General features: G+C 41.1%; 2 protein-coding genes across 3 annotated transcripts; one reads left to right on the top strand and one right to left on the bottom strand.

Annotated features, from left to right (window-relative positions):
- Positions 1-319: 319 nt before the first annotated feature.
- On the bottom strand, positions 320-10,275 carry LOC118222574 (cationic amino acid transporter 2-like). Its single transcript, XM_035408259.1, has 12 exons — positions 10,199-10,275; positions 6,741-7,111; positions 5,274-5,429; positions 4,322-4,487; positions 3,977-4,113; positions 3,152-3,374; positions 2,113-2,249; positions 1,794-1,896; positions 1,550-1,686; positions 1,122-1,288; positions 829-937; positions 320-486 (listed from the first exon to the last, which is right to left on the bottom strand). The coding sequence occupies exons 1-12, from the start codon at positions 10,240-10,242 to the stop codon at positions 320-322; spliced, it is 1,917 nt and encodes a 638-aa protein (XP_035264150.1). The 5' UTR covers positions 10,243-10,275.
- A 4,544-nt stretch (positions 10,276-14,819) lies between these two features.
- Positions 14,820-35,970, top strand: anxa6 (annexin A6). 2 transcript variants are annotated; one of them, XM_035407649.1, is made up of 25 exons: positions 14,820-15,098; positions 17,508-17,557; positions 20,019-20,103; positions 21,312-21,406; positions 21,694-21,807; positions 23,243-23,333; positions 23,612-23,691; positions 24,092-24,148; positions 24,364-24,457; positions 24,689-24,784; positions 24,995-25,053; positions 25,333-25,455; positions 25,655-25,713; positions 26,303-26,381; positions 27,128-27,209; positions 27,724-27,818; positions 29,169-29,282; positions 29,408-29,498; positions 29,984-30,063; positions 30,305-30,358; positions 32,018-32,111; positions 32,221-32,316; positions 33,032-33,090; positions 34,049-34,171; positions 35,504-35,970. In XM_035407649.1, exons 2-25 carry the CDS (start codon positions 17,549-17,551, stop codon positions 35,561-35,563), a joined length of 1,989 nt encoding a protein of 662 aa, XP_035263540.1. In that variant the 5' UTR covers positions 14,820-15,098; positions 17,508-17,548; the 3' UTR covers positions 35,564-35,970. The 2 variants fall into 2 exon arrangements, with proteins under 2 accessions (XP_035263540.1, XP_035263541.1); XM_035407650.1 differs by lacking the exon at positions 14,820-15,098 and adding an exon at positions 15,457-15,684 and having other exon boundaries at positions 35,504-35,563.
- Positions 35,971-54,274: the final 18,304 nt, after the last annotated feature.

Below are 54,274 nucleotides of genomic sequence, written 5' to 3' on the forward strand. Positions count from 1 at the left end.
TATATAACAGTAAATATTATATGATATACTGTACATTACATTCAGTATATTCATAAACAGCATATTTTTAAAAACATTAAAATTGTTAATAAATTTAATACTGCAATACAATAGGACTCCTTCATAACTGCTGAGTAATTTTCCAGTGGAAAAACTTGCCAAAAAGTCCTTGTGGCTGGGAATTTACATAAAAGTTGTGAATAGATTATGTGTGTGAGTGTGTGTGTGTGTTATGTATTCATATATGTGTATATATATATTTGTAAATATAAAATATAGGCATTAAACATATAGATATACAAGTTCTTCTGAGTCATCTCTATTTTAGCTCCATCTTCTCCTCACCGGCTTTGCCCTCCTCTGACGTGACCCCTTCCCCCTCTGCAGGAGTCTTGATGGTCTGGATCACCTGGGTCTTCTGTGCATTGAGCAGCCGCTGTTTCTGTACGCTGTGACGGACCCCGTAGCTGAAGTAGATGAGGAATCCTATGGGGAGGGAGACATGTTAGCATCATTGATCCATTTCTTCTATTTTCTTTCCACCGTATCCCATTCCATTTCCATTTCCATTTCCATTTATGTTTAAGCACTTAACAGGTGTTTACCTAGAGTCACTTACAAGTGCATATAACAATGGCAGCAGAACACTTTTTTGCCCCATGGGGAAATTCATTTGGCCTTTTGCCATAACAAACAAAAAAGCAAACAAGCATCCACAGACAACACATTGTGACAACTCATCAAAAAATTTGTCATATGTAAAAAAGAAAGTCATTTTGACTATTGCAGAAAGTGAATGATCAGATACAGTCGCTGGGGTTGTCTTACCCACTGCCATCCAGACAGCATAGCGTATCCAGGTATCCGGACCCAGCTGGACTATCAGGTAAACGTTGATGAAGACGCTGACGATGGGGAGCACTGGGATGCAGGGGACCTGCAGACACAACAGGAGTCTCTTTATGGTCGCCGTGTGTGGTTTATTAAAGTCAATACAGGTATGTGTGTGGGTGTGTATGTATATATGTGTGTGTATGTGCGAGTGAGTATGGGTGTCCTCCCTGAAGTGTGGGCCTGTCTCTCTCTCTCTCTCTCTCTCTCTCTATCTCTCTCTCTCTCACCATGAAGGCTGCCCTGGTGGGGTTTTTGGGTTGCCTCCAGATGAGGAGGGTCCCGAGGATGATGGCGACTAGGAGGACACTCAGACACAACAGGCTCCACAGACACCTCCGGGCCAGTGACCGCAGAGCCACTGTCAGGATCACAGCCAGACCCAGAACCAGGACAACTGCAGGGGAAGCAAACACAGCTGATTCACACACACATCATACGCTGTGACATAAGCGATATGGAACTGCGATGCTCCCCAGAGCAGGGTTAAAGGTCAAGTACAGATTAAGCTAGAAATTTTTCTAAATGAAAGCATCATATATAATAATTTTGTTCAGAATATTCTGGAAAATTAGATGTTTCTTCAGAACTTTTTCGCAGTCTGAAAGAAATGTATTAACGCGTAGATGACATAGGTGAATGGAAGTCGCTTCCTTACCAATGATTGCAGTGCATGTTGTCACAATTTTGGAGGTTCTTGCAGTGGGGAGAGACGGAGGGTTTAAAAAGCTCAGACTAGAGATAGATTCAGCTTTACAGATCGAATTGCAGTCTTCAGCAGGGTCTTCCTGGTACCTGAATGGGCAGATTATATTAATATAAAATGGTTTTCAAGATCACTTGTAATCCCAGTTAATTCAGATGATTTTGAATTCAGCAGCATCTCAGTGTGTAACGCTTACCTGAGAATGAGAATACAAATAGCAACCAGAGTGTAGGCAAAGAGTGTTCCAATGGACATCATGTTCACCAAAGCTTTCAGGTCAAACAGGAGGGCCATGATGGCTGGGGAACGTAAAACCACTGTTTATTCCTCAGTCAGTCAGTCAGGCAGTCACTCAGTTAGTCAATCAATCAATCAATCATGCAAGCAATCAATCAACTCTTTATTAGTATAACACTGTTTACACGCAGTGCTTTTATTATCATATTGGTGACTCCCGACAATATATATGCATAATTTTTTTTCTAGATATTTGAGAAAATTTAGGCACGATTTACCTGCCACCAGGCCGGAGGAGAGCGTGGCCATCACTGGACTCTGGCGTGAGCTGACCGTGCTGAGGGATCTGAAGAGGAGCCCGTCCCTCGCCATGGCGAATATAACGCGTGGCATCGGAAACATGGACCCCAGCAGGCTGCACACCCAAAAGCAACAAATTTACCTCAAAGTCCAACAACAAGTTACAATCAAGCATTATGCTACTGAATAGCACATTTGGTCAAAGCACCACTCTGTGGCGCATGGATCAGCATCATGGTCTCAGATCAAACCTGGACTGTGCCGGTGCTGTCTATGGCCGGTAGCTCTACAAGGCAATGTGCAACTGGCGATTGCGTCGCTCCCAGGGTACGGGAGGGTTCAGCCTCTTAGGGGTCCACATTCATCACTATTTAGCGACCCCTGCTGGTCAATATGCTGGGTGCATGGGGACTGCGTACTAAAGCTGCATATGTAAGGTCTTCCTATGACTCCACTCTTTGCAAGCGTAGCTGTAGTCTACGGTGTAAAAAGAAGCAACTGGCAACTCCCCGTGATTCAGAGATTTACACTTCCTTGAATTGGGCTGGGAATTGGACATGCTCAGCCCCATGTTGGGTGCCATATATTTGAAAAATAATGAAATTTAAAAAACATTCATCCCAATGCCTAATTGCACATTCTACATATCTCACTATTCAGCAAAATATCCTAAATTTACCACCTTACATAATAACACATTGTCCAGGTACCTCATCACTACTAATCACACACTCTACAATTACTTCATTATATAATGACAAACTGTACACTTATCTCATTTGTACTAATCAGATTACATTTTTTTATTTATTTTAAATTACCAAATCAACAAATCACACAGTCTCCCTATCTAATTGCATATTTGACATTTACTCCATTATTAAATCACACATTCTCCATACACCTTGTTATCCAACTATACCTTATACACTTATCTCATTTCCTTCAATCACACATAATGCATTAATATCTTTTGCTCTGGTCGCCCATCCTTGGGCTTCCTACGGTTACGCTCACCTGGTTGAGAGGGCGCAGAGGGAGCCCACAGCGACCACGTACTTGGCGGCGGCCCAGCCGATGTAAGCGAAGGCCACAGGCAGCGGGCTGTGTATGTTCAGCAAGTAGTACGGCATCATGAGGGTAAGGGATGCCGAAACGGCAAAATACGCCAGGAAGCAGATGAGGAGGGAGACCACAATGCCCATGGGGATGGACTTCTGAGGGTTTTTCACCTCCTCTCCTGGAGGGGGCAGCAGAGAGTCAGGTTGCACAGATAACTTTCTCACCACAGCAGAAGAAAATATGCGCTCTAAAAGCCACCAGAGATGTAAAGATTGGTGAATATAACCCCATATTGGGTTTGATGACATCATTTAAGTCTCCGGGTGGACATTTCAGCTACTAGCCTAAGATGGAATCTGAATACCATCTGAAATTTGGTGATAGTCTTTTGCCTGAACCAACCTGGCCCACCAGCTGGACATGGTCTTTCCAGCATGGTTTGTATCTCAACGATCTTTTTGCCAGTTTGACCATCTCCAAACCAGGTGGACCAGCTTAAAACCAGACTAGAACCAAGCTGGAATTTCCACCAGGGAAGAACATAGATTAACTGAGGAGCAGGCATATTACTGTGTATTTACATGGAATTAAATGTATTTACATTTTTCCAGTGACAGTAGAAATGTTGTCTACCTGTTGACTGTCATGGTTTACCTGTGAAGTGATATCTTTACAGAGCTACCTGCATTACATTATCTTTAACTGGAGTGAGTTACCTGTAGTGCATTACCTGTAGTGGGTTATCTACAGAGAATTGTATCAATTGTATTGTACAATTACCTGTAGTGGCAATGCAGTCAAACCCAACGAAGGCATAGAAACAAGTGGCAGCTCCAGCCAGAGCTCCCTCCGCACCATAGGGGAAGAAACCTCCCACACCAAATTCGCTCGTCACATTCACGATGGAGGAGAGGTTTCTGAGTTGAATCGAGACAAGAATAAAACATGCTTAATGCAATCTGATCACACACATTGTCTGCTGTGGAATTATTTTCTGTGGGTGCTCAGCTAAAATAAAATAATGTATTTGCTGCCATGCTTTTAAACACTTAATTACAATCTCATAAAATGTACTATTATTATTATTATTATTATTATTATTATTATTATTATTATTATTATTACTCAGCAACTGCAGTGGCATTCAGGAGGGTTTCTCTGCTGATGTGCCAGTTGTCCAGGTTTCCTTTGATGCATCCAGATATGACGACAAACAGCAGCACCAGGATGTTGATGGTGGTGAATATCTTATTGACTGTGGTCGACTCTTTCACCCCAAAGGCCAAGAGACCTGTGAGAGAAGATTTGAGAGCATATTATTATTGTGCACTAACCTATTGTGCATGCCTATGGAATAACTATTCCGTTGGAGGATTTTTTGCCATTTGGAAAACACACCAACAAATAGTTTTGTTTGCTGAAAAGATTGCTGTCCGCTTCAGCTGAATCATTAAGTTCCCAGTTTGTGAAAGGGTGGACACGTGGCCACTAACCATTTGGTAGATAATGAAGAATTCAAAAACAAAGCAAACGATAATGAGCCTAACCAGCATTTTATTAATAAGTTTTTTTTTAAATATGAAAGAACTTAAACACTTGTGTTTAGCAGCATAATTTAAAAGCCTATTGATTCATCTCAGTCTTTAAGTTGATTAGGATATATATATTTTTTTACCTCTTTTTATGTTATTGTTTGCAATATTGCACAATAAGCACAATGTGAACATGAGATTTTTATTCTTCATGGCATGCATAGTTATTTCTGGCATAATGTGGTTTAAGAGAATAAATAATCCCTCTAAACATGAACAACACTCAATTAACAAAAATAACAGCTTATTAAAAATGGGGTTGTAATTGTAGTTGGAACAAAAACCAACATATACAGGGGTTCCCCAGGACCAAGGTTGGGAATTACGGCTTTATAAGTTAGCAATAAGAATGTGTTGGCATAATGACATGTCATTGTGTGCCAAAGAAAAGAAGAATGACCAGGTGCAACATATCAGGAGACTTAACGCCTCATTTATCAGTAAGGACCTAAATCACGGGTGTGATTTTTTTTTTCTGTACTTGCCGGCTAAGAGCATGATCAGTCCTGCCGCAAAGATGTTTGGGTAGGGGGCCAGGCCAGGTAAGGCCATCGCTGCGTGTTTGCTGAAGTAGTCCGAGATGACGTTTCCCAGGAGATCATCGAAGGTACCACTCCATGCCAAGGCCACGCTCGAAGTACCTGAAGAAAGAATGGAGTTATAATATATTTTTAAAAAGTGTTTTATTCAATAGATCACATTAATTAGAAATAATCTGACATGTTACGTTGACCAAATTTTAGTGCCATTTTGTTTCTTTATAAACTATGAACAATGACATTCACGATCTCTGTCTTGCTAACAGTATGGTAGCGCCCTGGGCACTAGTGGACTTATTATTTTAGTTATTTTATTGTGCAAGCTGAATATTTGTTGCATCTGACCAGTTTGGTAGCTCCAGGGTCTGCAGTAAACCTGTTTGCCTCAATACGGAGTGGTACTGCAAGATGTGTTTCAAATACACATGCATTTTAACTGACCCGGTTAAAACTGACATCAATTTTAAATCTGACACTGGTGCATTGTGCTGTTTTTATACATGGGACACAAAGGTAATTATATTTTCCCATCATTTCATTATAGCTCTGAATTTTTTAGCGTGCCAATGTCAAGAGTGTAATTCATTATTCTTAAGACACTGTAATCACTTTCACAACTGCCCTGCAGCTGCTGTATAGTCTCTGGTGAATTTGACAGTCCACCTTTACTGTGAAAATAGGCCAATCAATGTTTATAATTCATATGAATTTATATTAATATTCATTTTTGTTCCCTGTAGGGGACCAAAATCTCTGGTGTTAATATAAAGAACCACATATACTGTACTATGCTGGAACCTACAATACAAAGGGCATTCAATAAAAATAAATTAAATTAAAATGAAAAAAACAAAAAAAAAAAATAAGAACAACAACAAAAAACTATTTTCTGCCAGGTGTCAGGTGGTTAAGTTAAGAAATAGGGGGGGAAAACAAAAAGGACATTGAAACTGAAAGAAAATCTACATATATATACAACCAACAGAAGGTGAATGTGAAGCATTTCCTCTTTAACAGCAGTATCAATTCATTTAAATAATCCAATAAACAAGCCTTAATTAATGCATAGTGACATACGGTAAGTAATCCATGTTTAAATAAAGGAAAATCCAATCGAGCACAAAGCAATGATCTATTAGAAGGGAGGAATTTTACATGACCTCAAAGTTCTTACTCCAGTCTGTTTTTACTAACATTTATTTATCAATGATTAATCTGTGATTGCATATTCTGGAATCTACTCACATGAACACAAACATCTCATGTGAGTACTGACTCAAAAGATTCTCTTCCCCAGAAGACAAATCAATTAGACTGAAGCACAATATAGCTTCAAATGCATTACAGAGGCATGGCTGGCATTATGAGAGATGTATACATACATCAGGTGCATGCAGTTTGCTCCATACTTACCAATAATGTAAGAGAGCAGTAAGTTCCAGCCTGTGATGAAGGCCCAGATCTCTCCCACAGTTACGTAGCTGTAGAGGTAGGCGGAGCCTGTTTTGGGGACCCTGGAGCCAAACTCGGAGTAACACAGCCCGGCAAAAATGGACGCCAGGGCGGCGATGAAGAAGGAGACGATGATGCTGGGGCCGGATATCCCGCGGGCGACCTCGCCGGACAGCACGTACACCCCTGCCCCCAAGGTGGAGCCCACCCCGAGGGCAACCAGGTCCAGGGTGTTCAGGCAACGGCGGAATGTGGACACCTCCCCTTCCGGATCCAGGGGCTTGCGCCGGGTCAGCCCCTGGAGGAACGCGAGCACCGCTGCACCAGACATCCTATGAAACAATTAGCCAGATTAGCCAGACACATCGCAGCTTCAGTTAAACAGCTTCATTTAGCCAATCAAATCACGGCTCCTGGGAAAAAGTGACAATCAACCATTCGCTTCACATTCCTGATTAATGACATAATTGAATCAATCTCAGTGTTGAATATTATATTTCTCGTTCTACCCAGAAACCAGAACACTTTAAACACTGTCTTACTGTTTCAAATACCCTCTCTCTGGGTGATTATTTCTGTGTTGCCAAAGCATTATTGCATTTCCTGTAATAGTACTGTATATGTTTACTACATAATCAATCATACACACATGCACAAACTCACACACTCACACTCACTCACTCATTCACACACACGCACAAACTCACACACTCACACTCATTCACTCACTCTCTCATTTTTGCTCAGAAAGCAGCGATATTGCTGAGCGTTCCAGCTCACGTACCTGTGTTCAGTTAGTCCACGTCAGATGTGTTCCTGACTAAAAGTAACCTGGCGCTGTGAGTTCCTATTGAAATCGCATTTGTCTTTAAAGTCCAAAGTGAAGCAAATAGTTTTATCAAAGCTCTGATATAATACTGCTGATGTCTTTATCTGCACTAACAGGCACTCGATCTTACTTTACTTACCTCAGTAGTACCGTGAGTGGAAAGATTCAGTGCAAGTGCTGTCAGAAGTGTGTACATGATAAAAATGAACAAAACTGATTAAGAACATCACATGAAAAATAAGTAAAACAACAAAGGTATTTACGGTGATTGAGAAACAATTGGGTTTTAATAATCTGACCTAGAAATGGCCACTCTAATATTTTTAATCAAGATGATTCTCTCTTTTTGGGTCACCACAATAAAAGCTGAGTCACCTGTAAATTGGTTTTGTGCCCTAGAAAAGCCCTGTGATTTCTGGGTTATTGGGGATCAGAAGTTCAGTATGGTGCCCCAAGGTGAAACAATGTGAGTGTGTTTTAAATGGAATCTGGGTCAATATGTCATTTAGTTGAATTTGCAAGTTGAAGTTACTACAGGTTCAAAGGAAAACAATTAACCACTTTGTGCAATCCCCCTAGTGGTCGGCACGCCAGCGTGCCTAGCTCAACTCAGACTTTCATTGCGCCTGCAACTATGAGTCAAAAACAGGAACTTTTTGTTCTAGTTTCATTAGTAGACGATACACGACAACTATGCAGAATACTGAGATTTGCAGTGCCACTATTATCACGCCGGTCATTCATTTAACAAGCACCCCCTCCCTGTAGTCTCATCTGCAACTACACCCCCCACCCATGATATAATGGAAAATAGTGTCTATCTGGCCATTCATAAAAATATTCTTTCACCACTAAAAAATTGTATTCTGTCATAGCAACAAGCTAAATCCAACATTAGCCCTAATATATGTCAATACAGAAGTGAAAACTCTGCTCACTGAATAACAAAATGAACAAGACAAATGTTTCTAAAATTATACTATTTCATTCAACAGTCAATATCTGGGACTAAATATGGGATAAATATTTTATTTATTGGTTTTATGCGTAGAGATGTACCTTTTGAGACATTTGAGTAGTCATATGTTGTCTTGGACAATGTTTGTGAAATATGTGCGCATTTGTGACGCCTGGTTACCTTCCCAAATAGCTGTGCGTAATACCACGCATGTTGTTTACGGTGTTGTCGCCCTTTTTAGTACTATCTGACTTGATTGACAATTAATGTTTTCAGTAGGTGACAGTATAAGCTTTCTAATGATGTATAACATGTCTAATTATACTTTTAGAATAGCGTTTTATAGCCCAGCGTAACCGAAAGTTTTGTTATCATCACCGCTTTACGCATTCACTCTGTGGTAGCAGTAAAAGACATTGCACCCGGTGAAACTTTATCAAAGATTTTCCTAATTTCTTGGAAAATTGTATTATTATTGAGGACTTCTGGGCATAACTAAGCCAAATGGTTGCCTATAGACCTAGCTGACATAGTTTTCTGGAGTCAGTCAAAAGAGGAGAACAACAGCATTGATTAATTGTCTCCATCTACTGAACACAGATAACATTTTATCATGGTTCTGTATGTTCTGCTCAAAATATTTCAGTTATAGGTGTTATTTTTTTTAATTGAATGTCTTTAAAATCGGTTATAGGTGATATTTTATAATGAGGATATTTCATACTGTAATGCAAGCGCTCATTGGTAGCTTAGTAGTTTTTGTGTTTCATGCCTCAGATATGATGTGAAAGCTGGAACATGGCCAAAACATGGTGGACGGTCAAATATTGTTTTAATGTCGTCCCATCCCCGTACAAGAAAACATTAGATAATGTAGAGTACAGAAATACATAAGAGATTTAATGATTACACATTTAGGTACTGTACCACATGTGTAACAAAGTTTTTGCATTATTAATCTGATATCAATGTTTCAACTTAAACCTTTATAATGGACAAAAAGCATTTTATTCATTTCTGGAGAGATTTTGGATATGTTTTGGATACGTTTCTGGACCCATGGATATTCTAGACCACTGTACTGATGGAAAGCAAGTAATTCCCACTTGAAAAGGATGCAACAGTGAGTTTATTGAGTCAAAATAGTTGAATTGTGCACAGTAGTAAAATCTGATGAAAAGAAAATGAACTAGAGAGAGAGAGAGAGAGAAAGAAAAAGAGAGAGAGACTTTTTAAAAACTTTTGACAGCCTTTAATAAACCATGCCACCTACAAAGAAGCAAATTAGCCCCAAACACACAAAAATGATAAAATACCCCCTACACTCATAGCCAACACACACCTGCACCCTGCATACACCCAACCACACAGCATCACGCACCAACAGCACTTTAGACAACACACACCTGCACCCTGCATACGCCCAACCACACAGCATCACGCACCAACAGCACTTTAGACAACACACAGGTGGCATGGAAAACCCGTATATAGAGAAAGAGAGAGACAGTGAGAGAGAGACTCAGGCATAATATTATGCATTATTATTCTAAATACAACACACTTGCTTTTCTTCTTTTTGATCTAAGAGAGAGACAGATTTTAATCTAATAGGCAATTGCTTCAGCCTACCTGAAAATACGATGGGACGAGGTCCTATGAAGTTGTGGTTTCATTCGGTCAGTGTCTTTTTCTGTGCTCCGGTAACAATGTCCTTACATGCAACAATGACCCACTGATAAGAAAAGCCGAAAGCTAAATTGTCTCCAAATTATTAACTGCCTTCTACTTTGCCACAGTGATGACAAACCCCTCAGGACACCGAGAGTCAGTGTTTGGGGGCTTCAGAAAGCAGTCTGCTCATGGGGAATGTGGACAGTCACACATAGTTATGGGTGGCAATGTCTGGCTAATGAGAATTTGTTGAAAACTATGGTTCCTGAATCCAGCCGATTTAACAGTAAAGGTCCTCATTAAACATTCAGCGCACTGGACCGAGTACAAAGCAAGTAGGCAAGAACAAGGGCTGTAAATTAGAGCATAAAGCCAGAGGATACTCAACAGGCGACACTTTAATGTCTTTAAAGAAAAGTGAGGGGGGACCCTCTCTTCCAGGCCCATGCATAAATAGTGAGTGCCTAAGGGAGGACCAGAAAGTCATTCTAAAATATTATGGTTATAAGGGAAATAGCTGTTTTCTTGGTGACAATTGTTGAGGCACACATTTGATAACAATTAGCTACAGAAGCTGGAAAATGCAGATCAGGAGGCATGTGTCTGAGTGTGCCAGGCGATTTGACCTTTCTGGGAAAACCAGGCTTATCCATGTCCAGAAAAATGTGTGTTTGCACTAGTGGCATTTATAGCTATGATTGTAGCTTGTTTTAGATAACAGTTAAGGCACAGTTGGTACAGATTGCAGGCATGGTTGTGTTCTCTCTGTGTGCACAGTTGAAATGTGATATTGCAGATGACCTCCAAATCAGTTACATAAACGCAGTGAGCATTAATATGGCTTTGAACAGCTGATTTTGCATTGGACTGTGGACAGATATTCATCTTCTCATTTATATCGCTGTTCTATTGTCATTATTATAGCTCAGTTATAAAACACAAATTTTACATAATGATGTCAAAAAAAGAATACTTCACCAAGATGAGGGAGGAAAATAAACAGGAAAAATCCACTTGGTAGATGATTCAAGATCCAAAAAATTCTTATTCTATTAATTAGCATTATTTCCACTTTATTTCTTACCATTTTATTCCTCTTTTGAGCACCTGGAATATTGAACTCTCAGATAAGTGGGTTTTTATGCAGTTTAATTATGGTGCTGTCCACCTCTCTTGATAGCTTCCTTCTTTGCAGTCTCTCACGTTACTTTCCTCTCTCCCAAACTGCCAGGCAGACTTGCTCAATCCTAGAAGTGCACCTGTGTATTTTTATTTTTATATTTTTCTTTCATTCTCTAGAAAATATAATTCTCAAGGAATCATGAACAAAATACGCCTCTAATTAAATATTTATTTTTCTTCGAATATTAAATAGTATTTTAATTCCTCCATGTGAAATTGTCTTCCCTGGACTGTGCCATAAACATTTCAAATGAAATGTGAACTGCATATATTATGTTATATAGTATGTGTGTTTTGTGTGTGAGGGGGTGATGTGTGGCAGCCATTTTGTGTCAGAATGCCAGCAATGGAGAGGTAGTGTTGCATTTGGCTTGATCAGATGCCCAAGACACTTTGGATGAACTCAAATTCTCTGCAATGCTGCAATGGGTTTTCTAGGGCTGCCCTCTGCTGGCCAAACAGCAACTCATCTGCAACTGGCCTTGACTCTCATCCAAGTACTACTAGCCTTTCTCATTTGAAGGTAAAATTACTCTAGCCTATCAGTGACCGGGCATCTGGAGTCATGGCTATCTGAGTGTGAAGCATATTCCTGTTCAGCTACAGGGCTTCAGGCTGCTAAAGGGCTGCTGGAACAAAGTTTTTAAAGGGTGTTAAATTCTGAGCTGGTTCACAGATCTTTAAATTATCTGGATAGCTCATTGGGCCATGTTACCAACTACATATGCTATAATGATCTGCCATTTAGCATAGGATATACACAGCACTGATTACAACACAGTGATTTAAGGCATCATTTATTCTCCTTAAAATGATTTGCGTCTTCACTTTGCCCACATTAGTTAACACTGATATCAATGACTCTACACAATATTTTAGCCCTCTAAAATATGATCAAAATGTCTAGATAGCTTACATGAAGTGAAGCCCAGATGCAGACATTACAGAGTTAATTTAACAAGTTCAGAACTGCATATCCCATGAGCCCCTATAAAACAATGTGCTGCAAAAAATGTGTTGCATCTGCTGTACACCTGAAAAAATGTACAAAGTACAGCATTGAGCTCTGATCAAAGGACATGGGAGAGACTTATATAGGAATAAAGGAATACTTTAAAGCAATAATATAAAAGGATTCTTGTCTTGATCTGTATTAAGATCTGCACCAGACCACGGCGCTTGGAAAGATGCAGTACGCTGTTATTGCTACAGAGGGCAGCAGATGACAACCTTTTGGGCATTGCAGAACTATTTCAGTCAGTAAATTTTAACCTCAGAGATTCTGAATTATTGTAAGTTTATGTTTGTAAAGGGACAATGAGCTGTGCTGCCACAGTGAAACTATGTGGCTTTACTCTGTGTTGGCAGAGTCAAAATCTTGGCACAGTTGAACACAGTTGCAGAACCGTACTCTGTGTTGGCACAGTAACAGCAGAGCTCTACTTTGTGTGTTTGCACAGGGAACCTACACTCATGTATTGGCTGCAGTGGCAATGCTAAACACAGCTCTCAGAGAGCGATCTGCTGCTTTCCTCTTCCTGATAAAAGTATTTGTGCTCTTATATTTCAGACAGGCTGGGCAATTAAGCCACAGAACCCAATGAGACACATTACCAGCGGATACCATGATTACAACCATTATATTTTCTTTATTAAGTAACACTCTGGAGAGACAGGAAGAGGCAGAAACTCTGGCATGTGAAAACATTTATCACACAGGGAATGATTTTCACTTGGAATACTGCAGGATAACCTGCTTCATACAGTGCATGCAGCCCATAACCTGATCTTATTGCTTCTCAGTGCTGAGCTAAGGTCGATTGCTGGCCCTGAAAAATGACCTAACATTTGGCCACCTTCCAGTCCCTGACCGTACACTGCTGGCTCTGCTTGAAAGCCATCTAGAAATGCGGAGATGTCAAGCTTAATGTTCATTGTCTTAAATCATTTCACAAGTGCCTCCCAGACCCTCTGAATCCAATGTATGTTTTCACAAAATAAAACATTTTACTTCTATTTTTGAATGTTTGACTACAGTTGTTGTGACCCTCCCCTTATTAAAATGTGAGCAACATTTATTCAAATACTGAAATAAAGTGCTTTTAATATGTGTAAAGGCAACTGCATGGACATTGTAACTGGTGAATTGCATGGAGGAGTTTACATTTTTATTCTGACTGCTTTGAAAGAAAATGTGAAAGTGTATTATATACAGTAAGTACAGTATTTCTTTCCACCCAGTCCCACAAGTTTAAGAACCACTGCACTGCACCATGAATGAAATTCAACTTTCAGCTGAGCTGTCTTTTTTTTTCTTGGGCGTTTGATTACAAAAACACCTCGACATTTAAAGTCAGCTCTTTTTTACATTCGCAATGGGCTCTGGAGAAGAGACAAACAGAGACACCCACTAGCCCCCTGCGTGTGGGCCTGGGCGTGGCACTGCGTCCCAGGCAGGACGGCTTTCAGCCCGAGCGCGGCCAATCGCGCGCTGCCTGGAGCGGGCAGAGCGAGCCTCAGCTGGGATCTGTGCAGAGGTGAACCCGTCACGGGGGAAAGTGCAAACTTCCTTTTGTGGACACTGCTGTCAGCCTCCGCCCCCGGAGCCCCTGAGTGTTCCTGTCAGTGTGGCTGGGGTGGGGGAGGGGGGGGGGGGATTTCGGCAGAAGTGTCCTCCAACACAGATTCCTCACTCACTTACAGGAATGGCAGGCACAGGGACAGGAATAGACTGCTACGTGGCACTCACGCCGACCACAGGATTCCTGTTACTCCGCCAGCATACTGTAAGCTGTGCAGACCCCAGCCCCTCTGCCCTTCTCCTTTAGGCCAGAGAACTGTGCTGCACAGTTTTGGTTTAGATCCAGTCGGCGGTTTCGGGACTGAAATAAAAACAGAAGTTATCATTCTGTAAGTCACTGAAAAAGCATTGATTTCATTCATCATTTCATTTCATTCAAACAGAAAAACTTTGTCATTACATTGCAATATATGTCATTTATGTTAAGCGGGTTAAAAACTAAAACAATAAATGCAAAACTAAGCAGGTCTGAGGCAAGGATGGGGCAAAATTGGTGAGGACAGAAGCATCAATTCTGCACAAATAGTTAAGGAAAAACTCGGAGGCTGTTTCTGTTTCTGCATCTATAATTTAGTTTGGCTACCTTTTATGCCCATTTGTTTTGCTATTTAAATATTTACACGTTCATGCCAGACAACTATTATAAACATTGTAATTTCCAGTAATTAGCAATGTAATGAGTCATTTTGTAACGCAAGCGCAATTATTTGAAGCACTGGGGGACGCAATGCATCTGCAGAATATTTAACTAAGCTAAACACCCTTTCAAAAACTCGTCACTCATGCTTTGGTGCGCATCGCAGAAAAAAAAAGTTCTTAGCGGAGCAGTTGCAGGAAGATACAGTAAAGTCCAGGGCAACGCTAAGAAAATATAGTATCGTGCTAGATTACCGCTATATAATCATCCACGCCATCCTCTGCCCCAGTAAAATAAGAACGAGAGAGGGAAGCATCCAGTGCGGCACGCCTACGTCACACCGTCCGAGAAAGAGAGCGAGAAGGAGCAGCTGTTAGCAGTTTAACGGGTGTCCTGCAGATCTAGCGAAAATATCTGATTCGCGGACGCACGTCGGTCAGTGAGCGTTATTTAGAGAGGTAAGATCAAGCAAATTTTGTACGTCATATTAGGAATTAATTCTAAATTAGCCTACGCGCGTAAAATAATGTTGAGCCAACACTGTTGGAAGCACTGTGGATGGCAGATGACAGATGACAGATGACAGCCTGACCAAATAGGTCAAAACAGTGTTCTATCTTTGCTACTATTGATAAAAACGTCCTGCAATTGGTTTATATTTGCGTTTTATTCAAACACTATTTTATTAAAATCATAAAACGTGTCGAACTTAAGTTACTCTGTAACAGAGAGAGAGAGAGAGAGAGAGAGAGAGAGAGAGTCTTTGAAGAGTCTTCAAATATTAACTCGAAAGATTGGTTTCGACCTCTGGACCATTAGCATCGAAGACAACTTTACTTTTTCTGCAGTAAATTTAATTGCTGTTGTGGTGTCTCTGTTTCGTCGTGGACTGAAAGAATTGATAGTATATAAGAATTTGATATAAAGTAAGTGATTTTCACTCACGGGGACCATGCAGATCTGAGCGTTAAAGCCGTAGCATCTTACTGAAAGTCGCCCAGCAGACACATGGGTGTGGCTATCCGCACCAGTCCTGGTTCTCAGGTAAATCATGTGCTATTTCTCGATACCCCTACTTGTCAATATTCACTTTACAAGCTCAAATCAAACACTGTACCTAATTTTTAGTTTTATGTAAGTTACAGATGGTTTCAAATTTGTTTTGCCTAGTGCGATATGTACATTTGAGGATTTCTGTCTAAGGCCTGAGCCCTTATTCATAGTCTCAGAATAGTAGTGCTGCTCTAGGATGGTTTGTCTTTGCCCTTAGTCTAGCCTCAGCTATTATTTGCTAAAATCTGCACTGAACCTTCAGCATGCCTTCTCTGAAGATGTATGCATTTTGTATGTGTTGAGGACTGGAAAAAATCCCTCTTACACCCTTGAGGTAGAGATTTATTCAATCCATTTGCTGGATTACAAATTCAGCAGCACTTGAATCAAAAATGTGTTATGTTAAAAATGTTCTTCAATCTTAGATGGCATAATGGATGCATAATATTCACAATGGAGAAACTGACTGCATTTAAGATAAACACTGGAAGACCATTGTTGTCTGGTCTGGAAAAAGGATCACTGGAAAAAATGTATATTCTAGATGAGTCAATCTGGCAGTAATGGAGAGACAAGACTAGATTGAATATATTTAACAAGGACAGAAGTTATGTTCTCTACATATACTGAGGATTGGTTTACGAAAGAGGTCCTGTGCTGTTTAATACTGGGCCTGCAGCCAAGGTAGGGTTTCCACTGGTATGTCCTTTTGGAACAAGCAGAGAATTCTGGGTAATCTGCTTTTCAGTGGAAAAAGTGTCCCTGCTGTTTACATTTCCAGTCATTTAATTATTGCTTAAAACAGCTAATGCTGTGTGTTTGGTCCTGTAGTTTAGCAGAACTGCGTACAGTGACATTGGCTTCAAAATACAGATTGAACAAATGGAACAGCATGTTGTGTTGTAACCTGTGGTTCTGTGGCAGACCTTCTAACGCATCAGGACAATGCCACAAATTCCACACAAAGGAAGGAAAATCTTTCCTTCCCCAGTTGTTGAAAGCATTTACTCTTTATATTCTGTGTATGAATACTGTGTGCTGTATAGAAGTCCGTAGAGTTCACGAGGGCTTTCGTTAGGTCACTTCCCAACGAAGGGGGTTGGACTATGAAGTTAAGGGGTGGGGTTATGTAGAGGAGGAGAAATGCCCACACCGATTCGGAAAATATTTTAATTTTGTTTTAATTATGAAAACACTCAAGCCACTCCCCTTTTTCAGCCTGTCAACATAGAAGGTTCATGTCAATATTTAACTATATTTTTCAATCTTCAGGGAATCTTAAAAACACACTTCGCTTCTACCTTTATTGCATAAATAACATTGTAAGATCAACTATTTGTATCTAGCAAACGGTGAATGACTGTTTAAGTAATGTTGAGATCTTCATTCCGAACGTAGTGTGCTAATAGAAAGGGATTGGTTTGGTCTGTGAAATCTCCTGGCCTCTGCAGATGCACAAAATGCTGACAGCAAAAGCTGTTTTAGGTCAAGGTTTAAATTAAATTACTTTCTCAGAGATGCCCGTGACTGTTTATGTATTTTCATTGAAGACATCAGACCTGGGTCAAATTATTATTTGAAATACTTTAACCTTTCAAATACCGGTTTTGACTGGCAAAATATTTGATTCAAAATTCTTCAAAGAGTAATTAAAATTTTAACAGCATCTAAAGAATTATTTCAAACATACATTTGACCCAGATCTGGTGGATTTGCTGGTCAGGGATCCTGTGTTTATGCTTCCAAGCTGAAAAATGAAACTGAAATTCTAACCTGATTTTGTTTCCCCCCCCCCCACCTCCCATTTTCTACAGGTCACAGTTACTTTCCCTGAGACACAGACAGAACAGAAGCCATGGTAAAGGTAAATGATATGAATCGGTCAAATAATTTTTACTTACTAAATATGTGCATGTGAAGCTATCTTCTAATTTAATAATTGTAATTTAAATAGTTTTGTATGTTGCTCTGGGTAAGAATGTTGCCAATTGTAAATGTACAATGATATATTTTAACATGAACCTTTAGATGCTGGTAAAATTTAAAGTACTCACTCTGCTGATCCCAGCAAACGTTTCATGAACCCTGTTACTGAAAACAAAACGTCACATCACAATTTTGTTATGAATACTGATGAAAAAATAGGAGTGTTTAATCTGAACTTCCTGGTCTGGTTGGGTTGTAATGATAAGTGTGGTCGTAAGATCAAATGAAATTCTGGCTTATGGAGGTGTCGTATGTTGGGGTGCTTGGCTGCAAGTGTTGGATGTCACTGGGCGCCTTCAGGGACTGGGTGCTGTCAATCATGCGGCTCCTTTTAAAAGGAGCTCTGAAAGATGCATTGTGCGGGGCTGGCAACCAGCACAGATGGTGAGCTGTCTGACCCCCGAGCGTGTAAGGCGAAGCCGATGAGGACATGCCCCTGACCATCCAGTTGTCTATCCACCCCCGCAATGAAGCTGCGGTATCACTGAATTAGAACCACACCCTTCTCTTTAATTTGGTTTGCTCTGGTAGTCATTAACTGAAGCAACAGCCAACCAGAATTATCCTGTTGGTCAGGCGATTTACACTGGCATTCATAATTAACAGACACTCCAGAGCTCCTTATAACTAAGTGCATATCACAAGGATAGAAGAACTGTACTAGTAGACGTAGAAAATGTATCAAGTCGCAGACAAACTTGAGCAACCTGTAGAGAAATTAGAACAAGACGTTACAATGTTGCCTTTAACAGAACATGTATCATTGGCTGCTACCTCACTGTTGCTTTGTCCCCTGCATGGATGCAGTGTTTGGTTATGAAATGCCTGTTGCCTAGCAGCCAGAGTTCTCAAAGCGCAGCTGTCCGCCTGACTGATGGGCTATGAGAGGTTTCTGAGCATGTGCAGGGGGTACTCTCGGGTAGGATATAGCCATCTGGCTACATGCCCGCTGGTAGGTTGACACTAAGTAGCCATGCATTGGGAGGCGGGGAGGGGGGCGGAATGCTGCTATGCAGGGAAACCTTTGATGGACTCAGGGTGGTGAGGTCATTGGGTGTGGTCTGCAGCTGGCAGAGTAGCCTGGGAGGGGCTGGTATACAGGGACATGGCTCCCAAGAGTACATGGCTCCCAAGAGTACTGTACATGGTAAATGGTAATGGTAAATGGACTTCATTTATATAGCGCTTTTATCCAAAGCGCTTTACAATTGATGCCTCTCATTCGCCAGAGCAGTTAGGGGTTAGGGGTTGCTTGCTCAAGGACACTTCGACACGCCCAGGGCGGGGTTTGAACCGGCAACCCTCCGACTGCCAGACAATCGGTCTTACCTCCTGAGCTATGTCGCCCCATATGTTCATTGGGAACAGGCTGTATTTGTATGAGTATGAGTATGAACGTGCCTGTGTGTGTCTGCATGTTGTGTGTGTTGTGAGTGTGTGTGGGGGTTATGAGAGGCAATTATATGGGCTGCATGATTTGAATGTTTGAAACCTCTGGTCTCTCAGTCAAATTTCACACCAGTCAAATTTAACATGGCACTGTTACACACTGTAGCTCCAGCATTCGTGCAGTTGTTTTGACCAACTGTATGATTTACTGCCACATTTGTTCATATGTTAGGATTCCATTTATGAAAATATATCCGCTCTTTAAGTGAGTCACATTTTTGTAAAGTTTGGGAAGACCAGGTGTTGAGGATGGGGTGGAGTGTTACCACCCCATCACTAGTCCCAGGCCAGTGGATTAGGAGGGACAGCTGTCAGCTGTTGGACCCCCCCTCCCCCTGCTCACCCCCCATATCTGAGGCTCACCCAGCAGGAAGTGACATGTGCAAGGAAAAGAGATTATTAAACGTTTCAGCCCAAATAAGCTTGTCCAACATTATCTATTTTCCTGTATATATAATAATTTATATGTATGAAAGACAAGGTCCTCTTGATGCTTGACATGTCATCCACTGTGACACAGTAAAATGGTCAGTGTTAATCCAACTACAGTTTGCAAGGGTCCAATAGGGATCATATGTTCTAGGAAAATGTACTGTATTAGAAATTATTTAACCAAAATAAAAGTGAGTACGTTCTCTGGCTAAATATTTTTCAGTGTTAACAAAGTATATTTCAGTGTATACATTTTACGTTGGTATAATATATTGTTTCTGTATTACAGAATGTCTCATTACGTTTGATTTTTGTATTCTTCAGTGCCTTTTGCAACACTATCCTAACAGCAAAGGAAATAAATAATGAAATGAAATGATTATAATAGTGCTTGCTATTTTGTGCTATGTTAATAAATATTGATATTGGTGCGGATATTAACCTTGTGTCTTTGGCAGGGATTTCGAGGGACAGTGACGGACTTTCCCGGCTTTGATGCCAGCAGCGACGCAGAGGCCTTGTACACTGCCATGAAAGGAATAGGCGAGTGTCTGCCGTCCCTGAACCAAAGCAGAGATCAGATATTCCTGTGGTTATTAACTCTAGAATCTTGCTTCAACGTGTCCCTCTGATGATATGTACTGTATAGCCAATCGTGGCTGACTTTGTGATCTCATAATGATGCTTCCTTTGTTGAGCTATTATTGTTAGCTGCCGGTGAAACTGTGAAGCCTGTGACACCTGCGCAAATTAGACTTGAGGGTGGTGTGCAAGTGCAATATGCTCGAAAAAAGTGTCAATTATGTATATATGTGACAAAATGTATTATTTTTGAGTGGTTTGGAATATTCACAAAACCAAAAAAAGCTACCACACAAAGTACAAAAGAACACACACCGACAACATGCTACAACATTCATCGCAGCGCACCACGATACACAGCCCTACTGCACCGCTCTGTGAGGTTTCTGTGATGATTTGTGCTGGTTGGGAAGGGACTCATTTTCAGACTGGGCCCCATTCCGCAGCCTACACACAGAGTGAGGGCCAAATGCGTGTGTTATAAATAACACGATGAACATTCTCACCCGGCTGAGAAATGCACTCTCCGTTTTTACACCCACACGCTCTGAGGTTATGTCACGTTACTTACGCCCCTCACTTCTTGCACATTCGCACCGGCTGTCAGAATACTGAGCAGTTTTTTTTTCTATTTTTATGTTCATAGTCACTTACAGCATCATGTGCTCTTATCCAGAAAGACTTATAATGTCCGTACTAAAAGGTTAAGCAAGGAGCTGTAATGATACAAGGTTACTAGTGTCCTTAAGCAAACATAGAACACAATGTTTAGTGTCATAGTAGGTGTAGGATGGAATTTGAAGGTATAGTGCTGAAAGTACCACAATGGATTTGAAGGTTTAGTGTTAAATGTAACATATGCTTGTCCAAGGGTGTTCAACCTGGGGTTAAGGAAGAGTAGGCTGAGGTGACTTTTTAGGCTGTGGTAGCAGATGAACACTGAAACAGCTGCCCTTACTGGCATGGGAAGCTTATTCAAACACATTATTAATGCTCAATAAACAAATCATGACCGAATCATTCCTTTATCCAGGATTCAAAATGAACTTAATTAAATGATTTAAAACTTTTGCTGTGTAAAACTTGAAAGCAATGTTATTTGTTCATTCTAGTCTCGAGTACAGCCATTTCATGTAAAGCTGAGAGGAATCTTGTCTGTTCTTGTGCAGGTAGTGACAAGGAGGCCATTGTAGAACTGGTTACTTCCAGAAGCAATGCACAGAGACAGGAGGTAGTTGCTGCTTACAAGTCTCTCTATGGAAAGGTAAAACGAGACCTGAATTATCCTAAAATGTAGATTTTTTTTTTCATTTTTATTATACAGTAAATGTGAAGAAATCCTAATATGCTGGTAGTGAACAAAAATGGAACCACTAATTTAATATCCTGTGCGGTCAGTGGCATATATTTCTGAAATGTGCAAAAGTCAACAGAAGAAAAAATTAGTAGTCAAAATTTTAAAAGCCTTCAGTAAAAGAGCACTATATACACATATGTTAAGCATATACATTTGAAAAATGACTAATACTATGTTTTCTTGCCTGTCATTAGGACCTGATTGGTGACCTGAAATATGAGCTGACCGGAAAGTTTGAGCGTCTGATTGTGTCTTTAATGAAGCCGCCAGCATACCATGATGCCAAAGAAATTAAGGATGCTATCAAGGTGAATGACCAATGAAACACTTGCATAAAACGTGTTAGTTCATGTTTTGTTTTATACCTTAAAGATGATTCTTTAGTTCATGTTAAACCGCGTTTCCACCGCAGGAACTTTACCCCGGAACTAAGAACCTTTTAAGGAACTCAGTGCGTTTCGACCGCAGGAACAAGGGTCTAAATTTAGTTCCGGGGGCTTTATTTTACCCCCAAAAAAGTTCCTGGAGCCACGTTGCCTTGGATTTTATCACAGGTCTGCCGGCTTCTGATGGCAACACAGTTATCCTGGTTGTGGTGGACAGGTTTTCTAAGGCAGCCCATTTCATCGCGCTGCCTAAATTGCCATCCGCACCAGAGACCGCACGGCTGGTAGTCGACCACGTCTTCAGACTGCATGGTCTGCCTCAAGACGTGGTGTCTGATCGTGGGCCTCAATTCGCCTCTCGGTTTTGGCGGTCGTTTTGTTCTCTTTTTGGTGCGTCCGTCAGTCTCTCGTCGGGATTCCACCCAGAGACTAATGGACAGACAGAACATACCAACCAGACGCTAGAGAACACTCTTCGTTGTCTGGCTTCCTCCAACCTGACATCGTGGAGCCGTCATCTCGCGTGGGCGGAGTATGCGGATAATACGCTGCGTAACGCGTCCACGGGCTCTCACCATTTGAGGCCCAGTTTGGATTCCAACCTCCTCTGTTCCCGGAACTGGAGAAGAACAACGAGGTGCCGTCTGCTGGGTTCTTTGTTCGGCGGTGTCGGGCCACGTGGAGGCCGTGCGTCCCTCCTGCGCTCCTCGGCCAAACAGAAGGGACTTGCCGACAGGCATCGCCGTCCGGCACCCTCCTATCGGGTGGGTCAACGGGTTTGGTTATCTACTCGTGACCTTCCTTTACGAGTTGAATCTCGTAAACTCGCCCCTCGGTTCGTGGGCCCTTTTAAGATCGTGCGTAAAGTCAACCCGGTCACGGTTCGCTTGCAGCTCCCTCGTTCCATGAAAATCCACCCGACGTTTCGTGTCTCTCGCCTTAAGCCGGTTGTCGTGAGCGCATTGGCTCCGGCGGATGAACCGCCACCTCCGCCTCGGCTCATTGATGGGGAGCCGGTATATACAGTACGCCGCATTCTGGCTGAGAGACAAGTGGGTCGAGGGGATCAGTTCCTTATTGACTGGGAGGGCTATGGCCCTGAGGAACGCTGTTGGGTCCCCTCTAGAGACATTTTGGACCCTGAGCTTATTCATGACTTCCGCAGGCGTGGTTCGGAAGGCCCGTCTGGGGCCGGCCCTTAGAGGGGGGGTCTTATGTCTGTTGTGTGTTTTATATGTGAAATAAGACTCTTTTGTTACTGTTATGTGTTTTATATCTTAAATAAGGCTCTTGAGTTACTGCTTTGTGTTTTATATCTGAAATAAGATCATGTGTTTTTATTTCCTTTTTTTTTTAGGGTGTGGGGACAAACGAGAAGTGCCTGATCGAAATTCTGGCCTCAAGAACCAACAAACAGATCCATGACATGGCAGCTGCTTACAAAGACGGTAGGGGATGTTTCTGTGTGGTGTTAACTGGTACAATAATACACTCTGGAGGGTTAATGTCCTGTATGGTATTAGTATGGTATTGGGTTTATGTCGTTTATACTGTAAGGAGCATCAGAATCACTTTCTTGACTGAACCTGATTGTGCTTAGGTGAACTTATTGTATTAGTGAAATTTATTCCCATATTTAATAAGATGCTTTTATTCCCATATTTAGTGAAAAATACATTTATTCTCTAATACTTAAAAGCTCTTTTATTCTCCCTGTTTTTCCCAGCTTATGGCAGGGACATGGAGGCAGATATTGTAGGAGACACCTCGGGCCACTTTAAGAAGATGCTGGTGGTTTTACTGCAGGTGTGTGTTAAGATGTTGATTCTACTCTGATTCGGTAGAAAGATGCTGGTGTTTTTTCTTCAGCTTGGCACAGAGGCACTGGTGGAAGCTGGTTTGACAGGAAATTACCGAACTGAATTCCCTGTTACACATATTTCAATACCAGGTTGATTCATCATTCAACCAATCATTGTGCTGCTCTACATTACATTACATTACTTAAATGACTGTTATTTAGCTTTATATCATTTGTCTATTATCCTGATTCAGCATTTGATTTGATTTGGCGTTGTGTTCCATCAGAAAATTGGTTCCAGACACAGTGTCTTTAAAATTGAATCACGGCTGAGGAACAGATAATGGCGGAATGCCGAATGGTATTGTGGGAAGTGTGTGACTGACTGAATCGCTTTCTTTCCAGGGGACCAGAGATGAAAGTGGTGTAGTGAACGCTGATCTGGTGGGGGAGGACGCCAGGGTGAGTTTACGGGTCGTGTATTCACAGTGTGGGGCTCACTAATGCATCAGGTATGGAGTCTTATGACAGCAAGGGGGAGGGGGGCTGGCTCAGGCAAAGACTCTCTGATTCGGCTCGCAGAGAGAAATCAATATCGGAAGCACGTCGATATGGATACGGAGGTACCAAAACAGTCAATCTAATTTTAAATCTCCTTCCCTCCCTCCCCCCCACAGGAGCTGTACGCTGCTGGGGAGGAGCAGTGGGGCACTGATGAGGCATCGTTCATCATGTTGCTTGGAAACCGCAGCATCAACCATCTGAGGATGGGTGTGTGAGAAATTCTGTGTGCATGTTCATTCAGAAGACAGAACTGTGAACACATGCCTTTTGCAGCTATATAAAATTATATTGTATATTATGCATTATGTACTGCATGTTACAGTGCAGCTATTGAACGATTTCAGTACATACAAAGATACACTGAGCATATTACACTGAGAATAAAATGTGATGAGTTGGTGAGTCTCTAGAAGAGCTTTCTGTCACTTTCCCTTTCAGTGTTTGATGAATACCAGGAACTCACAGAGAAGTCGATAGAGGACAGCATCAAGAGCGAGCTCTCTGGGGATTTTGAGCGACTGATGCTGGCTGTAGGTAAGAGAAGCTGATGCCTGTGTGCTTTGTGTTGTTCTGCCAGGGCTGACTGAAATCTGACTCAGCCGTGTTTCTCAGTGCAGTGCACCTGACTCAGCTGTGTTTTTCAATGCAGTGAATCTGACTCAGCTATGTTTCTGAGTGCAGTGAATCTGGCTCAGCTATGTCTCTCAATGCAGTGAATCTGACTCAGCTGTGTTTCTCTCTCAGTGCAGTGCATCAGAAGTGTTCCCATGTTTTTCGCAAAACGCCTCTACAAGGCCATGAAGGTAAATCTGTCATATTGATGGTGTGATCTATGATTGGCAGGCCCTGGGCTGCAGCATATGTATGCATGTATCTGGGCATACGAATTTATAACCATTGAAGCCATGTTCTGTTGATAACTGTGGGGGTCTAAATATGGTTTTTTGTTAAACCATTGTACAGACCCATACTTTTTCCTTCTTCCGTCTTAGTACATTTGTACTTAGTACTGCATTTGTATGTACTACTGGGTGTGTTTTTGACTATCTTTTCCTTCTCTGTGCCTCTGTGTGCCTCCACAGGGCCTGGGCACAGCTGATAACACCCTGATCCGCATCATGATCTCGCGCTCTGAGATCGACATACTGGACATCCGGGAGTGCTTCCGTCTGCAGTATGAGAAATCCCTGTACAACATGATCAAGGTGTGACCTCATCACCTGGGCCCCTCTGCATTACACCACACTTTGCCTTTTCCTTTTGACATCAAATCAGTCAGTACATGCTGGATAATCTAACGTACTGTGTGTTTGGTGCATCATAGCACGGTTTGTGCGCTGACCGTGTAGGTGGACTGTAAGATTGCGCTTCCTGTGTTTTGAACCTGTCTCTTTACCCCAACAGGATGACACCTCGGGCGAGTACAAGAGAACACTGCTTCAACTGTGCGGGGGAGACGATGAGTACGTTTCCTCTGTGATTCTGCTATGTTTGTGGCCAGCAGAGGGCGACATTGCTCTGTGCGGAGATGTGACCTTATTGTTGCTGAATTTTGTTTTCTCTGCTGTTGAAAAAATGTTCATTCTTGCGCATGACTTGGACTACAGCAACTTTCTCCCTCAGAAAAAAAATTATCCTCTATGTTTAGAGGAATGGGATTTTGTGATTTGTAGACTATTAAATATAATAAATGTCTATGTATTGTAATTTTAAATTAATAATCATCTGGGGAAAAACAGGATATAAGCAGTAAATAGACAATGCAAGTCTGCCTGTAGCACTTTTAACACAAATCTTTAAAGAAGTTTCACAGTTCTGATGTGTTCACAGTTCTCATGATCTTTATCTGCCATGATTCGTATCAGATCTACATATCTATCCTTAAGCAAATTTAACTATTTCAGCAGTTTCACAAGTTCCTGGAACCAATCTGCCAGAATACCGAGAAGATCAGATTTGTTTTTCGGAATTTCCCATTGGGCAGGAAGGGCATGTAGCTGTTGTCACTGGTTGTGTTAGCGATGCGCTAATGTGTACCGGTTGGTGCTTCAGTCTAGCAGGAGAGTTCTTCCCTGAAGCAGCTCAAATAGCCTACAAGATGTGGGAGATCAGTGCCATGACTAAAATGCAGGTTAGATCTCTGCGGCTCGCCCGTCTGCACACATCCCTTTAATCCTCTGCACATACCCCATTTAAACCCCTTTATACATTTATGTGTGTCTGTGTGTGCGCGCGTGTGTGTGTGCGCGTGTGTGTGCATGTGCACATGCGCACGTGTGTGTGTGCGTGCTTGCGTGCATGTGTGTGCCAACAACATCCTGATCCATATCATGTGCATATATGTGCGTGTGTGTGTGTGCGCGTGTGTGCGTGCATTCCTGTGTGTGTGTCTGTGCGTGTATATGCATATGTGTGCGTACGTGTGTGTGCGCGCGCGTGTGTGTGCATGCCTGTGTGTGTGTGCGCGCGCGTGTGTGTGTGTGCGCGCGCGTGTGCGTGCATGTCTGTGTGTGTGTCTGTGCGTGTATATGCATATGTGTGCGTACGTGTGTGTGCGCGCGCGTGTGTGTGCATGCCTGTGTGTGTGTGCGCGCGCGTGTGCGTGCATGCCTGTGTGTGTGTGCGCGCGCGTGTGCGTGCATGCCTGTGTGTGTGTGTGTGCGCGCGCGTGTGCGTGCATGCCTGTGTGTGTGTGCGCGCGCGTGTGCGTGTATGCCTGTGTGTGTGTGTGTGTGCGTGTGCGTGTGCGTGCATGCCTGTGTGTGTGTGCGTGTGCGTGCATGCCTGTGTGTGTGTGCGCGCGCGTGTGCGTGCATGCCTGTGTGTGTGTGCGCGCGCGTGTGCGTGTGTCTGATTGCTGTGTTTCCCTCCCTGTAGCTGAGGGGTACGATTCATGCTGCATCTGGCTTTGACCCGGGCAGTGATGCCAAAGCACTCAGGAAAGCCATGAAGGGATTTGGTGAGTTGGGACTTGTTTTAAGTTTCTGTGTTTATTTTCTTTGCATTTGAGTTTGTGTCTGTGTGTCTGCGTGAGTTTGCAATTGTTAGTGTACAAATGAAGCAAGGTGTTATAATTGTGTTGCAGTGTGCTCAGCTTTTAATCAATTTTATTATCTCGTATTCAATACATTCAAGCTTCATATTTGTATATTATTTGCTCAGTCTGTGAGGAAAGGTCGCCTCTGGACATTTACAGCAAATCAAATAATACTTCCCCTGGGAGATGTGATGTAAACTAAACTCTTCATTTGTTGTGACTCTCCAGTTTTGGAAATGGTTACTTCAGTTTTACTCTTGGTATGCTCTTAGTTTCTGTGTAACACAATCTGAGGGACATCTGGGTAACTGCTGTGTAATACCTCACTGATGGTGCATATTTCAACTCTTCTGGAGGAGAGTCAAACGTTTTTGTGAAATTTCACTCCTGATGAATTATGGGAAATAAAGTTGTAATATTTTCTTGGCTTTTGCAGGCACAGATGAGGATACCATCATAGAAATTCTGGCACACCGGAGCAATGCACAGAGACAGGAGATCAGACAGGCCTTCAAATCCAGCTTAGGACGGGTGAGATTCTTAAACACTGTACTACACTGCAGTCTGTACCACAGTGAAAAATAATACTGTACCACACTGCAGTCTGTAACACAGTGAAAAATAAGACTGTACCACACTGCAGTCAGTATCACAGTGAAAATAAGACTGTACCACACTGCAGTCTGTATCGCAGTAAAAATAATACTGTATTACACTGCAGTCTGTAACATAGTGAAAAATAAGACTGTACCACACTGCAGTCTGTAACACAGTGAAAAATAAGACTGTACCACACTGCAGTCAGTATCACAGTAAAAATAAGACTGTACCACACTGCAGTCTGTATCGCAGTAAAAATAATACTGTATTACACTGCAGTCTGTAACATAGTGAAAAATAAGACTGTACCACACTGCAGTCTGTATCACAGTGAAAATAAGACTGTACCACACCGCAGTCTGTAACACAGTGAAAAATAAGACTGTACCACACTGCAGTCTGTATCGCAGTGAAAATAAGACTGTACCACACTGCAGTCTGTATCGCAGTAAAAATAATACTGTACCACACTGCAGTCTGTAACACAGTGAAAAATAAGACTGTACCACACTGCAGTCTGTATCGCAGTGAAAATAAGACTGTACCACACTGCAGTCTGTATCGCAGTAAAAATAATACTGTACCACACTGCAGTCTGTATTGCAGTACAAAATAAGACTGTACCACACTGCAGTCTGTATCGCAGTGAAAATAAGACTGTACCACACTGCAGTCTGTATCGCAGTAAAAATAATACTGTACCACACTGCAGTCTGTATCGCAGTAAAAATACTGTACCACACTGCAGTCTGTATTGCAGTACAAAATAAGACTGTTCCACACTGCAATCTGTATCGCAGTGAAAATAAGACTGTACCACACTGCAGTCTGTATCACAGTAAAAAAATAAGACTGTACCACACTGCAGTCTGTATCACAGTGAAAAATAACAGACTGTATCACACTACAGTCTGTATCACAATGAAAAATGAAAGACTGTCTCTCACTGCAGTCTGTATCTCAGTGAAATATAAGACTTTATGTCACTGCAGTCTGTATCACAATGAAAAAATAAAAGACTGTATCACACTGCAGTCTGTATCCCAGTGAAAATAAGACTTTAGGTCACTGCAGTCTGTATCACAATGAAAAAATAAAAGACTGTCTCTCACTGCAGTCTCCAGTACAGTGATGATTAGGATGGGAAAGGTGAAGAAAAGGTGATTATTATTATTATTATACATGTATATGGCAATGTTGTCCATTATTATTATTATTATTATTATTATTATTAGTATTATTATTATTATTATTGTGGTTGATGAGTGTGGTCTTCCGCAGGACCTGATGAAAGATCTAAAGTCAGAGCTGTCGAAGAACCTGTGCCGGCTGATCTTGGGTCTAATGATGACTCCGGCAGAATTCGAGGCCAAAATGATGAAGAAGGCGATGGAGGTAGGATGCTTCCCCACTCACATGTCCCAAACTCACTCTGAATACACTCTCTACTCCTCCCAGCCTCTGCTAGACTCTGCCCTTATGTGCCTCTCTGTCCAATCACAGCACACTCTGTCTTTCAGGGGGCTGGCACAGATGAACACGCCTTGATCGAGATCCTTGTCACAAGAAGCAACCAGGAGATTCAAGCTATGAATGTGGCTTTTGAGGAAGGTGAGAGACAACTTGCTGGTCACATGGTCACCTGGCGGTTTAAAGCTAAATCATGCTTTGCTAAACAACAATTATGCAAAGCAAACCAAGAGGATATGACAGCAGGTCACATACAGGTTTCTTGATCCTGTCCAGCTTCTGTCAGGTGCAGTATGATGCTAACTCTAAAAATTAGATCTGTGAAGAATTATGTTCTGCTTTATATTTATCAGAAGCTTTCTTCTTATGGCAATTAATTAAACAAAAATGACATAAAAGTTGTTTATGAAATAAACCTGTCATCTAGATGTGGAGAGTAAAGATGTGCCATTTGTTTAGGAAATTTGTGTTGCTAACATTGATGTTGCTATGTATTTGATTATATATTCCCGTACCCGATATGACCAGAAGAGGGAGACACAGCTAATATTTTAGTGAGTTAGTGCCTAACAACCATGTTATGTCTACCAGCTGTGTTATCTTGTTCTTTCACTGGTGACTTGCAGCTTACAAAAAGAGTCTTGAAGACGCCATCACTTCAGATACCTCGGGACATTTCCGTTGCATCCTGGTCTCACTGGTGCAGGTAATATCACCTGGCCAATCATTTTGAACCTGTACAAAATCCAGGAGTCAGCCTTATTTTACATTTGTTTAATCGAGAGCAGATTGAGAGGGCGAGGGGGAGAAACCTTGTCAAAAGTTTAGTTTGAAAATTGATTACACTCAGAATAAAATAAAATCATGAATTAGCTTGAGCAAATGTGATGCAATTATGCTCTAATGGTACCTGTGCAGTTGTTGTAGTGACTGATTTCTGTCACTAGGGGGCACGTGAGGAGGGTCCAGCAGACATTAACAAGGCAATGGAGGATGCACAGGTTAGTGTGCAAATGGGAAATCTGTCTCTACCAACCCACCTAAGTACCCTTCCTCTACCTGTTGTCAATACATTCACCTAGTTCCTGTACTTTGGCCTAAATGTTCATTGAATGGGACATATCTTCATTTTTATTCATTGTATGATTTTTATTCAGCATTTTTAAACTTATTTTTATTGTCTGTCAGGCTTCTCATGCTCTGACCTGTTTTGTTGTATTACTGAAAAATAAGGGCGATCGTCTGACGTCATGGTTTGCGTGAGCTGGGGAGAGAGCGCTTCGTGGTTAGATTGAATGGCGTATTTCACAGACGTTCTGCTGGCACAGTTTCCATGAAAACAGGCCAAAACAAACTGAATCTGAATCTGAAATGTGATCACCTTTATTTTGATGTTCTGTGCAAAGTGCTGGAAGCTGGTTGTCAAAGGGCTGGTTGTTCTGCTTGTCTGAGTTTGCACGAATGTCTGCTTGCAAGCTTATGGTGAGACCTGCACACCATCAACAACTTAGCCACAGTGTCACCTCCCACACAGAGACATGCATGTATGCGTGTGTGCATTCATGTGTGCTTGTGTGTAGGTGCACGTATGTGTGTGCGTGTGTCTGTGAGTGTGTGCACAAGTGATTGAGTGTGTCTGCGATTGCAGGTGCATATGTGTGTGTGTGTGCGTGTGTGTGTACACATGATTGAGTGTCTCTGCGATTGCAGGTGCATATGTGTGTGTGTGTGTGTGTGTGGAAGTATCTAAGCTTACAGGTATATAGTGCAAACCCTTTGAGGGTGAGAGGAAAATGGCTTTTGAAGACAGATGTGTAGTTGAAACAGGAAGCTGTTTTCAAGCACACGTGTCTTAAAAAATAAACATAAAATTATTTCCCCCTGCAAGCTTTACTTTATCAGGAATAAATAAATTAAAAATAAATAAATACAAAATAAATAAATAGCTTAATCTGTAATTTGTGATTGGTGTATTTCAGTATGACTGGGGGTGCAAGTGGTATGTATGTCCAAATGAAAAAATAAAAAACTGTTGTAAACTTTAAATTTATACTTTGATTTGATAGTGATCGGACAGACATGCCTTTGAAGTGAAGGATTTTAAGAATCAGACAGTATATAACCAGTTTATGAACTTTTGGTTGGTTCTATTTTTTTTGGTTTTGGTTTTGGTTGGTTCTATTGTTAAAGAAACATGAATATTTCTTTACAGTAAAAAAGAAAAATCATCCAAATGTTGAAGCATGGTTGGGTACTGTATTTAATACTGTACCTAGTTTATATTCATGTTTATGTTGCACTAGATTGTTGGCTTTCTTCTGTTTCTTATTAATCTTGAATTTGCTTTGAAAAGCCTGCTTCCATTTTTATGTTTCCACTTACTAAAGAACTCAGTAAACCTGATATTTTTAAGGTGAACGATAAATATAGGAGAGAAAATTCAGATAAAACCTGGAGTCTGTACTGCTACTGCTGAAAAGCTCAGTGTAATGCCAGGTCATTGCTCTTCATGGTGTGAGGTCATCACTCTTCATGGTGTGAGGTCATTGTGCTTTGTGGCGTGAGGTCACAGCACTTCATGTCGACTCCTTCAGGATCTGCATTCATTTGGAGTGGAAATAAAAAGCTGAAATGTGTGAAAAGGTGGGTTGTGTTTTCAGGAACTTGGCGATGCGTGCAATGCAGACTCCAGTGAAATGGAAATCAAGTTCATGAGCATTCTGTGCAATAGAAGTTTCCCTCACCTACGCAGGGGTAAGGCACTAGCCAACTGGCATGTTTCCTGTGATCTAATAATAATTTGAATGTGTGTACAGGTACAGGATGAATGCCCAGTCTTATGAGCTCTGCTCTGTGATTGCAGTCTTCCAAGAATTCGTCAAATGCACCAACAAAGACATTGAACTAATCGTTAAGAAGGAAATGTCCGGTGACTTCAAGAATGCAGTACTCGCTCTTGGTAAGTGTCTGATATTTGGTAATAATGGAGTGTCTTTTAACCCCCAATAGCCATTTAAATTGGGCAAGGGGCTCATGATAATCAGATTTAACAGACTGAGGGTAGAAAGGTGGTTAACATGCTTTTGAGCATAATGATAGCTGGACGAGCTCTGTGGTGGTGTGGTTTGACATTTGAAGGTAAACTATGCAGGATTTTTACTTTAAAAGTATTATGTAGTATTTGTGGCACTCTTTTCTGTGTAGGGAGGGGTGGGTGTGGCTACAGAGCCTGTGCTTTGGAATCAGATTTCAGTGGAGTGTTTGTTGCTAGCTAGCTAGCTAGCTGTCGCAATGGTGGAGGCGAAGCCCAAATGCAGCGAAACAAAAGGACAAGCTGACAGGGCTCGTGGAATTGCCTGTCCTTGATGGGGACGTTCACCAAGGGGATGACATACAACACAGAGTTGGCTTGTTTTCTGTTGGACCTGTAAGTAATGTTACCTCGAGCTATCCGAGACAGCCAAAGCCACGTGCTCAGGGTGAGTGGGTGGGGTTGAAGATGGAGGAGGAGACTTCCTTGATTGTGAACACAGGACTACAGTGGGGCTAAAAAATTCCTGCATAGTATGCCTTTAAAAGGTCATGTGACTGACTGGCTCAGGCCCTGACCGGATCTCCTTGCCTGAATTCTTTCATTAGGTTTTGTTTTTCACCAGTTGTCTTTATTCTTGCAGTACGGAGTGTGAAGAACCAGCCGGGCTACTTAGCCGATCGTCTGTACAAAGCCATGAAGGTAATGGCAGCATGCTTTATGGTTTAATATGCATATTAGATTAACGTATTTATGACATGTATAATGGCTATAGGTTGCCATAAGTTAACTGGTTGAATTTAGTGCTTATTTAGTGAATTTAGTGATGTTTGCCTTACATTCACTGGTCTGAGAATGTTATTAGCTAGGCCTGGCAATGTTGCTCATATAACTCAGGTGGATGTATTTAAGTAAGCTGTCTTTCATTTCAAGTCGCTTTGGATAAGAGCGTCTGTTATATGAATGCAATGTAAAGCCCTATTCGAGCTGGATTCACTTTACAGTGGGCTGTACTATAATAAGGTTTTCAAGATGTAGCCTACTGTCAGATCTATTCATACAAGATTCGCTATACCTGTCATTCCACCAAAATTACCAGATAGCCCGGATACAAATATCAATTACCACACTTCCGTGAGAAAAGTCATCACGAGATGGCACGTGGCTAGATTTCCGGTAAGAAAACACCAAGGCAAACATTTAACATGCACAGTTACATTACTGCAGTGTCCATTTGAATGGCATGGCTGTTACCGAAGATAATAGCAGACAATAATTTGCTCTTGTGTTTTTACATTCCAGGCTTGTAAAGACTACGGACATTGCAAATTCTTACTGGATTAAAGTCATGCATCCTGTTGATAGCCACTTAAATCACATAACCTCCCTCGGTCAAACTTATCCAGCTCGAATATGGCTTAATGCATGCAATGTGCTGCTGGGTTGTGTGAATTAAGAATTAAGAAGAGGTATGGCGCTACTCACAGTTTCCCTAGATCATGTGATACTAGCTCCACCCACAGTACCAGACAATGTGTCTGGAGCACCGCCTACAGTGGCAGACTGTTTGTCTGTAGCTCCGCCCACTGTGATTATGTGTCTCTAGCTCCACCCACAGTGGCAGGCTGAGTGTTTCTACAGCAATGTCCTGTGTTCTCAGGGTCTGGGCACTGATGACCGGGCCCTGATCCGCATCATGGTCTCCCGGAGTGAGGTTGACCTCTTCAACATCCGCAAGGAGTTCAAGGACACTCATGATGTCTCCCTACACGAGTTCATCCAGGTAATGGCTGCAATCGGATCATGCTCCCATGGTAACGAGTCACATAAACACACCAACTTGTCCGTCCCCCGCCCCCCCCCCCCCCAAACCGCCTCAGTGTTGTGTGGGCGTATGCGGTCTTTAATGTCAGTCTTTGCCTCTCCATAGCGTCGTTGTTTTGGGGGTGTGGGTGGGGGGGGGGGGGTGGGGGGGTTGGGGTTTAGTGGTTTCAGCTCAGCTGTTCAGGAATTTCCCCCACACACTTCCTCTCTGGTGTGATTGGCTGAAGGCTCCCGTGACAGGAAGTACTGTGTAACAGGTCTCCACTGACTTCCTCTTGAGACCTGCCCTTTGAAGCTGCAGAAAGACATTTAATGCTCAAGTCCCTGTACCTTCCACATCCTCATGGTAAACCATGAACAAAATATTAGGTGTGACTGGAAGCATTTTTTGTTAAATATGTGACAAAAAATTGGATATAGATTTTTTTGCAACCGCACATTCATTTAATCTTAAGTTTACTTTTACCTTTGTTCATTTGCCACACGTAAATTCACAGGTAATACAAATTCCACTCATAGTGTGACAGGAACAGAGAACGTGTGCGATAATCACAAAACCTGTTCCTCAAAAAACACCTCTTTTGAATTGACAGTCATTTATGTTAATTGAGGAAGACCAACAAAACCAATATGGTGCATTTTTTATTTCTATATGCATGCTCACTGTGTACCCGAGGCCTGCCCCAAAGGACGAGAAGCTTTTAAAAATATCCCAAATAAAATTCACAGGAAGAATGAAAAAACAAACATTTTTACAAACACAGCATTATGATTTAGTCTTATGAGGTCTTGTATCTTTAGGATTTTGCAGGGTATGAGTTATGACACACTCTTTCCCTCTTTTGTTAACTATCTGGCTTTGTTCTGGACCTTCTGTATATCAAAAATAGTTGACTTTATCTAATTCTTTAACAACAGTGTGAAGTCATGTATCTTGGGAAGTTTAAAGAGTTCCAATTTCAAGGTTTTTATCAATGGTTAATTGGTTAAAGGTTAATGGTTAATGCCTGTTAATGCTTTCCTGTTTTGTATCAGTAGTAACAAGGAGCATGATTGCATAATTGCCTGAAGAAGGCATCATTTCATGTTACTTTCTGTTTCATACTCTTTCTGTTGGTCAGCAAGTCCATAATCCATAACTCAGAGGTTTGTATCTCTGAAGTTCTGCTGTATGAGTTTTTTTGGCAGGACCCCAGTTAAATTTTAGATTGGGAGTTCACCTGATGAGGAAGTCGGCAATGGCGGACTGGCATGTTGGCACTCTCTCTAACCGAGCTGCGTTCGTATTTAGGGTGACACCTCCGGAGATTACCGCAAAGCTTTGCTCCTGCTGTGCGGCGGGGAGGACTGAACCCCCCCCCCCCCGCCGCCCCTCCCCCAACACTCCAGAGGACCCTGCGACCTCTGCCCCCACCCCCCAGCACACAGTGAAAACAAGGGTTCCAGATGCCTCCATCAACAGCGCCGCTGCCAAACTGTTTCCGCCAAATTGCTCCGACCAACTTCTGAGGTTGAAATTGAGTGGAGAGAGAGGGACGGGAGGATTGGATTTTCTGTTCCTATTCTGTAAACGTTGCCATAGCACTGAACATGCTAAACAGGTGTGCCTGTCTGAGAACCTGTAGACTGACATGTGAAACATACAGACGGGTCACCTCTGCTGTGTCCTGTATTTACCTGTTGTCCTCACTTCCTGGTTTCATGTTGATGGCATTTTTTTCTTACCCTCCCCGATAATAAAAGGAGTCCGTCCCACTGTTTTGTTTTCAGCCTCTTATTAAAGGTCTCATCCTCAGTGTTTATGGGATGAATACATTACTAGAGGAGAATGAGGCTGCAAATATATCATGGTCAGGTCTCTGTTTGTGCTGCATTAGCATTCTGCTGATTGCATTAAATGATTTGCTTGTTCATCAGATACTCTTATCCAGAAGTTACATGGCTCACCTTCACACTTGTGGCCTGATTAGCTGGCTCTACTGATCAAAGACAGATTTTTTAAATGGGCTGGGTTTCCAGGTACTGCTATAATGATTACCTACATGCTGTATTTAGGGTGTACAGAGACCAGGCATACTATCAGTATGGCTCCACATACAGCTGCAGAGGCTTAGTGCATTTACTAGTGTTATATTATATGATATTATATTATATTATATTATGTAAATGTAGTCTGTGATCGAAACGAGGTTGTTTTATAATTGTAGATTTGGTAACAAAAGCTTGGAAAAACCCTCACTGCTGCTTCAAAGACTTAAAAAAGCAGAAATTGTGCACATTTTTTTTCAGTGTGGTTTTTCAAGTGCCCATTTCCTGTTCATCTTCTCAGCGAGGGTAAAAACATCCAACCAGAGGAACCGGCCGGTGGCATTCCCTCAATGGCACTAGTTCTTTTTTTCCTTTTTTTGAATGAATAAAATTCCTGTGAAGTGCAGTGCACGGTGGTGCTCTTCCTCTTTTTCTTGTTTGTATAAGGTGCTGCATCGCCCCCTCACACACACCCCGCTCAAAATATCCAAGCATAATCTATAGGCCCCTTCTACTAGTGCAAACTCCTCTTCTGAAACTTCACGTCTGAAAGCTCGCAGGACAGAACGTATACCACTCAGGAAGCCTGCTGCCTGCCAAATGAGTTATAGTTGAGCTATGCAGTCACTGTTCTGAAAGAATTCATAACATCAGGTGTCATGAGTGGTAAGTCACGGTGAAGTTTGACAATGAAAGATGCTGAAAGTCTGTTGTAGTCTCTTTAGCGTTCTGGCTAATTTTAATTTTATCTAAACAATACATTATATAAATTTGAGGACCTGTGCTTCACCATCACATCACTTCATTTCATACAGACGTATGGTAGAATATTGAAATCCTAACAGGTTTTAATGAACCTCTTACTGACTGGACCGTGTCAGTATTTCTGTGCAGCAACTGATTGGCTTAAACCTAAACTTGACTTAGCAGCAGCTGATTGGATTGGCCATTCAATGCTTATAAATAGCAGCTGAGTGCCATGCGTAAACATCGCTGCACAACAATGAGGAAGTATGCGTCACCTCTATGGTCTGGACTTTCTGGTTTTGGGCCAGGGCCAGAGCCAGAGTTTCAGTCAAAAGTGGAAACCAAGGCTGATGTTCTCAGTCACAGTATGGCTGATTTCGCCCTGAAGGCAGCTCTGGGTTGCCCCAGGGAGTTCACTTCCCACAATCCAGCGTTGCAAAAAAAAACTCACCAAAAACTTTGACCAGAGTCAAGTCATGTGCTGGAAGTGAATCAGGTTTGAGTCATTTGAGTTCAGTCGCCAGTCAAATCACATGTGCCATATGTGTGAGAGCCTTTCTGTCTCCAGCACAACATAACCGTAATGATATCAATTTTCTCAGAAACTATTTCCTGAAAAAAAAAAAAAAAACAGGTGCTGAATGTCTTTAAATCCCACATTGGTGTTGAAATTGGTTTCATATTCTACCCTTGAGACATCAGGTGAAGAAAGAACAAGTGTAACTGTCATGGTGTTCAGAGCTGTGTGAAGGAGTATTGGTATTAAATAATGGGCAGTGGTGTTAAGCAGTGTTGAATGTGGAGATCCCTGATCATTTCTTTGGTTACTAAACCAAATGCACAAAAATAAAATAAATAAATACAAAGGAAGAATTTTGTTCTGAACATTAGTGAAAATCGATACTTCTTGTCAGTAATGTTACTAAAGGGCTTTCATATTTGAAATAATTATTTGACCCAAGTCTGGTCTCCAGTCACTCCCCCAGTACTGCTGCACTTAAGAGCAAACATTTTGAATTGTATTTTGGCAAAAAAAACTAAGTTCATTGATTTAACAATCGGATGTACCCTCACACTTCAGCTGCCATTAATTTCCAGATATTGTCCACAGTGGGCTCTAAATATCAAAGAAAAGAATAAAGAAAACCAAAAATAAAGGAAAATAGTACAGGAGGCTAGGGCCAACCAGAAGAGAGGGGTATCCCTCTCTGGTGACAACAGGTAGCCTGTGGCGTTCCTGTCATGGGGAGGAGGTCATTCAGAGGTAACCTGAGAAGCCTTGACTGACTTAAAGCCACGCTACCCCTGAGGGGCTAGAGACACTGCCCCGGCTCGAGATGGGAACATTAAGGCCCTAGCTGTACTCCTGCTGAGGGCCTCTCTGGACTCCACCAGAACACAAAAATTAATTATTGGTTTTAATGTTTTGAACTGGTACTGCCCTTTCTTGGTTTTGTTATAAAACACCCCACATTGGTTAAAAAAGGACAAGGGTGGTTTTATTTAGCCAGATAAATTGGGAGTGAACCAATGGTCAGATTGAAATAGCAGGACAGGGAATTTGTAAGGACAGGGCTTATATAGAACATTCCCCAAAACTGCATGGACTGTGGGCCCACTTTTGCAGCACAGGAAAGACCTCTTCTGTCTGACTCACATAAAACACTTTCAGTAGCAACCTGGTTATCCTGTTTGGTCTTCCATCAAAGTAGAAGCCCCCTTAAAAGCACTGAGTGACATAGTGAGCCTTAAAGTCATAAAGCAGGAGGCTGCTGAGCAAAATATCTAGTGTTTTGCGTGTGTGTGCAGGAGAGAGAGAGAGAGAGAGAAAGAGAGAGAGAGAGAGAGAGACAGTTCACATAGCGATGGCAGGAAATCCCCAGTGCAGACTTATCCCAGACTCACTCTGTCACAGCTTCCTGTTGAGAGACAGGATGGTGCACATAATAGCCATCGCAAATAGCAATTTTAAAAGTGTACAGTCTTACATGGCATGAAACCTTTTAACGGATTGTTTGCTTCAATGATGTCATCAATGGTGTAATGTTCCACTTGATAAAAGTTTGAAATCATCTGATAGTCATTTTCTCCTGCAACATCTCAAGTAATGCTCTAGTCATGAAAGATAACTAATCAAATGACTAACAGTATATTTACCATTACAATAACCCCAAACTTATTTTTAGCTTCTTACTTTATTTCAGATCTAACTATTTGAGTCCTTTTTTACTGACATGATTCCTGTGACTGAGAACCTGACATTAAATGCATTTTTGTCTCTTATGTGTGTGTGTTTCGGTGTGGGTGTGTAAGGAGAATGAATAATTTATGTGATTAGTCAAAGAATTACCAGAGGATTCATACAATTGACTTTGTATGTCAGATTTTGCTGCAAGTTCCTGTTGTCAGAGAAGGTAATGCATCTTTCCAAAATTATGCAAGCATTTGCAAAGTATCAAAGTGAAAACAATGGCATATGATTTATGATTTTAACTCTGAACTCTGTCTAAAGTTAACTGTGAAAGCCGTAGTATAGCTTTGTTTGTTGTGGAAGGCTTCATTCTTGGATAGATCCCAGGCCCCTTTTCTTGCACTGAAAATATCCCGGACTTTCGCTGTTTGGGAAATCCCCAGCCCAAAAGCGTAGTTGAGCAGCATTCCCCCCCCCCACCCCCCCCCCCCCCCCCCCCAGTTCCTTCTCTTCTGTGAGAATCGCTTCTTGGACACAGTTGTAGGTGTTCCTGCAGGTAAGTTTGTTTCTTAATTTCTTGGCTGATTTCAGTGTATTTTATGTTCGTGTTAATGTCTTGTGTTGGCATAGTGAACATTTAATTATTGCAGCCTGCTTTTTTGGCCACGTCTACGTTGTGTTATGTTGCTTTTGTTCAGCTGGTTTGACCACAGACATAACCTGTGGTAACAGAATCAACAGAATCAAGTTTCCAAAATATTAATGCTAACGAAAAATAAATAGGAAACAATACTGTTTGTGAGGTTAGACCCATGCCATCATTGTCTAAAGGCTTATTTGTTGTTATTTTTTTCTAGTGTTATTTTTAGAGTATTATTCTATTTAAGCAACAGCCTGTGATAATTATTCAACATTTAAGTTTGATTTTCTTAAATCAAAATGAGCAATCAAACTGAATTAACCTCCTGAGACCCAGACAATGTTTTAATGTGCATTTTTAATTTCTCCTTGCTAGTTGTAACCAGTAGCACCTAATAACTATGGGAACTAAGAAATGTCTTTAAGCAGGAAGTAGTTTTTGAAAAATGTCCTTGTATGAGGACAATGAGTGTAGATTATATAATTAATATATGATAAAATATAATTAATATTAACCATAATTACAATTTCCTTGTACTGTAAAACAAAAGAAAGTCACCAGTATGTATCAAACAAGTGTTAAAATCTTGAATTACATGCAAAAACTAATGCAACAGTGAATTTTTAAATATTTATTAATATTTGGATCTCTATAGCGCCACCATGGAGTTAGATTGGGCTAAGTTTTCTGGGCTGGAGTCTTAATCCTACTGTCAGTGCTCATACCAAGTTTCATAACTATGAAACAGTTGTGGATTTTTTTTATAAGCTTGGAAATTCATTGGATTGTCATTCAGCCATGTTTTGATGTAACCACAAGAAAAATAAGTAAAGGTATAGGAGACAAGGCAAAATACCAATTTTCTATATTTGAAGGAGAATCATTTTAAGTGGTTTCAGAAAATTCAAAACAGTGGAAAATCCATATCATACCAACCATATATGGTTCATTGAGGCAAGTTTGTTCTTTGTGAGGAGAGACAAGTCTCTAGGGCAGGGGTTATGATTTCTTAATAACTGCAAATTCATTTGATAATGGTAGTGCCTCCACATGACAAATCACCACTAAATCTGGTACTGCATTGTAGGGTGAAACCCTCTAGCAAAACACCAAGTTTAACAAGAATCAGCCAAGAGGTCAAGGAAGAACACAGAAAAGTAATAGATGAGTGTAATAGAATAAAAAATGGTGGCCAATTCAAGATGGTATCAACCCATCCAGCACATATATATGTTTCTAATGAGGCCTGTTGACATTGCTGCAAAGGAACTGTGATTTGTAGTGAATTTTAGAATTTAAAAAAATAGTTGGATCTCTATAGCGCCACCATGTGGTTGGATTGGGCTAAAACCTTTAGGCTGGAGCTTACCGCTAATGAAAATGCACACGCCAAGTTTCATAACTTTATGTCAAACAGCATTGGAATTATTAGCATATTTACGATAAACCATGCCTACTGCAAATTCATTTGTTCAACATTTGGCCATATTTTGGCATTACTCGTTGCTTGGACCCATAATAATAAAGCTATTAAAATGAAAGAATCAATGTAGACAAATTTTTCATGTAAAATAATAATAAAAAAGAAATACACACACAGATTGAATAGTGAGCGTGGAGTGTGATTCATAATGCCAGCTAGTTGCACGTTTTGTACTCTATGTAAGAACTTCATGGTAATGAAGACCCATATTGCAATTAATAGCATGCTGGCTCATGACTATCACTAAAAAGTGTCAAATTTGCATGCCAGACCAAACAAATATCTCCAAGTGTAAATAAACAGATTCAACATCAAAACTTAATGCAGTTTCATCATCATCATCATCATCATCATCATCATCATCAACATCATCATCATGATAATCACAATATCAATGATAAAAACCATAAAGAGATTTAACTTAATGAAGCAAATATCATTGTTTGAAGTTCACAGTTGATTTATCTGACATTTCACAAGCTGCCCACACAGATCATCTTTAAATCCCTTCATTTATGTACATGCCTCCCTTGTTGATAAGCAAAAGTCAGTAAAAATGTTTCTCAGCATAACAATCAACCACTTTGTATATGTGAAATGCAATACGTATGGGTGCCTGCGATTTTGTAATGATCTCAAAGGATTTTGCCAACAATTTAGCCATATGACTTATTGTTTCCTGTGTGTGTGTGTGTGTGTGTGTGTGTGTGTGGGTGTGTGCGTGCGTGTGTATGTGTGTGCATGCATGCAAGATGCATATGAGGACTCATTTGTTTGCTGGCCTATTTTTCCAGAGTATTTTAAAATGTTGACAGCTTTTACATTTTTTTATCCAGTTCTATATTCAGTGTGATTGGACTTATCAGCCAATACAATTTAATGGTTCAGCCTATTACTTGGTTGTATTTTCTGTATAATTTATAATATGTTGTGTTGTCAAAACACATTCAGCATAGATGTATAATTTTTGTAAGGTATCAGTACTCATGCAAAGCAGAAGTAACATTTTCTAATGCAGGTAACATAAGCAGGCCATTGGACAGAAGCCTTATAGAGTAAAGAAGTGTTGTGTAAGAATACACTATGAAGCCCAGAACATTCATTTGGCCAATCCATAAAGTGTCCCAGTCATGCAGTTTTAATGGAAACATGAACACAGAGGAATTTACTAAGTACGACTCTGTCAACAATGAGCTATTGTCAGACTGTAGAATTCCAATCATCACATTGTTTAAAAAAAGTCCAAAGTTTTAAAACCCAACGACCCAAGTGCTACTTTTAAACAGACGGTTTAGAAATAGCAGTATTCAGAGAGGAAGTGCGACCGTTTCTTTGTGTCAAACAGGAAATAGAATAAAGAATGAGGGGATCCCCAGCATCTTTATTTGGAACTGTATGGCCTGTCGCAATTCGCCTCTCTTCTGCGCCCCCATCTGTTTGCGCCCCGTATCTCTGTGACCCTATTTGCGACTTGCGATGTGTGTGCTGGCATTCAGACAGGAAGTACTGGTGTTTTTTTTTGTATTTGGTATTTGCATGCTGGCATTTAAAACGGTCCCCTAGTTATTGCGTTATTGACAGCTCGGGGCTGTATTGAGGGGAGAATACGGTAACTGATGTGCCACTGATCTGTGCTGTATTACTCACTCATATTTAACATCCAACATCATAGTCACACACTCTCTCATGACTCGTGGTCCAGACACATTTTATAAGGGGGGAAAAACCAATGATGTACACATACTTAAAATAAATGAACATGTCCTCAGTTTTGCATAAAATAAAACTGCTAAGTGCTTTTCTTTTGCCAATTGCTTTATAAATGGCCTTAATATTTTTTCACCAATACAAACATTTAATAAATAATAACACTTCTAGCTATTATTTGTGGCATTCTGGACTCTTGGCCTGTAGCACCCTGTTATCTGTTGGGGTTCCCTAGATGAATTTGGGGCAGGAAATGGAATTATTTATTTATTTATTTTCCAATTTGAAGAATATTTTGTTTAGATTTACTTATTTGATACATTAAGATATTTTAGACTTCCAGATATGATATACTTCAAACCTTCAACCTCAGTACATGTCTGAAATAGATATAACATCCAATTTTAGACATGTTTCCTTGTATATCTACCAGTGTGTTAAATAGCCACTGCATTCTAGAGGGTGTTGGGCAGTTAATAATTTTTCAGGTGGTAGTTCTCTACAAGAACATGGCCATTTTAGGAGGACTTCAGATGAGGTAATAAGGGAGCTCTAGACCTGTGATTTTAAAGAAACATTTCTTTCATAACTCTTATCCAAAGGACAAAAAACCACCACAGCAAGAAATATTCACGTTTATCACATGTATATCACAGGAGCAGCAAGAAAACATGTAGCTTACAGACCCGCCAGTAAATTGTAAATGAACATTAAGCTTGGACACCAAATATAAGACAATAACAGTCCCTTTTTGAGATTATGCATAGCGCCTCAGATTTGAAATTAAATTTCAGATTGAATTTAATTCGAAATGAAATGCATTGGGGCACAGTGTCTATTCTTCAATTTTGCCATGCATTTCCTTGTTTACTTAAGTATATAAAACACATAGATGTCAAAGTCAGTCTACCAATAACATACACTATCAATAAATACATTTATTTATGCCTAAGGTCTAGACTTGTTTTAAAATTATTTCTGTTTGAACGGCTGATTTCACATTCATGCCTGCAATTCGAATTGAATACTGCAATTCAAATGCTACATACCAGCTTTAAAATGTTTCACTACATTCTAAAATATTACAGACACTTAGCCTACATATTAAGTTGCATTGTATATAATTACACATTTCGCCAATATAAGTGACACATCTCTTAAAGTATGCAAATGTGGTCAAAATATATTGAATTGTGCTGCCAAAATTTTAAAACTGCACAGAAGTTGAACATCAGGACCACGCGTGTCTGCAAAGAGATATATACTAATGCAATACAATGCAGTGCAATGCAAAAATAGACATTTGATATAAAATGTATACAAACCCTATACCCTATACAAACTCAGCTCAGGAAATGAAATAGAATGCATGCATGGAAAAAATGAGAAAAAAAGCTAAATCGTGATTTTTAAATTACTGAATTGAATTCCATCTAATGTTTAGTATTGCCTGAACTGGAATGGAATTTACCCTAATCATAGCAAGGATTCTACATGCAATCAGTGTCATTATCATTGTTATTGTGTGCCTATTTGACAGATTACCTTTTCGAGATAAATGACCACAATGCAGACACGTCAACACAGGAGCAAGACACGAACGTGCAGATAGAACAGCTCAACCTCAAGCGAGCATCAAGCGGGGGTAGTAATATAATTTTAACGGTACCTTATTGCTTTAAGAGTATGCGGAACGCCTCATAATTGTTTTTATGGGCATTATACCACTGCACGATGCATATGGTGTTGGTGCTATTATACAGAATTGAATACCAATGGGGGGCAATTAGAAGACATGCGATGCAGGTGGAGTAGCCTATCTGCTGAATGGTGGGGTATGAGGCCTATGGTATATTGACCAGTTATATCTTCCATCACAACGCGATGCACGGCTCTCTGATTATAAGGGTACAATTTCGTCGAAGCGTGTAGAAGTACAAATGTAGGCTATGCTCTGAGCATGGTTTTTAGAGGCTACCTTCCGTGTTTGGCCGCGTATCTCTGTTCACAGAGAAATCGGTGTACCCGACCAAGGTATAGCACGACGTGCGCCAAGGCTAAGTTACATTTACTCAAGACAAATCAATGCCTGGGTGCGTGTTTGCTGTGAGATAGCTAGTGTCACTGTCCTTGTTAGACAATGCATTCGCAGTAGGCTAACTGCTGCTCTTGCTGTCGGAAGGAATCTACCCGCCACAGGCCTAGCACGCTTTGTCCATGAATTTTACACAAATTTGGGCAATAAAAACATATGCACAACATCTTTCAGATTTTAAATAAATTGCCCTTGTTTTGTTATAATTTTGTATATTTTTGTTACAGTGATAATGTGTCTAACAACTGAAAAACAAACACTTGCATGAATTCGGTATTCAATGTAAAAACACGGTTCTTTAACACTATCCAGCTTTAACACCCCACAGTTTAAAGAACCTACTCCTTTAAGATACTCGCGCTGAGTATTGGGTGGTTCGCCTGTCAACCACAGCTGTTCGGCTACATCGAGGTGGAATTTCCCGTGTTACAACACGGAGCGACACTTCCGCAATCCCGCTTCAACATAGGGACGAGCAGACTACGGTGAACGGTACTTGTATCTATTATCATTCCGATTATTCTCCTCCTTCTTCATTGTCTTCTTATTTAACGACTGTGGTTCATATCCAGCTTCATTTTATGCGACATAAAATTTATGTGATATATGTAATGTGGCTGGTTGACGAGATAAGGTTTCTATGTGGTGACTTCGTTTGTTGCCTAGATGTGATGTGATGCTACATTGCTAGTTACCGAGCACTAGCTAACGTTATCTGGCCGTGGGGATCATCAGATACTATTCAGCAAGTAAGACATAGCTAATCTAAGCCGTGTCTTGTTAACCACTCCAACATGAAATGCTGTAAAATACAAAGCTGTTGCTTGCTCGAGAACTCTGTTTACCATCAGTGCAACGTTAGCAGGCTGGCCGTACAGTATCAGTACAGTGCTGTAGCATGAAGACAAATGGCTTTCGTGAATGTTAGCCTGCTTTTAGAATTGTATTGTATTTGCAGATTAGCACTGCAATCATCTAGCATAGCTAGCTATCACTGAATATACAACGTTGTCAAGAGAGTTGAGGTTACTAGGCAGTACACACTTGGCACGTGTTTGTGTGCGTGCGCGTGCCTCATTTCTATAAGACAAATTTCTCTGCAAGTTCTGATGTGTGTGTTTTCTGGGCCTGTTATCTTACAGTTTAATTACTGTACAGCATGCATTGCTTTTCATATGTTTGCTGACTCTGTGGCTCTGAAACGGAGATGGCTTTGTCAGTCTTTGGGTCCCTTTGGTTCAAAATTAATTTGGACTCATCGATCACTGAGATATATGTACCACAGTTGCTATGTACTTTAACAGTGGATTTTACTGCTGTAAACACTTGTTATCTCGTGACTGAAGACAAACGTCTTCATTCATTTTCGCTGCCCCCTGGCATGCTGTTTGTACATGGCAACAATGACAGGTTTTATGTGAGGACATTTAAAAAAAAAATTACTCCGGTATGCTGCATGTGCAGTACTGGCGCAAATGATGGAAACGCTGCTTAAAGAAGAACTTCAGCACTTTTAACTTTAATCTGTGCCCTTTCTTCTTCTGTTGTTGTTTCTCGGAGTCATTTTCATCAGTGAAAATGTTTTCGAAACAGTTATGTTCTTGACCACATATGGGAATAACATTATGTGACCACCAGTAATTTGAAATAAATTATACAAGCCAAAAACAAGCAACAATTTTTTATTTCCATGAATGTTATAATTTCATTTAGAAAAATACAATACAAAGAAATACATGTTCAAGCTGACCATAAAATGTCCAACGGTAAGATACATTAGATTGTTCAATTATGTAGGAACTAATACATATGGGAATGTGTAGTGATTCTGACTTGTTTAATGCTAATGTTAATTATTTCTTCATTTTTGTTTTATTTTGATATTACTTTTATTGCACATGACATTTATGATGCCAAAAACACAAATGGAAGCAAATGATTGCATTCAGTGTCAAATTAATTTGTTTATAAATGCTCTGTTTCTATAATTTGTGACAGTGCTGAATGTATTACATGACCTCAGATTGAGGGAGGTGTTAGTCCCAGTACACTGTCCTGTGACTGGTAAAGATTAGTTTAGATGCTTGTGCTTGGTGTCTTGCCCTTGTGTGGTGTTTGGCTCCCATATAGTGGCCTTCCGAGTGCCTTCAGGTGGAGAGTGTCCACACTTGAAATTTAAATAGTTTTTCTCAAAAGACCCTTTAATTAAACCACCAATCCTATATTTATACACAAAGTCCTCTTATCAGTGAGTACATTAAAATACTGAAATTTTTCAAATTTTAAGGAAAGTTAACAATTCTTTAAAAATAAATGGAAGTGTACTTTATTCATGGAAGTCTGATATTAAAGACTTGATTAAATAAGTACAAAAGTACAATGTCTAGGAATCCTGCCTTGAAATTAGCTTGGAACTGAACGAAACAGTTCGGCGGGTTTTTGTGGATACGTATGGTGGTGTATGTAGGTGCGTGAATGTTGTGTGTCCATACGTATGTGTGCACCTGGGGTAGGCTATATGTGTGCACGTGCGGTGTGTGCGCGTGTGCCAGTGTGTATGGCCTGGGCATGCGTCTTTCAGAGGAGCTTCCGTCAAGGCGCGTTAGTTGTGTTTGTTTAGGCATTGGCGGAGCTGCTGTTATGTAAGATAACATAGTCTTGATTGAGTCCATTTCCCTGGAACCTCAGCCGCCTCAAATAGTCCAAACATATTTAATCCTGTGATGAGGTCTTTCACAGGGGTCCAGCGGATGGGACGGTCATCCTGCACTGAGATGCTGCACAGGCGTACGGGAGCTCGGGCAGGTATAGGAGCTTGCAGAGGTGTTCCCGGGATGGCACAGGAGTACACTGAACTGGCATCTCTCTTTCTCAGAAAAGGAGGCGGTGTGAATTCACGTTTCGTAGCAATACACCAAGGAGCATTGCTGTAGCAAACCCACATTCAAATCACAAAGTCCAGTGCTATCGACGTGGAAAGCACAGCAAACAGGAGCATTCAAATGCTGGTGTAGATGTTAATTAGAGAGACTTATGGGGCGACAGAGTGGAGAAAATAAAAGCGTATGTGGAGTATGTTCCTTACAGTGACGACCAGCGGACAGTGACCCATCGGTCCCACTATACGTGTCTCTAATGGGCTGTCTGCTGGTCTGTTTGACTATATGTGTGTCTGGAGGTCACTGCATTGAGTGTAGGTCTGCATGCCTGTACGTCTCAGTGGCAGTTGATCTTAACCAGTGTTTGGCTGCACACAGTGCCGCTGCGATGCTTCTCTTTCTTATTGTTTGGAGACCTTTTCATGTTAGTGAGAAAACGGAATACACCAGGTCTTGCGCTACATTTAACACTGCACTCCCAAATTCATTTGCTACTGTATGTAAAGTGCTTTATCCTCAGTCTCCCTCCTGAACCTACTGTGGCACTTTGGGCTGGTTTCCCGGACAAGGATTAGGCTAAGCCTAGTTCAAGACTAGGCTTAAGACTAAGGTTCCCTTTTCGGTGGGTACCTCCATTGGGGAAATGTTTTTACTCCAAGACTAGACTTAGCCTAATCTTTGTCTGGGAAACCAGCCCTTAATGTTATGATGCAAGTCTGTATAATCGCTCTGATAACTGTTTGTGTCCCTCTTGAACCTACTATTGCACTTAATGGTATGGTGTGAGTTTGTATAATCGTTCCTGCTTATTTTTGTGATTCTGATAACTTTGTGTTAGCTATATTCTCTGAATAATCTTTTTAATGCACTTTTTTATGACTTGCATTTTATTGAACTTTTCTCTTATTCAACTCACAATAACACATTAATTTAGGCTACATTATAACAGATACTTACCCACCAAAGACTAAGACAGAATACTGCTAACACTTATCCAGAACCACAAAAAACATCAACATAGGGGGAAAAAAATACAATAAAATATGCTAATAATAATATTCCCGCATTTTCCATGTCAACATGCATACCAGGTCCCGTAATGACATATTTTCATTTTCCGTGTTCCTTAAATGAAATTTCCTTGCTATGTCTCTCCCACATTCAGCTCTTCTATAAAGCGGTGCTCCCTCCCCTGTCCACGTATAAGCCCACCAGTGCAGGATGAAATATTTAATGCACTTTAACAGACTTAATTAAAATTTAATGCCATTACCAACACGTAGCTAGAGCATTCAAAAAGTTTTTTTTTATGTTGATTTTACTAAGTTGTGTGACAGCAGTCTCATAATTGAAGTTCCCATAAAGAACCAGCTTAGAGCTTAGCTTAGCTGTCCATGTGTTGTCTGCTCTTTCCATTTGTGTTTCCAAGGGCCCACAGAAGTCCCTCATGTATAATTAAAGTTATTGTTTTCAGCTTGTGAGAGAGATTGATAGCTACCACCCTAGAGTCTTTTAATTTGGTAAGGTGTAATGTCTTCTTGTATAGGGTTCAGGGATTAAATGACTATACTATTCATTGGTGCTGATACTGCTTGCATGTAATGCCTTGTCCAGCTCTTGAAGGTGAATTGTGGATTGTGTTCATATAGCACCTTTCAGAGTCTCAAGGCACTTCATAGTAAAAGGGAGTTAAAATTGCAGTAAACCACCTCCAGTGTGTAGCACTGTGTGCTTAAGTAGATTTATACAACTGGCCAAAGGCATAATTCAACTTTAATATATATGCTGAGCTGTGTAATTTACATTTCTGAAACTGATTTGTAGATTAAGCAATTACAGACTGACTAAATGTCACTGACCTTTAGTTGTTGGTGTTGAGTTGGTTGCCCTTTCTCTCTTTCACTCCATGGTTTTACTTTGACCATCTTTTTTCCAATATAAACAGTTTATATTTCCATATTCCACATGAAGTAACTATGGCACAGCTGAGTAATTTCAAAGGAACTCTTTAGCCAGTTTGGCACGTTAGCAAGGCTGTCATGAAAACACGATGGTTTAAGCGCTAAGGCTAGGCTATGTCATAACAGATATGGATGTAGCTTCTCAGGCAGCGTCTGAATGGCTTATTTTCACATGTAGCATTTGCTTATTCATGTTATTTCAGAGGTTTTGCATCTTCCTCCTCCATAGACTTCCTTTTGTTTTGTAAATGAGGACCTGTGAAGTCTTTTTGACGAACTAATCGTATCTGTAAAAAATAAGCCGCAGAGAACTGGCTCAAAAGGCAAGTTAAAAATGAACGGATGATATGAACTGTTCCTTCAAACAGGCAACAGGATCGGTTTCACACAGAAGAGAATATTGTTTTCAACAGGATAATGTGGTTAGTGTGCGATGTTTAACCCAAAAAGTGGATTAATTCATGGCAAATGCCTTCACGTAAGTCTGGTCTTGCTATTTTATCACTTCGCTGGGGGAGACCTCCCATGGTACCACAGTTTTACATTTCATTATGTCCCGATTCATCTGGAAAGATTAGGCAAAAATCACATCCCTCCATTTCCTAGCAGAGCTTCAGTACGTCCTCAAGCTCAAGACAGAAGGTGGGAGTTATGTTGTGCTATGGAACATCTATGATGTCACATAGGGGTGATGTTTGTCACTGTGTGAGAGCACACCTTATCTTGAAGTTTTCGTGAATGAACGCACGTCCACTGCAGCGGCTTGGTTGTTTCATACCTCCCCTCTTAGAGAGATGGAGCTACACCTGAATATACTGAAGCATGTCTTTCATGGTACTTTCAGTATGAGTGCACTGAAATTAGGCTGTTCCCCTGCTTGACAACATTTCCTCTTCCACAATGTCACAATCCGAGCTTGTAATTATAGATTCAAGAGCATTGAGCAATCAAGGACATTCTTCTGTGTCACGCACAGCAGACGTCATTACCGCTGGGTTAAAGTCTTCCAAAGCAATTGTCGAACCGTAACCATAATAACAAAAGTTCTTTCCGTGAAAACAGTGACATCTGCTGGAGACTGTAAGCATCTGCGCTTCGGTTCCAGCAGGCATGGCTACTGTGCAAAATGAAACTGAATCCAATTGCTGGACCAGGGTGAATTTTCTTAAGGCATCTCAGAGTTGGAGTGCTGATCTAGAATCAGTTTTCCCCTGTTCATGTTCTGATTGTAGATATTACAAGCAAAAATAATGAACTGATCATTGGTCGGCACTCCTCCTCTTGACTTTTCCCTGGGCCCAGAGCTTGGGGTCTTCCTTAAAGCTCTTTTTTTCATATGATCTGTTGCCTAACCACTTGTTTCATTAGGAAGGTTTATCAATTTTATATATGTGTGTGTGTGTGTGTTTGTGTGTATATATATATATATGTGTATATATATGATATATGTATACATGCATATATATAGCCTATATGTATGTGTGTGTAATTGTATCTATTTTTAATTTTTAAAATTATCTTAATAGGAAATAACCTTTTGATCAGAAAAATAACATTTTTCGGTTCCCTTGATGTCCCTTGGTATATGACAACTTGGACATGACGATATCCAAAGACAAGGATTTCTTGATCAAAGTTCTCCCCTCGCTCAGTACTGAAGTTTAGGTTATTTCCTTTGCCCTCCCCCAGCCCGTATGAATGAAATTGAGAGAGTGTGGAAATGACCCAGAAGCCCCTGAGGTCCAGTGGAGCAGATAGGGAAAGGAAAGTGAATGTAATCGTGGATGAGTGAAATGAAAACAGTGCAGGTCATTTGAAATGGATTTCCCCTCCCTTTCTGAATCTCTGATTCACGGACTTTGAGTCCTCCAGTCTATAGGTATCTGACTTCTGAGACTTTGACTATCTGAACCCTCCAATTCCTGAGTTCTGAGTCTATTTGAGTCACCTTCTAATTTGGCTAGGTGTTGGGATTTCAGGGATAAGGGAAAGCACAGTTCCCCTCTCCAAGCGGTGGTAATGAAACTAGAAGTAGTCGATAGTGAAGTCCCAAGTCCAACGGAGCACACAGTGTATCATGCCCTGTGTAGTAAACATTCCCATGTGAATAGCCATCATTGTCAGGTTGTTTTCACTGCCTATCACGTGAACTTTTTAACCTAGGTTCATGACACAGGAGCCAGCCCCAGACCAGGGGGCTGTGGGTATGTGATGAGGGGCGTTACCATGGGAGGATTTGCTTTTGGTTTCATTTACTTAGAAAAAGAGGACTTTGCTATCTGGCCGTGGTGTTTGGTGTAAGCGCAGTACACTCTTCGCAGCCACTTTGACGGGACTGGACCTCTGCCTCTGGTAAAGCTGATAATCTTGCGCTGGGTGCCGTCTCTGTTTTTTTTCAGTGTTGTCCTGTGAAATGGTTGTAAGCGTTTAAGCGATTCTATGGAAGCTTGACGAAAGGTCTTTGTTACCTGTGCGTGACACGCTCGGTTTCCGATGGCTAACTGAAGCAGTTTTTTTGGCTGGAAAATGTGCTGCGGGTCAGTCGTTCCGGAGCTCTGTTGTCAGTGTGCTGATATGAAGACTACCACGGATCCCTAGAACTTCCTGTGAAACGTATTACTGTGGGGGAAGGGGGGGAGAATCTGTTCTTACTTTGGTTAAATACTCTTGATGTTTCTTTGAAAATTGTCTATAATGTGCGGGGACTTTACTAATGTCTGAAGGGTGTCTGAAGTTTGACCCAGTTCTGTTCCAGCTCAGCTACCCTCTCTCTCTGCTTCCAAATGCAGCTACAAGCCCTGGAGCTTCAGGCTCTCTTACACCAGCTGCCAGCTAGCAAAGATGCAGATGCACAAAGCCTGTGATTTTACTTGCGGGACACTGTGTCACACAGTCACTCCTGCGTTGTTATTGGAGCAGTTTTAGATGGCTCTATAGCAGGAGTCTTCACTTGGCAACTCATTGTTTTCACCTTACGATCAACAAGTTGAGGTGATGTATTCTGTATCATCAACAGCTTTAGCTGATCAGTTCAGTGCTAGGGAACTACAAACACCAGCAGACCCTGCTACTGTCTTAGATCAAGGTTTCCTGTTAACATTACGTGACTTACCACGTCCTTCCACAGTAGTATACAAAGGGTTTCCCAGGAAATGTCTTCATTCACTAATCAATGAAAAGGCTTAATCTGCCTGGGGCACATTGTGTTCTGTGAGAGGATCTGTATTCAGTATTGCCAAGAGGTTTTCTTCCCTCCTGTTCGTATTTTAAATTTTATTAGTTTATTTGATGAGTTGGATGAATGATTTCATAACTGAAGAACCGAGTTACATCAGACTTTCCAACTATAGTGGAATTTTTTTGAGGTCTGTATGCAGGCTGCTGCTGTCCTCCCGCCCGCTCAGTTCTGGAGCGTTCACCATGTGGGAGAGCCTGTTCAGTCAGCCATTAAAACCACAGATTCCATATGCCCACCAGATACTCACCTCTGAAACATTACAGTTAGATGCATTGTTATGTAAGGGGGTTCTATACTGTAATGTTTCAGTGGAAATTCCTTGAGCATCTGGGGGGGGGGGGGGGTGTTATAGAGTCTGCGTGAGTTCGTGTTTGTGGCAGAGCTGTCAGCAGGTGTCTGCGCAGTTTTCTGGAGTTCACCTGCTACTCTGCTGCTCTCTTTCCTGTGTGAGGACCCTGGTGTGCTCTGGGGATATGATCTGATCAGCAGGCCGATTTGCTGTATTGATAATGATTGTGTGTGTGTGTGTGTGTGTATGTGTGTTGTTCTCTGTGCAGGGTTGATGCAGAGTGTATGATGATGAGGATTTGGTGGTGTTCTTCCTCGTGCAGGGTGTGATGTGGAGTGTATGATGATATGATGATAATGATGTGCTTGTGTGTGTGTTCCTCCTTAGTGCAGGGTTTGATGCAGAGTTTGTGATTATGATGAGCGTTGTTTGTTGTTTCTTCCTCCGTGCAGGGTGTGATGTGGAGTGTATGATGGAGATGATGATGATGATGATGTGCTTGTGGTGTGTTTCCTCCTTATGTGCATCAGGGTTTGATGCAGAGTTTTGTGATTATGATGAGCGTTTGTTTGTGTGTCTTCCTCCGTGCAGGGTGTGATGTGGAGTGTATGATGATGATGATGATGATGATGATTGATGATGATGATGTGCTTGTGTGTGTGTTCCTCCTTAGTGCAGGGTTTTGATGCAGAGTTTGTGATTATAGATGAGCGTTTGTTTGGTGTTCTTCCTCCGTGCAGGTGTGATGCGGAGTTTGTGATTATGATGAGCGTTTGTGTGTGTGTTCTTCCTCCGTGCAGGGTG

This window comes from Anguilla anguilla, chromosome 3, assembly GCF_013347855.1.
Source record: "Anguilla anguilla isolate fAngAng1 chromosome 3, fAngAng1.pri, whole genome shotgun sequence".
NCBI lineage: Eukaryota > Metazoa > Chordata > Actinopteri > Anguilliformes > Anguillidae > Anguilla > Anguilla anguilla.

Excerpts from the sequence above, each read along its gene's own strand:
- LOC118222574 (XM_035408259.1), bottom strand. The coding sequence starts at position 10,242 with ATGAAACCACAACTTCATAGGACCTCGTCCCATCGTATTTTCAG. Across the intron at positions 5,430-6,740 it reads ACTGCTCTCTTACATTATTG|GTACTTCGAGCGTGGCCTTG; the intron begins GTAAGTATGGAG and ends TTCTTTCTTCAG. Across the intron at positions 4,488-5,273 it reads ACTGATCATGCTCTTAGCCG|GTCTCTTGGCCTTTGGGGTG; the intron begins GCAAGTACAGAA and ends CTTCTCTCACAG.
- anxa6 (XM_035407649.1), top strand. Across the intron at positions 26,382-27,127 it reads GTGCCATGACTAAAATGCAG|CTGAGGGGTACGATTCATGC; the intron begins GTTAGATCTCTG and ends CCCTCCCTGTAG. Across the intron at positions 29,283-29,407 it reads TGATGAAGAAGGCGATGGAG|GGGGCTGGCACAGATGAACA; the intron begins GTAGGATGCTTC and ends TCTGTCTTTCAG.